Here is a 70,042-nt window from a genome sequence, read left to right on the forward strand (position 1 = left end):
CTGCTGTGCTTACGGGATAGTCCCCACAACTGTTGTGTCTGTTACTGAAGTTCCCTCACAATTCGATTATGATGTTCTGCTTCGTCCCCCAGATCATATGGCTAGGACGCACCCGTATGACGGGTAGGCTCGGAGGTCTTCCGGGACCCTAGTGTCGCCCCTCTCCAGTTGTTGCCCCCTATGTCTTCTTAGGTGAATTGAGTGAGACAGCCCGCCTATAACTGACTGTCCTGCCGTAGGTTTGAAGTTAGGCCTGGAGCTCTATACTTCCTCGGCGTTCCGGCCACCGGCTGCGCGCCTCAGTAGGATGTTGCCTCGTCTTACAGCACGACTCCTACCGGTGTTTCTCCTTGTTGCGTTGATCTCGTTTCTCACTCAGCACAATAAACCTCGCTTCTTGTCCTTTCTTGGGGTACCGCCGCGATCAGGTACAGGCGCGGTCCCGTAACGTTCTCTCTGTTCGCTAGGCCTCTGCCAGGATCCCACTCCTGACAAGGACCCCCCTGAGTCTCTCCCCGCAACACCCTCTGCCACAGGATGTTGCCTGTTCGATTCCCAGTCAGCTTCTGTCTAACTTCCTATCTAACCCCCAGTTTTACCAGACTGTGAGGAGTGGCCTAATACATAGCGCCCTTAGCTCCCCCTGGAGGCCAGACTGTGAAGTGCATTGGTGTCTGTGATACCTGGTCAGGTGAACTCCTTCAGTTCCATCAGACGTACCATAGCCCCCCTTAGCGGCGGAGCATCAGTACTGCAACGACCAGGACTCTGGGGCGCTGCACATTCATTATGGCGTTCATGTTGTGGCCAAAGTGGCCGTGTAGCCCCAGCATAGTTGACTTCTTGTGGGTCTAACAATAGGAAAAATTAGATTGTGAGCCCCACCAGTGAGAACGCTCTGTGCCTAAACCAGTCTCTTATTTCTACTCACCCCCACGGGGGTAAAAAAAAAAATGAAAGCCCTTGATCTATGGACACAGATGGGAGACCCCAGTTCTAGTTTGGACCCAGGGAAAGTATTGAGATGAAATGACGGCATCAGCTGGTGAGAAATGAATGAGGGTGAACAAGTGAACAGGAGGAGGCGTGGGCAGCACGTCTGTAGGAAAACTGAGAATGGAACGGTGTGGGCAAAAGTCACTAGTGGGAAAAGTAGGAGAAAGCATGGTGGGCTGTGCAATGGGAAAGGTGAAGATACAGTGAGGGGCAGAATATATCCCCTCCCTCATACCCAGCTGGCACTTCTCATACAGGGCACCATGGACCCCCACTGCTTCCTCTTAATCACTCCCCACTCTCTGTTATCACACATGGCACCCAGCCCTCCTCCCCCTCACTCTCACATCCCAGATGGATTACAGCCTCACCGGATGATGAGCAGAGGAAGAAGCAATCCTCCCAGCTCTGTTATTCCACCAGATTCCATGGGCTGTAGGCTACAGCGAAGGTAAGTGAGCAGCAGCCCCTGTAGGAGGAGACCCCCAATGGCGGGGAGAGGTCTCAGCTGCCCAATGGTAATGATGATAGGGGTACAGGTATGAGCGCTGCTCCTGCGAGAGAGGTGCAACAGTCAGGATGGCGACAAGGTAAGGCTCGCATGGACGCATGGATGAATGAAAAAGTTAAAGGGCAGAAAGGGTTGAATGAGAGGAGAAAGCTGTAGATACCGACCAAAGTCCATGTGCACAAAGTTTGCTGTCTTTTTACTATTGGGGTTAAGTAACCTGCCCATGGTGCCAAGGAGAATATTGCAGGGTGTATTAAAGTGCTAAATGTACAGCGCAGAAGGGATGAATCAGTGCTGTGTGTAACTCCGGGGAACGAAGGGTTATTATCGCATCTACATATTTAATGGCTGTAAGGATGAAGTCAGGCTGTAAGGATGAAGTCATAGTTTAGGGCTCTTGATCAAGAGGCAGTTAAAGTGGCTGCTAAAGGGTTAACCAAGGTGTGCAAATAAAAGAGGGGTGATCGTGGCTGGCGACATAAGGCTGCAGGCAAGGAAGGGTTAATGAGGCTTTACAAGGGTCCAGACGGGGAATAGTTAGGGAAAGGGATAAGGTTTGGGAAATACGAGACTCTGGAAGGAGAAAGGGATAAGTACGGCGTATAAGCTTCTGAAAGGGTTACCTCAACTGGTATAGCTCCATTTTATACTCTGGTAAAGAAAGGGTTAAGTTTGAGTTTTAATAGTATGTGATATCGAGCTGTAGAAAAAGAAGGGTTAAGTCCCCTGGGCAAGGAGCTGGGGGAGAAAGAGTTAAGTCATCCTTGCACAGTTCTGGATGAGAAAGGAAGGGTTAAGCTAAATATGTATGTGTACACTACATTTATATACGGATATGGAGGGGAAAGGGCAAACTCCGGATCTGGAGAAGAAAGGGTTAAGACCTGTATATAGGGATCTGGAGGGGGAAGGGTTACATCATGTATATAGGGATTTGGAGGAGGAAGAGTTAAGCCCTGTATATAGGGATTTGGACGAGGAAGGGTTAAGACCTGTATATAGGGATCTGGAGGATGAAGGGTTAAGTCTTGTATACAGGGATCTGGAAGAGGAAGGGTTAAGACCTGTATATAGGGATTTGGAAGAGGAAGGGTTAAGTCCTGTATATAGGAATTTGGAGGATGAAGGGTTAAGTCCTGTATATAGGGATTTGGACGAGGAAGGGTTAAGACCTGTATATAGGGATCTGGAGGATGAAGGGTTAAGTCTTGTATATAGGGATTTGGAAGAGGAAGGGTTAAGTCCTGTATATAGGAATTTGAAGGATGAAGGGTTAAGTCCTGTATACAGGGATTTGGACGAGGAAGGGTTACGTCCTGTATATAGGAATCTGGAGGAGGAAGGGTTAAGACCTGTATATAGGGATCTGGAAGAGGAAGGGTTAAGACCTGTTTAAAGGGCTTTGGAGGAGGGGGTTAATGCCTGTATATAGGGATTTAGAGGAGGAAGGTTAAGAAGACCTGCCTATAGGGATTTGGATGAGGAAGGGTTAAGTCCTGTCTATAGGGATCTGAAAGAGGAAGGGTTAAGGCCCTATATACAGACGGCGGGGAAGGGTTAAGGCCCTATATACAGACGGTGGGGGAAGGGTTAAGGCCCTATATACAGACGGCGGGGGAAGGGTTAAGGCCCTATACACAGACGGCGGGGGAAGGGTTAAGGCCCTATATACAGACGGTGGCGGACGGCTCGTGTCCTGTATACCGGTCTCACATAAGCTGGGAAACGTCTCATCTATAATAAGCTTTCCATCTGCTTTTATATATGATCAGAAGACTGGATGAAACCCTTGTGCGGGGGGCTGCGCAGCCCCCGGAGCCTCCTGCCCCTCTGATGAGCCGTGTGCTCAGTACACAGCGTGCCTCGTTCTTCGGCCTCTCACTCACTTTCCATTATCTCCCCTACGTTTATTGTCGTAGCCTCGGCCATCAGCCTGGATTTACATGTGGCTGGTCACTACAATTACACCCACCGTGGCCCATTATTCTCTGTGTATAAGGGCCACACTGTAGGACGAGCTGGATCCGGTCATTATGTGATCCACTAATTGGTGTCCTTGATATGATGCAGCAGCGAGAAGAGACGAGACCCCATATCGGAGCTCAAACACGGGTTCTTTTATATTTTAGGAATACGTGTTTGAGATCTGGAGCCTATTCCCCATCCTATTGTTTCCTACCTACACAATCCTGTAAAAGTCATCACCACCTACTAACAGAGGGATGAGGCCAACCAGAGCAGGCCCCGCGCTCAAAGGTCCCCAAAGAAGCCATGTGGTGGCAATCTGCCTCTATGTTACAGAGGACAGAAATCAGGATTGGTTTCCACGCTCATTATTTTACGTTCTACAACTAGAACTCCCAGCATGCCCTGATGGCAGTATCTTTAGTTTTATTACTATCAGCAAGGATCCCGCCATACCAGGATCCCTGTACTCAGTGATCCTGAGGAGCTCCCCTGTTCACTCCAGACTACGAGGAACCATCTGGGTGCATCTCTAGTCATCACCCTGCCTAGAACCATTCATGTATCCATCACCAGGAACATCAAGCCAGTTATTCATCACCTTGCCTGTCACTATTAATAATCCAGGCTGCACTCTTAATCCTACCATTCATCACCATGAAATATAGTCATCATCGCCAGGAGCCATTTATTACTATCAATGCCTCGTTTCCCTCTACTAGGAACCACGTCACCAACATCTATCATCCTGTTTCTATCAGGAACCATCAAACCTGTGTTCATCATCCACCTTCTCCTCACCAGGAACAATCCCGCCTGTACTCATTATCCTGCTTCATATCACCATCCAACATAGTCATCATCCACCTTCTCCTCACCAGGAACAATCCCACCTGTACTCATTATCCTGCTTATCATCACCACCCAACATAGTCATCATCCACCTTCTCCTCACCAGGAACAATCCAACCTGTACTAATTATCCTGCTTCATATCACCATCCAACAGTCATCATCCACCTTCTCTTCACCAGGAACAATCCCACCCGTACTCATTATCCTGCTTATCATCACCACCCAACATAGTCATCATCCCGCTTCTCATCAGCAGGTGCAATCTGATTTACATTCATCACTCTGCTCTGGGACATGTAGTATGTGATCTTGTAGCCGGTCAATGCCCTTTTATACATAATCTCCAAAACTTCTTCGTCGTCTTGTGTTTTGCCCCAAATGGATATTGTTGCACCGTTTTTTTCCGCCTCAGTCCTCCTAATCCGTGGTCTGCCTGGTGGCTCTGGTACATGTGTGGTCCTGACGTTCTGTAACCTAACCTCCCTTTCTGATCTCCTCTGATAGCTTCGGTGTCCTCCTGTCCATGTCCTGTTTCTGGTCAGCGGTCACAGCCTCCTATGCCAAGCACAACGTTCAGATGCCCGACCTGTCTCCGCTGTGGCCTCCGCACTACCAGTACTTCACAGACACCAACCAGCTGCCGGTCATCTGTAAGTTGTCGATACTATCCCCCTACTTACCTACCCTCTCCCATCTTCCAGCCTCCATGATGGTGTCCTTGCCTTCCTCTACTGCCTGACTTCACCTCCACTCATCATTCCCCTGTTCGCCCTTACTTAGTTGCACTCCTACAGTTCAGCACATGGATTCCCATAGCCGCCCATTGCTTGCCTTCCTGCCCTGACCATTGCCAGGGAAAAAAAAAAAAAAATCATTACTGTTATTCTTGCCAGTTATGTTCCCAGATCCTGGCACAGACTCTTAAGAAATGAGGACCGGGTGTGCACATGCCATCTGCTAGCAAGAGAGGAACAGGGCTGAAGCACAGACTACGAGGGATGTGGGGGAGACAGATGGAGAGAGATGAGAGAAACAAGTGTGAGGGATAGCGGAGGGGTGCACACCACATAGCAGAGATGGGAAGGCGGGAGGTGCGAGGAGGCCTCGTCATTTCACTCGACAGCAGAAACGGCCTACATTGTAAATATAGGGGCCATTTATAGACCAGATGATATGGCGATCACAGAGTGATCGGCAGCAGAAATCCGCCATCTGGGGTTCGCTTTGCCTGCAGCACCGCCACAGGGGAAATCAAGTACTGCAGGGGTCTAATTAGAATTAATGGCCTGTCTGAGTAATCTGCCTATGCCTGGTCCTCCAGAGTAAGGATGCATTCCCAGGACCATAGAGGCTCCCGCCCAGAGCAAAAGACTAATTTTATGCCTACAAGGCTGTTCACTCAGGTCAGGAAACTATGCGGCTGTAATCCTGTTGGTTGCACCCTAAGAAACACTTTCTCACAACTTGCTGATCCATCAAGGTCCAATCGCTGGGTATTCGCTACTGGCCATCCCGAGAGCGGGACTCTGGAACCCGAAAGTATTTCTGCAGCCTGTCTTGAATGGAGCCGAGGTGCACATGTTCCACCTCCGAGTACAGCAGGTCAATATTTCCTACAGTCCCATGGACACCTCCGCTCCATTCAAGACGGCTGCAAATCCTTCTGGTATACAAAGTCCTGACCTTGGAATCACTGGTGGTCTCAGCATTTGGACCCCCAGCCATCAGCAAGTAATACTTAGTAGATATCTTGTGATTTGGGGAATAACCGTAACCCCTTAATGACAGCCAATACGTCTTTTAACTGACCTGAGATATAAGAGAAGGGCCTCCCCATACAGGTGACAATCCAGCAGCTGTCGGCTGTACACTATTATTATTACTATACTATACTATATTATTACTATAGCTGACAACTTGCTGCATCAGCCACGATCAGTGTTTGCATCGTCCTTATCTGTTTAGCCCCTTAAGGTACCTTCACACGAAGCGACGCTGCAGCGATAGCGACAACGATGCCGATCGCTGCAGCGTCGCTGTTTGGTCGCTGGAGAGCTGTCACACAGACCGCTCTCCAGCGACCAACGATGCCGAGGTCCCCGGGTAACCAGGGTAAACATCGGGTTGCTAAGCGCAGGGCCGCGCTTAGTAACCCGATGTTTACCCTGGTTACCAGCGTAAAAGTAAAAAAAACAAACAGTACATGCTCACCTGCGCGTCCCCCAGCATCTGCTTCCTGACCCTTACTGAGCGCCGGCCCTAAAGTGAAAGTGAAAGCACAGCGGTGACGTCACAGCTGTGCTTTCACTTTCACTTTAGGGCCGGCGCTCAGTAAGGGTCAGGAAGCAGACGCTGGGGGACGCGCAGGTGAGTATGTACTGTTTGTTTTTTTTACTTTTACGCTGGTAACCAGGGTAAACATCGGGTTACCAAGCGCGGCCCTGCGCTTGGTAACCCAATGTTTATTTTTTCAGCAAGGTAGGACTGTAGTTAAATCATAAAATATAACTTTTAATAAATATTACACAACATACAAATACATATGCTGGCTGCTACAACCAATGAGCTATCTATGATAATGCTCCAAAAAACCAGCACGGTGGGAACACACCACCACCTTATTCATAAAGACTGACCATGTGCAAGAGGTATCTTATCTCATAAACCTCCTATATAATACATGTCATAAAAAAATAAATTAAACTCAAGGGGAGTACAGGTCCTTCTCAAAAAATTAGCATATAGTGTTAAATTTCATTATTTACCATAATGTAATGATTACAATTAAACTTTCATATATTATAGATTCATTATCCACCAACTGAAATTTGTCAGGTCTTTTATTGTTTTAATACTGATGATTTTGGCCTACAACTCCTGATAACCCAAAAAACCTGTCTCAATAAATTAGCATATTTCACCCGTCCAATCAAATAAAAGTGTTTTTTAATACCAAACCAAAAAACCATCAAATAATAATGTTCAGTTATGCACTCAATACTTGGTCGGGAATCCTTTGGCAGAAATGACTGCTTCAATGCGGCGTGGCATGGAGGCAATCAGCCTGTGACACTGCTGAGATGTTATGGAGGCCCAGGATGCTTCAATAGCGGCCTTAAGCTCATCCAGAGTGTTGGGTCTTGCGTCTCTCAACTTTCTCTTCACAATATCCCACAGATTCTCTATGGGGTTCAGGTCAGGAGAGTTGGCAGGCCAATTGAGCACAGTAATACCATGGTCAGTAAACCATTTACCAGTGGTTTTGGCACTGTGAGCAGGTGCCAGGTCGTGCTGAAAAATGAAATCTTCATCTCCATAAAGCATTTCAGCCGATGGAAGCATGAAGTGCTCCAAAATCTCCTGATAGCTAGCTGCATTGACCCTGCCCTTGATGAAACACAGTGGACCAACACCAGCAGCTGACATGGCACCCCACACCATCACTGACTGTGGGTACTTGACACTGGACTTCAGGCATTTTGGCATTTCCTTCTCCCCAGTCTTCCTCCAGACTCTGGCACCTTGATTTCCGAATGACATGCAAAATTTGCTTTCATCAGAAAAAAGTACCAGGTCAGGCGCTTCTGCCGCTGTTTATGGTTCAAAAGTGGCTTTACCTGGGGAATGCGGCACCTGTAGCCCATTTCCTGCACACGCCTGTGCACGGTGGCTCTGGATGTTTCCACACCAGACTCAGTCCACTGCTTCCTCAGGTTCCCCAAGGTCTGGAATCGGTCCTTCTCCACAATCTTCCTCAGGGTCCGGTCACCTCTTCTCGTTGTACAGCGTTTTCTGCCACATTGTTTCCTTCCAACAGACTTACCATTGAGGTGCCTTGATACAGCACTCTGGGAACAGCCTATTTGTTGAGAAATTTCTTTCTGGGTCTTACCCTCTTGCTTGAGGGTGTCAATGATGGCCTTCTTGACATCTGTCAGGTCGCTAGTCTTACCCATGATGGGGGTTTTGAGTAATGAACCAGGCAGGGAGTTTTTAAAAGCCTCAGGTATCTTTTGCATGTGTTTAGAGTTAATTAGTTGATTCAGAAGATTAGGGTAATAGGTCGTTTAGAGAACCTTTTCTTGATATGCTAATTTATTGAGACAGGTTTTTTGGGTTATCAGGAGTTGTAGGCCAAAATCATCAGTATTAAAACAATAAAAGACCTGACAAATTTCAGTTGGTGGATAATGAATCTATAATATATGAAAGTTTAATTGTAATCATTACATTATGGTAAATAATGAAATTTAACACTATATGCTAATTTTTTGAGAAGGACCTGTATTTAATTGCTGTTAGTAATCAGAACAATCTCACCCAAGATGAAAGTTGCTTCACGAAAATGCTGTGGTCAGGAAATCCATATATGTAAGGTGGCACTCTGCGTGCCCGTTCCAAACCTCACTCGTGTGGATCCCGCCACCTGCTTATTCTTCCCTCATTCAAAGTTTCTCCCAACGCGTTTCTCGTGGCGATATCATCAGGGGAGAGGCCACTTCACAAGATTCATTTAGAATGTGTGTCGTCCATCCGGCACACCTAGGAGGGTCGGCTTTCCCGTATGCAGCTCGTACCTTTATGCACTGCGCCGCCATCACTGAATGTGTGACGCAACCGGCGCTGCATCCGGGTTCCGGTTTACATGCGATCACATGATCCTAAATGAAAGGATCATGTCCGCGTGAAGCGCTAGTGACACGCAAGCGTCACTTCCGGTCACAGAAAGAGGTGGAAAACTCCACCCACCGGAGAAATACTTAGCGTTGTGTACATGAAAATGGACACACGCAGTGTCCAAAAGCAGGTAGAGAGAATTTTAACCCCTAAGATACCTTAATCACAGGTATTGTAAGCCTTACTCCCATGGGGGAAATCAGTAACTCAAATATATAAAAATATGAATAAGTCCTACAACCTCCATGTCCCGGAGGGAGAACATAAACTGGCATTGGTGGTCACTGAAGCACAGGGTATCAAAACTGCCACAACCTAGAAGCATTTATAAGGGGTACAAAAAACATGGCAGAATCCTCAAAGGAGTACATAACACTATGCCACAAAACAACTCATATTACCAAACCAGAGAAGTCACCGTTAGAAAAACCATTATTTATATCACAGGAGTCAGTTACACCATCATTAGGAGTCAGTTAAATCATCATTATAATCAGTTGAACCATGATTAGAAAAACCATTATTTATATCACAGGAGTCAGTTAAACCATCATTAGATGACCATTGGAGACCTAGTGGGGCACGGGCCAACTATTTTCCCTAAATGGGCCCTACAAATCATGCCTGCCTAGCCAGTGGGGGTTGGCACCCTAAGTACGAGAGTCGGCGCCCCCACTCCGCGGCGGCTATCCCTATAAAGCCCTCACAGTCCCTAATTTTAATAATGAACTAACTAAGTGCCCGAACAAGGAACTACAAATATCAAATAGTAAAGATAGAAAGGGGGAGGTTATTGGGAGAGACTACAGAAGGACCACTGTCAATGCTTATTGCATATGTGCATTCATACTGTGTCTGGTATTGAAGGCATTTGTCATCACGTTGGGGTATATTTAGATAAAGTTTTGAAACCCTTTGTTTTAGCCCTTAACTCCTACACAAGGGATTCAACAGATCTCCTACGTAAATTGGAGGATTTGACCCTCGACCCCCAATCCATACTATGTAGTATAGATGTGGAGGCCTTATATTCTTCCATAAATCATATGGATGGAATAGAAGCAGTGAAATACTACCTAAAGGGCAGGGGTCAGCAGTGTACGGGCCACAATATGTTTGTCTTGGAATTACTGGAGTTTTGCCTTACTAAAAACATCTTCACATTTAATGGCAAGATCTTCCACCAGCTCAGGGGCACTGCGATGGGCAATTCTTGTGCGCCATCGTATGCAAATTTGCTCCTGGGCTGGTGGGAGGAGACAATTGTCTTCGGGGATCTATATGACGTGGAGTGCTCAAAAATAATGTTTTGGGCACGTTATATAGACGATGTCCTGTTAGTTTGGAATGGGGAGATCTCGGAGCTGAAAAACTTCGTAACCAAATTGAATGTAAACCCTTTGGGCTTGAAATTTACTTTTGAATATCACAGAGAAAAACTTTCTTTTTTGGACATTCTGATTCAAAAGACCCCTGATGGCCATGTGGATACTAAAACATATCGAAAACCTACCTCTACGAATGCCCTTTTGAGGTGGGAGAGTCACCACCCCCACCCGTTGAAAAAGGGTATTCCTAAAGGGCAGTACATGAGGATTCGTCGTAACTGCTCTTCAGAGTCTGACGATCAGGAACGGGCAACTGACCTTCGTCAGCGTTTTCAAAACAGAGGCTATCCTGATGGTGTCCTTCGGAAAGCCTATAGGGAAACGAGGGGTTTAAGTAGAACTGCCTTGTTAAATCCACCCCCACGAGAAGGGGAATCTGCCATGAGTCGGTTTATCACCACTTTTAACTCAGGAGCAGACCAAGTGAGATCAATCCTGGACAGACATTGGTCGATATTAAGGATGGACGATGACATTGGGGACCTGGTGGGACCTCATCCCCTGATCACCTTTCAAAAAGGTAGATCAATAGGAGACAGAATTGTACATAGCCACTTCTCCCCTCCAAAAAATGAAATATGGTTGACTAACAAGTCTAAAGGCTGCTACCGTTGTAGTGGATGTGTGGGCTGTCCGGTGATGGAAACAGGCCTGGTCTTTAAAAGCAATGTCACCAAACGAGAATACAAGATCCGTCACTTCATTAATTGTCGGTCTAAGGGGGTAGTGTATAAGGCAACTTGCCCGTGTGGCATGGAATATGTCGGAAAGACCATCCGTGAATTTAGGAGAAGGGTGGGTGAACATTTGAGGGACATTGCTTTAAAGAGAGATACACCACTGGCTAGGCATATGACCATTGCACACAACGGGGATGCATCGGGCCTGAAGTTCATGGGGATTGATAGAGTAGTGGCACCGGTAAGGGGTGGCGATTGGGACAGGAGGATACTGCAATGCGAGACGAAGTGGATATTTCGTCTTAAAACACAACAACCACTGGGCCTCAATGAGATCCTAACCTTTGCATGTTTTTTATGAATGCACATATGCAATAAGCATTGACAGTGGTCCTTCTGTAGTCTCTCCCAATAACCTCCCCCTTTCTATCTTTACTATTTGATATTTGTAGTTCCTTGTTCGGGCACTTAGTTAGTTCATTATTAAAATTAGGGACTGTGAGGGCTTTATAGGGATAGCCGCCGCGGAGTGGGGGCGCCGACTCTCGTACTTAGGGTGCCAACCCCCACTGGCTAGGCAGGCATGATTTGTAGGGCCCATTTAGGGAAAATAGTTGGCCCGTGCCCCACTAGGTCTCCAATGGTCATCTAATGATGGTTTAACTGACTCCTGTGATATAAATAATGGTTTTTCTAATCATGGTTCAACTGATTATAATGATGATTTAACTGACTCCTAATGATGGTGTAACTGACTCCTGTGATATAAATAATGGTTTTTCTAACGGTGACTTCTCTGGTTTGGTAATATGAGTTGTTTTGTGGCATAGTGTTATGTACTCCTTTGAGGATTCTGCCATGTTTTTTGTACCCCTTATAAATGCTTCTAGGTTGTGGCAGTTTTGATACCCTGTGCTTCAGTGACCACCAATGCCAGTTTATGTTCTCCCTCCGGGACATGGAGGTTGTAGGACTTATTCATATTTTTATATATTTGAGTTACTGATTTCCCCCATGGGAGTAAGGCTTACAATACCTGTGATTAAGGTATCTTAGGGGTTAAAATTCTCTCTACCTGCTTTTGGACACTGCGTGTGTCCATTTTCATGTACACAACGCTAAGTATTTCTCCGGTGGGTGGAGTTTTCCACCTCTTTCTGTGACCGGAAGTGACGCTTGCGTGTCACTAGCGCTTCACGCGGACATGATCCTTTCATTTAGGATCATGTGATCGCATGTAAACCGGAACCCGGATGCAGCGCCGGTTGCGTCACACATTCAGTGATGGCGGCGCAGTGCATAAAGGTACGAGCTGCATACGGGAAAGCCGACCCTCCTAGGTGTGCCGGATGGACGACACACATTCTAAATGAATCTTGTGAAGTGGCCTCTCCCCTGATGATATCGCCACGAGAAACGCGTTGGGAGAAACTTTGAATGAGGGAAGAATAAGCAGGTGGCGGGATCCACACGAGTGAGGTTTGGAACGGGCACGCAGAGTGCCACCTTACATATATGGATTTCCTGACCACAGCATTTTCGTGAAGCAACTTTCATCTTGGGTGAGATTGTTCTGATTACTAACAGCAATTAAATACTCCCCTTGAGTTTAATTTATTTTTTTATGACATGTATTATATAGGAGGTTTATGAGATAAGATACCTCTTGCACATGGTCAGTCTTTATGAATAAGGTGGTGGTGTGTTCCCACCGTGCTGGTTTTTTGGAGCATTATCATAGATAGCTCATTGGTTGTAGCAGCCAGCATATGTATTTGTATGTTGTGATTCATGTTGTTTTATGAGCCTGTGGGGCTTTTTTTAGTAATATTTATTAAAAGTTATATTTTATGATTTAACTACAGTCCTACCTTGCTGAAAAAATATTTTTTGATTGGGGGCATTGCATTTTGAAGTAACCCAATGTTTACCCTGGTTACCAGTGTAAAACATCGCTGGTGTCGTTGCTTTTGCTTTCAAACACAACGATACACGGCGATCGGACGGCCAAATAAAGTTCTGGACTTTATTCAGCGACCAGCGACATCACAGCAGGATCCTGATCGCTGCTGCGTGTCAAACGAAACGATATCGCTATCCAGGACGCTGCAACGTCACGGATCGCTAGCGATGTCGTTTCGTGTGAAGGTACCTTTAGATGCTGCTGTCAATAATGACTACATCATATAAATGGTTAACAGAGTGTGGGGGCTTCTTCTTTATCCCAACTGGTGCCCTCAGATCATAATTGTGTGGTCCTGGTGATTGCCATGGCAATTCATGACCAAATAGCGGCCTAGACGGCTACAGTGACCTGTTCAGAAGTTAGCGGCAATTAGGTGGTTAAAATACACATTTTCAATCCTATCATGCCATTTTGTATTACGGTAATTCCTGAAAAGCCTCTGAGGGGTTAAAAAACTACCTGACTGCAGTTTTCAGCATGTCAGGTGGGGGGGGGGGGGGGGTTGTTTTTAAAATGGTATCAGGTTGGGGGTTTCCCAATATATAGGACCCCTAAAGTCACTTCAAACATGGATAGGTCCCTAAAAAATACATTTTGTAAATTTCCTTGAAAAAATGAAAAATTGTTGCTACATTTGTAAACCTCCTAAAATGCTGACAAAATAAAACATTTAACAAATGGTGCTGATGTAAAGCCGACATGTGGGAAATGTTATGTATTTATGGTTTTCTGTGGCATGACTATCTGGATCAAAGGGATAATCAAAGTTTGAAAATGGCTATTTTTTTTTAATATTGTTGTCAAATTTCTGATTTTTTTTTTTTATAAACACAAAACATATCAACCTAAATTTACTATTACCATAAAGTATAATGTGTCATGAAAAAAGAGTCTCAAAATTACTAGAATTTGTTGAAGCATTCCAGAGTTATTACCACAAAGTGACACTGGGCAGATATTTAAAATTTGGCTCCGTCATTAAGGGGTTAGAATGGAGCCAAGCTGCAATACCAGACACAGCCTATGGCCTGGGGGGGCGCTATGAAATAAGAGAAAGCAGACCCTTTTATCTTGTCATATACCACCCCTTTAAAAGCTGATGCCTTGGCATGTGCCCTGTAGGGTCTATCCTAATGTAAGTGACCCCGTAATTATATACCACACAGCTGGTGGCACCTGTCGGGTGGTGTCGGCTCATCGCTGTTGTAACAGGAACCGTATCGAGGAGCGATCGCAGACAGTGCAGTGCTCCTGCCTGCCGGGAAAAGTGGCTGGGACGACCCGGGACAAACCGTCATGTGTGGATGGTAAGTCGGGTAGTTACCCCAGGGGAGGGGTGCAATGTATACACCAATATACTGTCCCCTATATAACGCTCATCACTGCTCCACTTCTCTGGGTGAACCCGTCACATTATAGGATTTTATATCTCGTCTCCCTGGGATAGTTAATGGCATGTAAAAGCCAATGGACTGGCGCCCCCTAATGGAGAATTTAGAATTAATTTTTAGAATGATCAGTCTAAGGAGGAAGATGGGTTACCATTTAAGGGAACAGTCAGGGCAAAAACAGATATACTATATTATGCCTAAAGTGCGGCCCAATGAGCGGGACATGTCACAGGGGTCCTCTCTTTGGCGTTTGGTGACCCCTTGGGCTTTGCGCCAAGCATAACACAGTGTATTCGTTTTGTTCAAAGAGTTATGATGTATTTTTTGACAAATGGGACCAGTGAGTGGAACATAAAAAGTGGAGGTGGACATGTTTCATGGCATTATATATACACCTACCCTATGGAGATGTGGAACAGTTGTCCAGGAATAGAAAAACATGGCCGCCACCTTCCAGAAACAGCGCCAGCCCTGTCTACAGCATGTGTGTGGTATTGCAGTTCAGTGCCATTCATTACAATAGAGCTGTACTGCAAGACCAGACACATCCCAAGGACCGGGACGGGGGGCCGATTCTGGGAAGATAAGCAGATAATTGCACCTATAACCCTGCGATCATATCCACAGCTTCCATCGTGATGGGGAAATGGTGGTGTGACATGGAGCCTTGTCTGCAGGAAGAGGAATGCCAAACCCTTCCCGATAACTCTGGCTGGATCTGTTTCCTAGGAGGCCGTATTAAGACCACCAAGGTTAGACCACCGCAATAATATACAGGAAGCTACTGCTGCCCCCTGCTGGGGCCAATTTGTGAAATCTCTACACTTTAGTCTTGGATAGAACCAAGAGATCGTTACCAGGATCTGGAGCTCCCCAAAGTATTCACAACGCTGAGATTTAACCCTGTGTAAGGGGTTAATTGGATATCACTCAGCTTTTCCACATGCCATACCAACACTTATCCTGATGGAGGTGTACGGGGTTAATTAGATGCGACGTGCCCATAACATGAACTAGGGAAATTCATTTTACGTAGGAGTTCAGATAGTGGCTGTGATTATTTGGTGCCGACAACATTAACACCTATTTGACAACCTATTGACGACGTGCGGTGCTAAGGCTGGAGGTCTCATTCTGTCATTTCAGTGGTCTCCTTTCTGTAGGTGTAATAACAGGGAAAAGGACTAACGAGGCTTTAAGAATATTCACTGCACCCATGGTGATGATATGTGCTCCAGATGTAGAGCTTCGCTTTATGTCTAGATCTGTGCGTTGTACATGGATAGCAATCTACAAGGCTCCTCTATAGAAGCAAACAAAATTATTCACCTCCATGGGAAATACAGTTTATCAGTAGAATCAACAACTTTCTGCTGTTTGCAATAAACCAAAGATCAATGTAAGTAGCTGAACAGGAGGAGAGAAATTGGTGTCAGTCGATTCGCAGGACCAGAGGGTCACGTCGGTGATCTGTGGCCCGTGGACAGGAGCCTTGCGGTCCTCCTTATTAGATGGCCAGGCAGTAAGGCATCAATGCAGTGTGACGCACGTGACATCACGCTGGGTCGGCTAAGTAAAAGAAGAGCCGCATATGTTGGCAGGTCAGAAGCAGCTCTAAGGGTCCCTAACAGAAGGCCACACTGACTTGGCAGATGGAACTGGTCTTGCAAATTAATTCACATCATCGATAAGTGATTTTTCCAAATTCTCCTCTAAATGCCACTTTTACTTATTAGTCTCAGAATTATTCACCCCCTTCATGACCAGAAGTCGGAGCGCCTTAGCCTGCTCCATACATCACCCTCCCCATCATGTAGGATTACATCCCAGGGCGAGAAGTGCAAAAACCAAGAGACCATACCTAGGTCCCTCCCTATTGTCATTTATGTAGGTTGCCAAAACAGCCAAATATTTCAATACCCTCATAACCTACATGCATGGCCGCCTCATCCAGCCTTCTGTGAAGTCCCATCTAGGGGTCAGGAGACCCAAATCCTGCCAATATACACTACTCAAAAAAATAAAGGGAACACTAAAATCCCACATCCTAGATATCACTGACTAAAATATTCCAGTTGTAAATCTTTACTCACTACATAGTGGAATGCGTTGAGAACAATAAAACATAAAAATTATCAATGTAAATCAAAATTAATATCTCATGGATGTCTGGAGTTTGAATGATGCTCAAAATCAAACTACAGGCTGATCCAACTTCAGTGGAAATGCCTCAAGGCAAGGAAATGATGCTCAGTAGTGTGTGTGGCTTCCACGTGCCTGTATGACCTCCCCTACAATTTCTGGGCATGCTCCTAATGAGGCGGCGGATGGTCTCCTGAGGGATCTCCTCACAGACCTGGACTAAAGCATCCGCCATCTCCTGGACAGTCTGTGGTGCAAGACTGTGGTGGATGGTGCGAGACATGATGTCCCAGATGTGTTCAATCGGATTCAGGTCTGGGGAACGGGCGGGCCAGTCCATAGCTTCAATGCCTTCATCTTGCAGGAACTGATGACACACTCCAGCCACATGAGGTCTGGCATTGTCCTGCATTAGGAGGAACCCAGGGCCAACCGCACCAGCATATGGTCTCACAAGGGGTCTGAGGATCTCATCTCGGTACCCAATGGCAGTCAAGCTACCTCTGGCGAGCACATGGAGGGCTGTGCGGCCCTCCAAAGAAATGCCACCCCACACCATTACTGACCCACTGCCAAACCGGTCATGCTGAAGGATGTTGCAGGCAGCAGATCGCTCTCCATGGCGTCTCCAGACTCTGTCACATGTGCTCAGTGTGAACCTGCTTTCATCTGTGAAGAGCACAGGGCGCCAGTGGCGAATTTGCCAATCCTGGTGTTCTGTGGCAAATGCCAAGCGTCCTGCACGGTGTTGGGCTGTAAGCACAACCCCCATCTGTGGACGTCGGGCACTCAGACCATCCTCATAGAGTCGGTTTCTAACCGTTTGTGCAGACACATGCACATTTGTGGCCTGCTGGAGGTCATTTTGCAGTGCTCTGGCAGTGCTCCTCCTGTTCCTCCTTGCAGCAAACCTTCTTGCCACAGCTCGCATTGATGTGCCATCCTGGATGAGCTGCACTACCTGAACCACTTGTGTGGGTTGTAGAGTCCGTCTCATGCTACCACGAGTGTGAAAGCACAACCAACATTCAAAAGTGACCAAAACATCAGCCAGAAAGCATTGGTACTGAGATGTGGTCTGTGTTCCCCACCTGTAGAACCACTCCTTATTGATTGTGTCTTGATAATTGCCAATAATTTCCCATCTGTTGTCTATTCCATTTGCACAACAGCATGTGAAATTGATTGTCAATCAGTGTTGCTTCCTAAGAGGACAGTTTGATTTCACAGAAGTTTAATTTACTTGGAATTATATTCTGTTGTTTAAGTGTTCCCTTTATTTTTTGAGCAGTGTATGAAGGTCCCATAGATGGCTTCCCATGGCCGCATTAGTACTTACCTGTCCCTGTGCCATTCCTCGTCAGCATGGAAGCTGCATGTGAGCAGTCGCCAGCCACAGACTGGTATATGTGCCCAGAAGGCCAAGGCTGCAGACAATGGCCACACGTTGTCCACCACTGGTATCAGACATGTGCAGTAGTACTAGCCAGTTACACACAACATTGTCTGCTTTGTCTTTTCAGATTCACCCTCGCTACTGAAAACTGAAGAACTGACCGAACTCAACGGCCAAGTAAAAGTGTCCGTTTCTAGAAACATTTCTTCTTCGTTGCCCTGTAATGGGAATTGTATGAGGGATTCTTACTGGACAAATGGAAATAAACAGAATTAATGTGTCTGTCAGAAAACATGCCAAACACCCCCATTCTCCTGCACGCTGGGGGTAATCGTACAATACACACGCTGAGGGTCACACGTTATACAATGAACACTGTTTATTACTATACAGAAGGATAAGAACGCTTCACTTATACAAATCCCATATTCTTCCTTAACCTGTATCGCAAGTCTTCTACATCACCACCATTGAAATAAAAAGCCTGAGCGGCCGTCGCTTTCCAGCGTCAGTGCGGTATATTGCTTGGCCCCTCTGCAAATGGACTGGCTGTAAAATAAACCAACAAAGACTAGTAAAGGAGCTGCATGCTCATCCCTCAATGATGCCCCCCTCGAAATGTGGACAGAACGGGGGTAGCTACAGACTGGGTCCCCGTCACACAATATTGGAGTGGAGATGGCACCAGAAAGAAGTGGTACAGAGCTGATGGAGGCAAAATCATGACATGGCAGGGTGAATAAAGAGTGGGCTACTCTGGGACCCCTCCATCAACCACAACAGAGCTGTAGAATACTATATGCTCCCTGCAATGGCAGCCTGTAGCATTCTCAGATAATAATCAACAGTTGGACATAAAGGCCCCCCATACACATTAGATGAAAGTCAGCCAAATTGACAATTTGGGTGGAACCAGTTGACCGTCTGATATGAATGGCGGCCTCCCAACTCTTTCCCACGAGATGAAGTCTTGGGAGAGAAGGGTTTCTCCAGCAATGGGACCACCAAGTGTCACTTTACAAGAGGCTTAAGTTGTGTGACCCTTTAAAATAAAAGTTGTTTGTACTCTATAAAGCTGTAAATAACCACAATGACGCTGTTACCTGTGTCTGTTTCACGAGCTGCAAATAAATAGCAAAAATCCACCATTTGCAAAATTAGTTGGAAACTAAAAATCAAAAGAGAATTTGTGCTGAAGTGAAATGGATTATTAGAACAATCTTGTGGACTGAATGAATAAGCCAAATAGAAATATATTTCACCTTTATATAATAGATCCGATTGACAAGTATTCTGAGATGATGGCCCGGGTGTAACCATATGGGGTTTAAACAAATGGATATATCGCCTGCATAGAAGAAGGGTAGGCATCAAGTGCAAACGGCGCATACAGCAGACTGCAACCATGCATGTAGGATCCACGTATATAGTAGGACGGCATGCGGTATGTATAATGATAGTAATGTAGATGCCTGTTAGTCCGTAGTTATTCTAGCATTATACATACCGCACATCCATCCTCCCACTATATACGTGGATCCTACATGCATGGTTGCAGTCTGCTGTATGCGCCGTTTGCACTTGATGCCTTTAATTGCATTTGGGCAAATCCCTATGCAGGCGATATATCCATTTGTTTAAACCCCATATGGTTACACCCGGGCCATCATCTCAGAATACTTGTTAATCCGATCTATTATATAAAGGTGAAATATATTTTTATTTAGCTTATTCATTCAGTCCACAAGATTGTTCTAATAATCAATTCATTTTAGCACAAATGGTCTTTTGCTCGTTCGCACTCTATTGTTTAGAGAACTTACGGTTTTGAAATTGCTGTGACGTGTAGCGGGTGAGGAGGATGCCGACACCTTCTATGAGCGCCAATAATATCCCCCCCATCAGCGCTGAGCCCACCATAGCCAGTGGTCCACCTAAGGAATGAAGCACAGTAGCGCTGACGATTATTCAGGCAGACTTGTAATGAGCAGATCCCTACAGAGTCATCGTTCAGGACAGTGACCAGCAGAGTGGTTGTGTACGTTTATTGTCCAAGGATTTCTGCTACTTTTCCCCATTTTAATTTAAGCGGATCCAAGTGACTGTCTGTGGGGGCCTAAGGCATTTACCGCCTCACTGAGCCAACTGCAAAGATTCAATGAGGCGCCCTGTTCCCATTATTTTTCCCTTAACCTTTGAATATTAAGAAGTACAAATATCCCACACTCAAGACTTCCATTGCCAAAAGAGATCATCATCTCTCTGGTAGGCCGAGGCCATCTCTAGATTACATAGTTGGTCACTGACTGGCTGATAACGCCATATCCCATGCATTGGCCCCATGAATGCCCCCTCATAGTAAAGTCCTCCATCCTATGGTCAGGGGCCACATCTCACTGTATTAGTGTAACATGTAAATGGAAAATCTTCTATCCTGCGTCTTCTATGGGAATTTAGAAATGTCCACAAGTATGAAGAATCTAAAAGGGGCGAGAGGTTTCTTACTGCGAGACGCCAGCACGGCCCCGGTAAGAGCTCCGCTGGTGATGGAATTCCAGGGGTCCTCCTTCCCACGAAGCTTCACCAGACCACAGTCAATAGTGGAGAACAAGCCCCCCCACACCGCAAAGCTGCCTGTACAATAACAGAGAGACAGTGAGGGGGCGTAATGGAGTGGGGGGATAGTATCAAAACAAGTACCCCAATCACAGACCTCACCTCCTATCTGTGGAGCGCGGATTTTAACAGCATTCATACTGCCCCGCAGACGGTGCTTGTACCCCTGCAAAGAAAGAACAGGAGTTAATGTAGTGGACCCAACGATGCTGGAGCCTTCTTCGCCAGCAGCGGGCAGTGCAGGAGCGGGGGCCAAGGCTCTGCAGTCAGGGAATGAAGTGGTGGTCACACAGGTTATGCATCGGAGTACTCCTGTAAGAGTAACACGACAGGATATACTCACCACCGGAGCATTTCTGAACCCTTTAATTGACTGAAATACCCCTCCCCCGATGAGTCCCATTGTAAAGGCTCCGCCGCAGTCATCGACAATCCTCCAGGGGCTGGAAAAGCAAAATGGCAGCTGTTACTCTGCGAAAGATTCAAAGGACAAGTCCACTTTTTACAATATTTCATCTTGCCACTGGATAGAGTTGGTGAAAGCGAAAAATTAATACTAAGACGTCACCACAGAGGTCAGACATGTCCCCGTGTCATCACTACAGATAGTACCTCTGCTTGCTGACGTGTTAGCAAAACTCCAACCGCATCCATCACATCTGACCAGCGTAAAAGGCAATCAGGTAGCAAAACTACAATTCCCATGATGTCAGTCCCATTACCAGACTGTCAGAGCAAGCTGGGAGCTGTAGTTCGCAAGCTATGGGGGTCTCCTCTATTGCCTACCTCCACATAGGCCTTTATGTATAGGAAGGAGGCTGTAGAGAGATAACAGACACTTGTGCTGAGAATGTCGGCACATATATTGCCATCAAGGAATAGAAACACTTTCTGGCGGATTATCTGAGAAAGGAGAAGGCACCCTCAGCTTCAGGACAGGAGGATTGCCATTCCCTGACAGCACGCAGAGATTGTGAACGGGTAAGGCTACTTTCACACTAGCGTCGGGAACAACCCGTCGCTGTGCGTCGGGCCGAGGTTCCCGACGCTAGCGTGGTCTCCGCCGCACAACGGGGGCAGCGGATGCATTTTTCCCACGCATCCGCTGCCCCATTGTGAGGTGCAGGGAAGTGCGGGGAGGTGGGGGCGGAGTTCCGGCCGCGCATGCGCGGTCGGAAAAAGCGGACCGTCGGGAGCAAAAAACGTTACATGTAACGTTTTTTTCTCCCGACGGTCCGCTACCACACGCCCAAGCGTCGCAAAACGGACGCGACGTTTTGCAATGCGTCGCTAATGTTAGTCTATGACGAAAAAACGTATCCAGCAAGAACTTTTGCTGGATGCGTATTTTCGGCAAAACGACGCATTTGCGACGTATTGCAGTTAACGCTAGTGTGAAAGTAGCCTAAGAAGCTGGAATCCGTCTGATCTCATTCAGCGCAGGGTCACAAGCGGTGCGGGACAAAAATGGTCGAAATTGTGTCCCAAGCGATGTGAGCTGCATGAGAGCAGATGGCCCTAATTAGCGAGCAGGGCCAAGTATCCAAAGCGTTGCTAAGGAGAAGCCTCCATGCTTCCCATAGCAACCAATCACAGTCCTCTTCATTTTCTCATGGAAGATTACAAAATACAAGCTGAGCTCTGATTGGTTGCCACTGACGACAAGAGTCTGGGAAACCAAATTTCCCGGCAACCTCTGCGCAGCTGTACATGCTGCCTCCCAGAATGCACTGGGGTGTTGACCTCTCCTAAAGTGCCAACACTTTGCCACATAGCTACAGGCAGCGATACATTCCCGTCATGCCCTGCGTTACCATGGTTCCCGCACATATTCCTCCATTCTTTGGGGCCAGCAGTGGAAGTGACGTCGGCCGCTTTAAGAGCATTAGATCACATGGGAAAATAAAGCACTTCCCATTGGCAACAGATCGGAAGCGAGACGTGGAACGCACAACCTTGCGGATCAGTGACGCCATCAGCCTGCGACCTCCACAAACGGGAGGGGAATACTAAGAGGAGAGCGGCGGCGCACGCAGAGCTGGGTTTGTATATTTGCTCTCAGCTTTATCCTGGGAGGGGTCATGTGTTTGTAACTGGTGCAAGACTGCAAGTGTCAGCTTCCCCTAGCAGCCTGGTGTACCACAAGTACCATCAGAGTGTGGAGCAGTAGTGGCGCTAGAGTTCTGGGGGTCACCACTCAGCGGTGCCTTTGGGAGCAGTGTGGGGTCTGGGCACATTTTGGGGCTGGCACCTCTCACCAGTGTCTATACCTGCAGGTTGGTGACTCGCGATGCCGCTGCCTTTGGCCCTTCAAGCTCGATTGGCGAAAAGAGGGATCCTGAAACACGTGGAAGCCGGTAAGTTGTCACCAGCCTGCACCGCACACCCCAAAAACTGATGACCCGCTGCTGAGGCCCGCTGTGTCAGACCATATAGCGCCGCTGCTAGTGAAAAGTTCTGTAACTCTCTCATGTGCAAGGGTGTCCAGAGCTCTGCTTGCTGCAGATGAATGGAGACCTTTGTGACCTGCAAACCTCTCCTGATCACACCCAGGTGCAGAGGTAGTGACCAGAGAGCGCTCGGATGCACAGCACTCCACATATTAGTCCTAAATGTTACCGTTCACTGACAGCAAACAGACATCTTGAAAATGGTGAATAAGTTGCATTTTTAACATCGTTTAATCGGCACTCACATTTTCTGTATGCTCTTCCCCAGAGGCGGCAGAGGAGGTCATTGCTGAAGACTATGATGATGACAACGTGGACTATGAGGCTACGCGGATAGAGAATCTCCCTCCCCACTGGTACAAGGTGTATGACCTGATATGGTGAGGATCTGCAGCCAATCGGGCTGTATACATGAATGCCAAGGGAGTATGTAAGGGCGGCCACATGTGATGGCATCTGTGGTCAATGGCAGCCCCTCTGTACATGTGTTATATACAGGCAGAGTCGCTGGTGAGGGAATATGTAAGGGCGGCCACATGTGATTGCATCTGTGGACAATGGCAGCCCCTCTGTACATCTGTTATATACACAGGCACAGTCGCTGGTGAGGGAATATGTAAGGGCGGCCACATGTGATGGCATCTGTGGTCAATGGCAGCCCCTCTGTACATGTGTTATATACAGGCAGAGTCGCTGGTGAGGGAATATGTAATGGCGGCCACATGTGATGGCATCTGTGGTCAATGGCAGCCCCCTCTGTACATGTGTTATATACAGGCAGAGTCGCTGGTGAGGGAATATGTAAGGGCGGCCACATGTGATGGCATCTGTGGTCAATGGCAGCCCCCTCTGTACATGTGTTATATACAGGCAGAGTCGCTGGTGAGGGAATATGTAAGGGCGGCCACATGTTATGGCATCTCTGGTCAATGGCAGCCCCCTCTGTACATCTGTTATATACAGGCAGAGTCGCTGGTGATATCCTGCACACATCACATGGGATGATGATCTGTGTGGATCATGGCTGGTGATGGTCTTTGTATTAGTTATATCAGGGTCTTAACTTGTGACAGGAGATGTAAATTATTTTGTATTTTTTCCTCCCTTCTGCACAGTGGCCTCCCGTATTACTGGAATGTGGAGACAGATATGGTGTCCTGGTTATCGCCACATGACCCCAACGCTATAATCACCAAATGCCCTTCTAAACAGAAAGGTAGCGACAATCTATCTGTAGCTTTCTTGTTGTTATGTTCTCTTAATATTCATAGTCAAATTACACTATTCAGAATCAGAGGAGCGGCCAGAGAAATCAGAAAGGCCGGAGAGAGAAGAGATCAAGGAGAGGAGACACATCCGAAGGGAAGAAATTGCTCCATATCAGAAACCCAAAAAAGGTGCTTCACCAAGAGCTTGTAAACAGGATCTCTGCTAAAAGAGTAGGTAGCTGTCAGAATAACTGGAGTGTCTCTATTCACAGGGAGAAAAGAAGAAGAGATCGATCCCATGGATCCAAGTGCTTATTCTGATGCTCCAAGGTATGCAAGAGCTGCAGTCAGTGTACATGTATTACTGATCTTGAGTTACATCCTGTATTATACCCCAGAGCTGCACACACTATTCTGCTGGTGCAGTCAATGTGTACATACATTACTGATCCTGAGTTACATAGTGTATTATATCCAGAGCTGCACTCACTATTCTGCTGGTGCAGTCACTGTGTACATACATTACTGATCCTGAGTTACATAGTGTATTATATCCAGAGCTGCACTCACTATTCTGCTGGTGCAGTCACTGTGTACATACATTACTGATCCTGAGTTACATCCTGTATTATACTCCAGAGCTGCACTCACTATTCTGGTGGTGCAGTCACTGTGTACATACATTACTGATCCTGAGTTACATCCTGTATTATACTCCAGAGCTGCACTCACTATTCTGCTGGTGCAGTCACTGTATATGTGTCCTTCTTACCAGATAACTTCAGCTTGGAAAGGAAATCATTCTATTAGGATTGTAATCTCACTGTTTATGTTGCCGTTTTCAGAGGTACTTGGTCTACTGGACTTCCAAAAAGAAATGAGGCCAAAACCGGGGCAGACACCACAGCTGCAGGACCCTTGTTTCAACAGAGGCCATATCCCAGTCCAGGGGCCGTGTTAAGGGCTAATGCTGAAGCCTCTCGTGCTAAACCCCTGGAATGAGGATGCTTTTCTCTAGGAGAATCCGTGTCTTTCAGCTTTGTACAGTTTCCCTCGCTCAGAGTGATGTGTTGTGTGTGAAATAAAGTGTTCTAAAACATGAGCCTCTGATAATGACTAATGCGGACAAGATGGATGATTTTGACTAGCGTCACAGTGCGTCAAGTTTATGGTATCGCGGTTGTATTGAGCCACCCACGGGAGACCACCGCTCTAGATCCTGCAGACTGTTTTTACAAAATATTATGGAAAATAAGGCGACTACTGACGAGTGTATTTTACTACTTCCCCCATCTCAGGTGATGCTCAATGTATCCAAAGCTATGGGATGGCAGCCAGCCCCTCCACCCCTCTTATCTTACATAATAATAATCTTTATTTTTTATATAGCGCTAACATATTCCGCAGCGCTTTACATTTTGCACACATTATCATCACTGTCCCCGATGGGGCTCACAATCTAAATTCCCTATCAGTATGTCTTTGGAGTGTGGGAGGAAACTGGAGTACCTGGAGGAAACCCACGCAAACACGGAGAGAACATACAAACTCTTTGCAGATGTTGTCCTTGGTGGGGTTTGACCCAGGACTCCAGCGCTGCAAGGCTGCAGTGCTAACCGCTGTGCCACCGTGCCGCCCGTGTACTGACTACTAGGGTGCTAGAGAGGAAGCTACGAGTGGACTTGTAGACCCACTGTGCCACGGGACCTGGCCTGGTTAGGAAGGACGTAGCTAAGCGGCTACATGGGCAGCACGGTGGATCACTGGTTAGCACTGTTGCTCTGCGGTCCTGGGTCCAAATCCCACCTAGGACAACATCTGCAAGGGGTTTGTATGTTTTCCCAGTGTTTGTGTGGATTTTCTCCGATTTCCTAAGACCTACTGATAGAGAATCTAGATTGTGAGCCCCAATGAGGGCAGTGTACGTGTGCATGGGGATAATGTCTAAAGCGCTGCAGACTATAATGGTGCTATATTATAAGCAAAGCATAATAAATACCTGGTGTTCACTGGAGCTTCTGATGGTGGAGACAGACTGGGCTGCAGGTAGTCTCCAGGTACTACTCCTAGGCAGCTCCCGATACTCTGGCTGTTTCTGACACGGACTGTTTTCGGGCACATTGGTCTAGGATATTGACTCAGGGACAGGCTGCACATGGACCAGGGGGTACTGTTCAGGCACTGGCCACACCGGGACCTCATCTCACTAGTAGGAGAAACTACACACTAATTGTTGCTTCTGTGATTTCCTAGGGGTCTGGTAACCATCTTGCAGGTGTATTCTGATACTAAATACCTTAGTTTGTGGTCACGCTGCTCCTTTAAGAATGGGGGAGCAGTCGTGTGCACACCACAAGGAAGTGCAGCATGGTTGGAGCAGTGAGTTTGCCAGCGTCCCTGCATGTAGGTGGAAGGGAAAATGTGCAGGGATGCTGGCCATAGTGTTACAGCTGTATTGCGCTAAGTGCAGGGGATGTGTCATGTCCTGCTTCTGCATTAAGTATCTTTAGGCTCGGAGGTTTAAAATAAAAACCTATCCGGTTCCAGTCCTGGAAGTAACTTTTTTTTGGGGGGCATCTCTTGTAGATATAACACATATGTAAAAATCAGAAACAAAAACACTTTAATGAAGTGAGTAAAGCAGAAACAAAAATCCTAATAGCTACACACATCCATGTATCACCAGATGGAGATGGCCTGAACATTAGATCGGGCAGGGCCGCCATTGAAGGTCAGGATACACAGGGGCTGTAAAAGAAGTCCTTTAAAATCAGAACAGGTAAGAACACAAACAATACATGGAACCAAACGTGGCAAAGGCTGGATGGCTGCCAGTGACCAGAGGTGATCGGGGTATACTCAGCTCCAGCCGCCACTGATCCCAGCTCCAGCCCATGAGGAACGGAGAGTGATGGGTGAGGGGCCGGCCCCATAAATGCAATATACAAGAAAGATTAAGACCCTTATTATAGCAGGGTCGGACCCCCATGAGTTGTAGGGCGAGCCAGTCAGCACAGCATTAGGATATGTGCACAGTTTTTTTCAGATGGAATCCACCTTAAAAACACAAAAAATAATGAACGTGCATAAAATGACTCGCTGTGCATATTTCATCTTCTGTCACTTCTTTTAACAGCCTCAAACTTCAAAAGCAGTGCTGGGATTAAAAGACGTGACCGCTCTGTTATTCTGGGGGCTTCTGCTTAGAAATCGACACATATAAGGACTAAAAAGAAAAAAAAAACAGCTGCAGAAGACGCCAGAAAAGACACTGCCAGCGGTCTCCTGACGCAGCTACTGCTTCAAATACAGAGCCGGCGTCTTAGATGCCACGTGCACACACCCTTAGGGGCTCAGCATAGATCTATGCCCTGAAGGGCAAGGAGGGTCCACAAGGGATGATGTCAGCAAGGATGTCACACACTGCTAGAGGCGAAGCCTGCAGAATCCACCACCATGGGGATCTCCTGCGCCCCCTCACACAATGTCAGAGGACATAGGGAAACACATGCCCAATAACTCCCACCCGCAGGATAACTGGCCACCAGATGTGTCTGCAGCAGCTTCCTCCCCACATCTGGCCACGGCGAGTTTACGGGTGCATGGGGCGGACAGCATAGCTGTAGGGGAACCAGTGCGCTGATGACAGCTATTAAAAGTTGGCACCCTTAAAGGGATTTTCCTCCCTAAGACCAAATGTTAGTCCATATACATAAGATTGTTGCAGAGTGTCCGACCACTGAGACCCCCAACAATCCTGGACATGGTGGTCGAATATGCGCACCTCCACTCCATTCATTGTCTATGGTACCAGGTATGGCCGTACTGTGCTCCCCCATCTCCGGCAGCCCATAGACAATGAATCGCTATTTTCAGGATTAGTGAAAGTCTCAGCGGTCAGACCAACAGGAATCAGCAAGTTGTCCTCTAACCTATGGCTTTGTGTGCACCGCCACCCACAGGGGTGGCCGCAATCATTGGAGGGTGGGCTTAACTACAATTCCCATCATGCCCTGCCAGCCACCAGGAAAGGCTGGCGAGGTCGGTCAGCTTGGGATCGGCGGAGTAGAAGTCTCTACGTGAGGATCATTTCTAGACTATGGTCATTGACGCGATGACCCGCACAAGAGCGGTCGGTGCCATTGGTCGCACTGTTCGGTCACGGCCCGGCTCAGTCTTCGGGCTCGTACTTGCACAATCTCCTGCGCAGCTCCTTGATCTGCTCGTTCTTGCGGGTCAGGATGTCCTTCATGTTGCGGTAGGCCGCGGTCTCCTGGAACTTCTTGTCCAGCTCCTTCTCCGCCATCAGCAGCTGCTCATTGACTCGCAGCAGCTCGTGCTTGGTCGTGGTCAGGTTCTCCTCCAGACCCCTCTGGTTGGCTGTGTGGTCGCCCAGGGTCTTCTGGAACTCCAGCCTGAGGTTGGCCATGGTGTCCTCCAGATGGCGGGGGTCCTCCAGGTGGCGGGGGTCCTGGGGGTTGTGCTGGGCCTGGTCCTGCAGGTCTTGGAGGGCCCGCTCGGCGCTGCGCTTGTGGTCCAGGGCGGCGGTGGCCTGGCTCTCCAGGGTGCGCAGTCTGGCGCGGAGCTTGTCGTTCTCCTCCTGCAGTCGGCCGATCTGATTGTGGAGGAGGTCTGCGGAGCCGTCGCTCAGGGGGACCAGTCTGGGCCTGCTGCTCTGGGGGCCCTTGGCTGAGGGCCCCAGCTCCTGGCTCTTCTCCAGCTCGGCCACCTGCTCCAGCAGCTGGCGGTTCTCCAGCTCGGAGATGTCGGTGCGCAGCCGCAGGTGCCAGTGCTGGGCCTGGGAGAAGAGCTGCTGCAGCAGCAGCACATTGGTGTGCGCAGAGTTGAGGAGCTCCAGCTCCATCTCGCTCAGCACCACCGCCTGCAGGCCGCTCAGCAGCTCGGACACCTCCTCCGCCGTGTACGTGTCCTCCACCAGCCGGCTCTCCCGCACGTCCTGGAAGCAGGACGCCACACTCTTCAGCCGCAGCAGCCGCTTACACTGCGCGAACCGCATGTAACTGAGAACCTCTCCGCGGTGGTGCTCACCCAGCTCCGCCATCTTCACCTGCCCCGCACGTTTCCATAGTTACCTATGCTGTCATTCGCCTTTTATAGAACCTGCTGCCCAAAGTAAAGATGGCGCCTGATGTTACTAATCTGATTGGCTTAGCAGTCACGGTGGGCGTGGATTGGTCTAGCGAGTTGTAAGTCCCGCCCCTTTAAGCGACTCTCTATACAGCTTTTTATTGGTTAACATTTGCCAACGGTAAGTGCCTCCGTAATGATGATTGGTAGATTATTACAGAAGCCCGCCTCTTCCGGTGCTTTCGGAGTCTCCTCTCGGAGCAGAACCAATATGGCGATGCCCTTGTGTCTGCGGGCGCTGAGGCTGTCCGGGGCTGCGCGCCTCCTGAGGACGGCCCCGGTATTCAGACTTCATACTGGTCCTCGGGCTGAAGCCACAACCCCGGTCACGGTCAGTCATGGCAGCCAGTCCGAACACGAGCACGACGACCATGACGAGATCAATATGTACGACAAGGTAACGTCACTGCGCCCCCTACTGGTGGTCATAGTAGTGACCAATCAGATTTCAGCTTTCATCTGTATCACCCAACCTGAGAAATAGAAGCTGAAATCTGATTGGTGGCTGCTGGGATAGCGCCTCCTTGTGTCAGTGTGTGGTATTATGTATGAGGCCCGTGGTGGGAGGCTGGGAGTGAGGCGCCTGCAGGTGTATACAGGATCATGGGTGCCCGTGATGGGCTGTTCACATCTCACAGGGCCACAATATCAACGTTTGTTACAAGAAGTGGAAATATATCCATATAATATGTTTAAATACTCTTCAGTGGGAGAAAAAAAAAGCCCCAACCGCCACGTACTTACAATTCTACACAGCAAGGACAAAACTGTCCCCATTAATAAGGGGTGGTCAGGTAGTGGAAAATTCCTTCCAGGGGTTAAAATGTGTGCACTAATAAAAGCCCTGAGGGCTCATTCACACGTCCTGTTAGTTCCGGTGCCGGAGATGTCCATGTGTTTCATACGTGTGGTAACTGTGTGACGCATCAGTTTATCACATGCACCAGCGCCTGAGAAAAGCCCACACAGTTTCCTGGAAATCAATGATACTGTTCGCGCTGTTCCCCGGCGCCGGGCGCTGAAGACCGCTCACATCATTGTCGCCTGCTCTCCCTGCGATCTGCGCTAGCAGGGGATGATGTTGAGAGTTGTACTCAAGTGTAAGAATATAATAAAGTGAGTATAAAGTGGTTTTTTTTTTTTTAACACCTAATCCCCTGAAGCCAGTGTCCAGTTTAAAAAAAAAAAAATAAAAAAAAAAAAATTAACCATATCCCTCACCTGTCCGAAATTGAAAGAATCCACAGTGTTCACGCGAACATTTGTTCATCAGCATGAGTGGTGGCCTGAGTCAACTGCTCACGCTGAGGAGAATGATTTGCTGCAGTAAGTGTGGACCTCACGGTGAACCGTGATGATTTCACTGAGGTCACCGCTACCACAATGAGAGAGTCTTATGTGCACACGTAGGAAATGTGCAGAATTTTCTGCACTAAATCTGCATCTCCTGGCAGAAAACGCAGGTGCAGATTTGATGCAGTTTTTGTGCAGATTTTACCAGTGCGGATTTTTATCATGGAGGGGTGCAGAAACACTGCAGAACTGCACAAAAGAAGCAACATGCAATTCTTTGAAATCTGCAGCATTTCTGCGCGGATTTTTCTGCACCATCTGCACAGCTTTTTTTTTTTCACATTGATTTACATTGTACTGTAAATCACAGTGTGGATCTGCAGCAGAAAAAAACGCTGCAGATCTGCACTAAATCTGTATCATGTGCGATGAGATATTCTCACTGAGGTCACTGCAGTCCAGCTGGGAACTCGGCCTCAGTGACCTACGGTAACCTCAATGATATCACAGCTGCTCAATAATGCTGCACTCGCAGCAGCTTATTCACCAGTAGTTTTCCGCCTGGACAGTCACATTTCGGCACCGTCCAGGTTGAAAATCATTTATCGCAGACATGGATTACAGCGTGGGACAGAACGACTGACAGGTGAGGGGAAGTGTTGTTTTTTTATTTGTTTGCAGGGGACAATGGCTTCAGAGAATTAGGTGTCGAGTTAAGATGTGACTTTTTTTTAAATTTCTTTTTTCTTAATTTTACACTTGAATATATCTCTCATCATTCTCCCCTGCTAGCGCTGATCGCAGGGAAGAATGATGAGAGCCGTCTTCAGCACCCGGCGCCGGGGAACAGCAGTAACAGTACCACTGATTTCCAGGCTCTGGTTTGTGTCACCCTGATGACATCAATGTGCATGTATGCGGGACACTGCAGCTTGTGCTGCTGTTTAAAAACGGACATGTCAGCGTGTTCTGCCCACAGACACACAGTCCGTGGAAACACTGCCATGTGCACAGACCCATTCACTTGAATGGATCTACATGTGTAAGTGTCTCCGGAACGTGAGAAAACTGTCATCATACGTACTGGAGACACGGACATATGAAAGAGGCCTGAGAAACAATTTACGCTGCCATAATAAAGCCTATATGGATCCTACAGACGACTGGCCTAGAGGAATCATGTGAGCTCATTCTTTTCTGTGCTGCGTATTTGGTCGTGTGATCTTTCTTAACCAATTAGCTGAGTATTATTTTACATGGCTTTCCTTTAAAGGGGTTTTCCATTTCACCACCTGACAGGATGGTCCTCCTGATTGGAGGACGTCCTTCTTACCCTCAGTGGGACAGGAACAACAAGCGGTTAAAAGGACCCTCCCCACTCCACCCACCAGTGTTTTTCCTGTCCCACTGTGGATAGGAACAGCAAGCGTATCCTCCGACGGTGCTGTGTAGATGGTGGGGATCGGGGGGCCCAGCCTTTCCCTTCCGCAAGATATCTGCGGCTGATACCTGCGATGGGGGGTCCCTCAGCCTCCCCAGTGTAGCGCTGCTCCTGGGATCGGATCCGTTCCTCCATACTGGGGGCTCTCGGTCCGGGCGCCTGTTTGCTGGGGGGTGTATGCGGGGGCCATCACCAGACGGTGGTCGATCCCAGCATGCGGCTGCGTCCATTCCCGGCGAGCGCTCTCAGCGCGGCAGCCGCTGCTGGCTCCAGTCACTTCCGGTTGCGACGAGCGCCGGACAGAGGGATGCCAGCGACGGCACTGGCCTCAGGAGAGGCCTTCCATCACGGTCAGACCGCGTGGGACGCGGTAAGGAGGGCAGGATCAACCAGGTAAAAAACAATATAAAAGGGGGTATGTGGATTAGGTGCTGCCGGCCATCCTGATAAGGAGCACCCGGCTATTGTACCGTTATAATGGAGGAATCCGCCAGACCTGAGGGGCCAGAGCTGTCACGGGCAAGTGAGTAGGCTATTCAAAGCCATGCTACAATGCCTCCTGACTATTCCCTACCCGCCCCCCATTCGGTGATTTCTGTATAGTTTAGGGAGAGCCTTCCAACCCCGCACCTGAAAAGAAAAAGGCTGGGAAGAATAAATGTCCCATTTGCGCAGCTAGATTTCCTGAGAACTGGCGGAAACCGCTCTGCAAATCATGCACATCTAAGATCGTCGGCGAAGAACAGACCTCATTATTATCTAATATGAGAACAATGATACATCAGGAGGTTCAGGCATCCATCTCGAGCCTGAGTCTTTCCCAGACCAGCCAGACAGAACCGCAAACATCGCGGAAAAGACCAAGGGAGTCCAGCCCTTCTTCTGACCAAGAAGATACGGAGGGGTCGGATCAAGAAGAAAGGGAAGAACCATTAGGAAGAGGAAAGAAATAGATCTTCTCGGCAGCAGATACGGATGAACTCCTGTAACGGGGGTTACCAAGCTGGGGTACCTCTTTCAGTACCACCCCGTATTTCAGGAGGTCCACTTTGCTTTGGCTGGAGTCTGAATGAAGGACGCTGGCTGGAATTCCTTGATTACATGAGAGCATATAAAAGCTGACTGCTTTTCCACGTATTTCCAGTCTCACAACACTTAAATCACAGGACACAAAATATATTATACAGAGGGCAGGCCAATAGAAAAGCAGCAGGCCAGACATACATTACAATAGCCGCAGGGGGCCGGAGCCTGCCGATATTTACTGTGGGAATTACAAAGGTGGGGGAGGTCAGAAGGGGGATATCTGGTCCTCTCTGCCCAGGGGCACAGCCTGTGGGCTGATGCATCTCACATGGAACCTATTATTCATACATATAACTGCACAACATATTCTGGGTGCTGAGTGGTTCTGTAACACGGCTCCCCTTTTCAGCGACGCGATCGGCATACACAGTCTGATCCTTAACGGATCATTTTGGGGATGACCGAAGTTTATGGGGTTGGTACAAGTTCCGTTTGTCGACTTAGTCCATCAGCGTTACCGTTTTGTTTGCCGGGTCTGTAGTGGATGGTGAAGTCCAGAGGTTGTAGGGCTAAACTCCACCGCAGTAATCTGGCGTTGTCTCCGGAGACCCGATTAAGCCAGACTAGGGGATTATGGTCCGTTAGGAGGGAAAACTGTCGTCCATACAAATATGGTTGCAACTTTTTGAGTGCCCATACTACCGCCAGGCACTCCTTCTCAATGGCCGCATAGCTTACTTCACGGGGCAGTAGTTTCCGACTCGGGTAAGCTACCGGGTGTTCTTGGCCGTCCGGCCCGACTTGGCTCAGTACTGCCCCCAATCCAAACATAGAAGCGTCGGTGTGAACATGGAAATGTTTAGTTGGATCGGGTGCGGCCAATACAGGGGTATTGGTGAGGGCGTCCCTTAGCTGGCGGAAGGCTTCCTCACACTCTGAGGTCCAGGTTACCTGGCGGGGTTGGTTCTTACGGGTCAGATCAGTGAGGGGCTTGGCTACGCTGCTGTAATTGGGAACGAATTTCCTGTAATACCCTGCTGTCCCTAGAAACGCCATGACCTGGGTTTTAGTGCTTGGGGTGGGCCATTTGGCTATGGCCTCAATCTTGGCTGGTTCTGGTCGGTTTCCCACTTCCCACCCAATGCCCTAAATACTGAACCTCTGCTTTGCCCACGTGACACTTGTTTGGGTTCAGGGTGATTCCCGCCTTGTGGATCCTGTCCAATACTGTCTCTAGGTGATTTAGATGCTCTTCCCATGTTTCAGACTGAGCCCTTTCCCCTAAGACATCAGGCAGGGCAAGTCCGGCTAAATCCTCTGCTTCAGGTGCACAGATGGCCACTACCTCTTCAGGGTGCTCCCGGTAGGGCTTCAGCATATTCACGTGGAACATGCGGATAACCCTGGGGTCGTCACAATCGACGAAACTATAGGTGGTGTCGGCTATTTTCCCCACTACCTGGTAGGGCCCCTGCCATGCAGCTTGGAACTTGTTCTGCCTAGTGGGCTCTAACACCAGGACCTTCTGCCCTATTTCCAAGGTGCGTTCTCTGGCCCTCCGATCGTACCATACGCGCTGGCGCCGCTGGGCCACCTGCATGTTCCCACGTACAGCTTGGGTCAGCTCCTGTAGGCAGTCCCGGAATTCCAGCACATAGGGTACAATAGGTACCCCTTCTATGATGCCCTCCCCTTCCCAGTGTTCTAGCACTAAGTCTAGGGGTCCCCTTACCCGTCTCCCATATACCAGTTCGAACGGGGAGAACCCCGTGGATTCTTGGGGCAAGAATTTCTCCCTGTCCCTGTAGGTCTTTGGTAAAAGTCCCAATGAGTTGTTTTAACGTCCCGTTAAAGTGTTCACACAACCCATTGGTTTGCGGGTGGTACGGGGCGCTTCTAATGGATTTTACGCCGCACAGCTTCCACAGTTGGTTGGTCACCTCTGCTGTAAACTGGGTACCCTGGTCCGAGATAATCTCCCGGGGAAATCCAACCCGTGAGAAAACCTGGAGCAGGGCAGCCGCCCCAGTCTCTGCTAGTATGTTAGGTAACGCAACCGCCTCTGGATACCGTGTGGCATAATCTACCACTGTCAATATATACCTTTTCCCTGACGGACTGGGTTTGGCTAAAGGCCCTATCAGATCGACCGCTACTCGGCTAAATGGTTCCTCCACAATGGGGAGGGGGTGTAATTTGGCCTTGCATCGATCTCCCCTCTTGCCAATGCGCTGGCAACTGTCACAGGTCTGGCAGTACTGACGAACATCATAGGTTACCCCCGGCCAAAAGAAGTTTTGTGTCCGACAATGCCTGGTGCGACTGACGCCGAAGTGCCCGGCCAAGGGTATGTCATGAGAGATTCGCAGTAACTCCTGCCTATACTTCTTGGGAACTACCAGCTGACGTTTTATAGTGGGGCTCGTCCCTGTGTGGTGCTGCTCTGTGATCCGGTAGAGGAGTCCCTGCTTCCATATAAACTGTTCCCCTTCCAGTACCCCTCTCCCCTCCTGTGCCTTCCCACGATATCCCTCCAATGAAGGATCCTCAAGTAACTCCCTCTTAAATTCATCTGGGGTGGCCCAAGAAATGTCTGGCTATGGGAATACGTGTAGGGCTGGGATGTCTTACCTGGGCCTCCTCTGAGTGTGATTCTGCCTCCGCAGCTCAAGCTTGTCTCCGGGTGGTCACAGGATATGTCTCAGCCAGAGGGGCAACCGAGAAGGCAGACAACATGGGCCCCAAGTCATTTCCCAGCAAGACGTCTGCAGGCAAATCCTCCATCAAGCCGACCTCAACAAGGCCATCCCCGACTCCCCAGTTCAGGTGAATCCTGGCAGTGGGCAGTCGATGTATGGCTCCCCCTGCTACACGGACTGCCACTGTCCGGTCCGTCTTCTCTTGGTCCCAGACGAGATGAGGCTTCACAAGGGTCAAAGTTGCTCCGGAATCTCTTAGTCCCTGCATGCGTTTCCCATTAACCCACACGACCTGTCGATGCTGTTGTCGATTATCTGCCCGGGCTGCCTGCACGGGGTCTACTTCATGCAGCACTTCCTCCATTTCTTCCACCCCTTGGTTAGTTGTAGCCCCCAATGCCGGGTCAGCTTCGCCTTGGTAGCAGTGTACAGCGGCCCGGCTGAAGGTAGCTGTTCCCGCCTTTGGCCACTGGGTATGCTGAGTCCGGTTGGGACATTGTCTTTGCAGGTGGCCCAGCTGACGGCAGGTGTGGCATCGCGCCCCAGGGGAACTGTGGTAGGTCGGGTTTCTAGCTGGTCCCCCTACAATCTTCTGTGGTTTGGGGCCCTCCAGGTCCATGGGCGGACCCTTAGTGACCATCTTTGATCTGGACAACTGAGGCCTCCTGGCGTCATGATGTTCATCGGCCTCAAGAGTCATTGGCCGCATGTCCCGAAGCCATTCCTGTGTCTCGGGGGTTAGTCCATTAAAGAATCGTTCTAACAAGAAGAGCTGAAGGACGTCTTCCTTAGTGGTTGCTTGGCTCCCTTGTACCCACTGTAGCAGTGACCGCCGTAATTTACAGGCCCATTCAGCGTGGGTATCGGTTACTCGTTTTATAAGTCCGCGGAACTTTTGGCGGTATGCCTCTGGTGTCAGCACATACCGGGCCAAGATCACTTCTTTGATCCGCTCATAGTCCATACAGTCCTCATCAGGTACCGTGCGATAGGCGTCCGCTGCCCGGCCTGTCGGCTTGCTGGCCAGAATCTGAACCCGTTCCTCCAGCTTCACTTGATGAAGGGCACACTGCCGCTCAAAATCCTGCAGAAAGCCATCAATGTCTTCCTCTGCCTCCCCCAACTGTCGGAAGGCATTATACTGGATCTTTTTGTGGCTTACTGTTGAAGGTACCTGGGCGGAGGCCAGAGCTCCCCCTGCTTGCTGACTCTCCTCTCTCCGCTCTGCCATCTCCATCTTGGCTAGCTCTATCCTGGTCCGCTCGGCCATCTTTTCCTTCAGATCAGTACGCACATCAGCCATCACCTCTCATATGATCTCTACTGCAGGGTTTGGGCCATAGAACGCCAGTCTGTTCTTTACTTCCCTCTGGAATTCAGTCTCCTCCACGTTCACATTGGGGCGCTCTGCACTGTCGTGTTCCATGATGGCTGCTATCAAATCCGCTTTTGTTTTGTTGCTGGCGATTAACCCTCGGGCTTCCACCAGATCTTTTAATGTAGTCCTCTTTACCTTCTGGTAGTTTTCCATTCATTCCTTTCCTCCTGTAGAAGGGGTATCACATCCCGCTGTCTGCCACCAGTGTAACGGGGGTTACCAAGCTGGGGTACCTCTTTCAGTACCACCCCGTGTTTCTGGAGGTTCACTTTGCTTTGGCTGGAGTCTGAATGAAGGACGCTGGCTGGAATTCCTTGATTACATGAGAGCATATAAAAGCTGACTGCTTTTCCACGTATTTCCAGTCTCACAACACTTTATTCACAGGACACAATATATCACACAGATACAGAGGGCAGGCCAATAGAAAAGCAGCAGGCCAGACATACATTTCAATAGCCGCAGGGGGCCGGAGCCTGCCGATATTTACTGTGGGAATTACAAAGGTGGGAGAGGTCAGAAGGGGGATATCTGGTCCTCTCTGCCCAGGGGCACAGCCTGTGGGCTGATGCATCTCACATGGAACCTATTATTCATACATATAACTGCACAACATATTCTGGGTGCTGAGTGGTTCTGTAACACGTAACACTCCTACATGCAGTACGTAATACCATGCAGTTACAGGACACTCAGGAGGAAACCTCAATCCAAGATGAGATGTTTAGCGGTCTGCATGCTCAACTCATGAAAGTTTTCCCGGTTAATAATCATATCCGTTCCATGATATTAGAGGAATGGCAGGAGGCGGAGAAAAGGCTAGTGGTACCTAGAGACTTTAGACTCCGTTTACCTTATAATCCAGATGATATAAAGGTTTGGGATGAAGTTCCTAAGATAGATGTGCCCTTAGCAAAAGTGGCAAAGAAGACGGCGATTCCGTTCAAAGACTCCGCCGCTCTGAAGGATCCAATGGATCGCAAAGCAGATGGACTGTTGAGGAGAACTTGGGAATCCTCGGCTGCAATAATACGCGCTAATATAGCAGCAACCTCAGTAGCCCGGTCCATGCATTTGTGGATTGACGATCTGGAAGAACATCTCAGGGCTAAAACTTCTAGAGATGTTATCCTCAAATCCCTACCATTACTAAAGCTGGCAACAGGTTTTATGGCAGACGCTTCGGCGGAATCCGTACGATTTGCCGCCAGAAGTGAATCTTTATCCAATGCAGCCAGAAGAGCAATCTGGCTAAAAACTTGGTCAGGCGATATTCAGTCAAAGAATAAACTTTGTGGTATTCCGTTTTCAGGGGGTAAAGTGTTTGGGCCTATTCTAGACGACATATTAGAAAAAGCCTCAGACAAAAAGAAAGGGTTCCCTGAGGAAAATACTAAAAAATACCAGCCCTTTCGTAGATCCCGACCTAGTCAGAAGACAGACTACAGGGGGAAAGGGAAGACTGGGAGATGGTCCTATCCCAAAGGTGGAAAAGGTAGAGACTCCATCTTCCAAGGTTCAGGCTCCGGGAAACCGAATAAATTACATCAGAGTGGGAGGCCAATTACAAAGGTTTCTGGGGGGGTTGGCAGAAAATATCCAAAAACCCTTGGATTCTGCAGGTGATTGCTCACGGTTACAAATTAGAATTCCACATGGGAACCATTTATAGCGATTCTTCCGACTCACACTAAGCAAGGAATCAGAGATTGTTTTAAGATGACTACTTGGTTCTTGGAACAGACAATAGCAGGTCATCCGCCTCTGTGAGGATGATTCGCGGATTGGGGCATGCAAATCTGAGGATGTAGAGGTGGAAGCCGTGTGCTCTCCCCCCCTCCCCCTACTCCCATTTCCCCCAGGTGTTCTCCTCCCCCCCCCCCCCCCCCCCCAAGAACAGACCTTTCAAAATTAGTCATTTTGCTTATTTGTCATGTTTATGCAAATTATTTTATTTACTCACATCGTATTGCTCGAGATGTGACGTAACATTGACTGATTGATACGACAATGTGCAAATTATATCTTGTTTCAGTTTTTCCTTGACCCCCCCCCCCTTTTTTTGTCTACATTTTATATGTGTATTGTTAAAAAAGTTTAATAAAAACATTATTGAAAAAAAAAAACAAAAAAAAAAAAAACAAATTAGAATTCACCAGTCCTCCTCCAGAAAGGTTCGTAGTAACCAGATCTTCTCCCCTCTTAAACTCTCCTATGTGGCCAGACATCCAGGAGTTGTTAGAAATAGAAGCAATTGTCCCAGTACCCATTTCAGAGAGAGGCAAGGGCCATTATTCACACCTATTTTCAATAAAAAAAACATCGGGAGACTCCCGGACTATTATAAATCTGAAACCCCTGAACAAATGGATAAGGTACAGGAGATTCAGGATGGAGTCCATAAAGTCCACAATTCCTCTCATAGACCAGAACATGGTGATGTGCACCTTGGATCTAAAGAGTGCATACTACCATGTCCCAATACATGCTTGTTACCAAAAATTCCTGAGATTCGCCCTGACGAACAGAGAGGTAGTTTATCACTTTCAATTTAAGTGTCTCCCCTTCGGCCTAGCCTCGGCCCCAATGCTATTTACCAAACTAATGTCAGAAGTAGTCGCCTATCTAAGGAATCAAGGTATTGCCATGGTACCATACCTGGACGACTTTTTGATAATGGCGAGGTCAGAGAAACTTCTCAAAATCGACCGCGACTTCACACTCTCCATTCTACAAGACCTGGGGTGGATTGTGAATTACGAAAAGTCATGCCTAGTTCCAAATTCCAGAATAAAATTTTTGGGGGTCATTAGATTCCAACACCAAAGACATACTGATAGGGAATTTAGATTGTGAGCCCCATCGGGGACAGTGATGATAATGTGTGCAAAATGTAAAGCGCTGCGGAATATGTTAGCGCTATATAAAAATAAAGATTATTATTATTAACACCAGAACATCTTTTTTACCAGAGGAAAGACAGATGTTGCTAATTGAGAACATATACCGGTTCAGGAAAAGCACTCCCTCTATAAGGGAAGCAATGAGAGTCCTAGGCTTAATGACGGCCTGTACTCCCTGTGTGAAATGGAGCCAATTTCACTCACGGGGGTTACAGAAGCAAATCCTGAAATCGTGGAACAGAAGGCAAAATTCTCCTGGAGAAGATGGTTCTTTCTCTTTCGGTAAAGAAGTCCTTAACCTGGTGGACCATCCCGGAAAACCTGAAGGTGGGAGTTCCATGGATCCTCTATCCCTGTGTCACCGTTACCACAGACGCCAGTCAGTACGGATGGGGCGGGCACATAGGAAGGACATATTTCTGGACTCCACTTCCCCTGGTAGTATCAGCCAAGTCATCAAACTTCAGAGAACTGTATGCAATTTGGAAAGTGCTCTACCAGGCCCAATCTCAGGTCAGAGACAGACACGTGAGGATTCTGTCCGACAACGTAACAGCAGTGGCATTTCTAAGGCACCAGAGAGGGCCAAGACATCCATCTCTACAACACTTGGCAGACCAGATTTTCAGATGGGCAGAAAAATCCGTCAGGTCCATCTCGGCAGTTCACCTGGAGGGTGCCAGAAACCCAGGTAGCAGATTTTCTAAGCAGAACGACAGTAGATCCCAGAGAATGGGAATTAAATCCAGAAGTGTTCAGCAATCTGTGCCAGCGGTGGGGGACACCTCTAGTAGATCTCTTTGCCACCAGATGAGATGCAAAGGCCAGAGCATTTTTCTCTCTCCACCCTCTAGAGGGAGCAGCGGGAGTCGACGCACTGTCTCAACATTGGGGAGAAGGTCTTCTGTACGCCTTTCCACCCCTGCCACTGATCCCGAGAACACTCAGGAAGATACGGGACAAAAGAGCAACTGTAATCCTGGTGGTTCCATTTTGGCCCAAGAGGAGCTGGTTTTCTCTTCTATCCAGAATGACGACAGAAACACCTATCCTCCTGCCGAAGAGGCAGGACCTTCTGTGCCAAGGTCCAGTGTTACACAGCAATCCGGATTCACTACAGCTCTCTGCATGGATCCTGAACGCCTGACTCTAAGAGCCAGAGGCCTGTCAGAAGAGGTTATCACCACACTGCAGGAAACCGGTAACCTCAGCGATCTATAACAAGATCTGGAAGCGGTATTGTTCCTTTCTAGGAGAGACTCCTATAGATACCTCAAAACCAGACATTCCTAAAATCCTTGACTTTTTACAACTTTGATTTAAAAAAGGCCTCCGGCCTAGTACTTTAAAAGTACAGATTTCGGCCCTTAGTTTGTTTTTTGACTCATCATTAGCCTCCCATCCGTGGATAGCAAGATTTGTTAGGGCCATACAAATAATGAGACCTCTTGTGAGGAAATCGTCTCCTCCTTGGGACCTGAATTTGGTCCTTAATGCACTGTGCAGATCCCCATATTTACTATCAGAGGACATGGACATAGCCAATCTCTCTTTTAAAACAGCCTTTCTAGTGGCCATCACTTCAGCTAAGAGATTAGGGGAACAGGATTCGTACCTCCGGATCTTTGACGACAGAATAGTCTTAAGGGTACCGTCTCACAAAACGATTTACCAACGATCACGACCAGCGATACGACCTGGCCGTGATCGTTGGTAAGTCGTTGTGTGGTCGCTGGGGAGCTGTCACACACACAGCTCTCCAGCGACCAACGATGCCGAAGTCCCCAGGTAACCAGGGTAAACATCGGGTTACTAAGCGCAGGGCCGCGCTTAGTAACCCGATGTTTACCCTGGTTACCATCGTAAATGTTAAAAAAAAAAAAAAAACAGTACATACTCACATTCCGGTGTCCGTCAGGTCCCTTGCCGTCTGCTTCCCGCACTGACTGACTGCTGGCCGGAAAGTGAAAGCAGAGCACAGCTGTGACGTCACCGCTGTGCTCTGTACTGCCTTACGGCCGGGAGTCAGTCAGTGCGGGAAGCAGACGGCAAGGGACCTGACGGACACCGGAATGTGAGTATGTACTGTTTTTTTTGTTTTTTTATTTACATTTACGATGGTAACCAGGGTAAACATCAGGTTACTAAGCGCGGCCCTGCACTTAGTAATCCAATGTTTACCCTGGTTACAAGCGAACGCATCGCTGCATTGGTGTCACACACCGATGCAGCGATGACAGCGGGAGATCCAGCGACGAAATAAAGTTTCAAACGATCTGCTACGACGTACGATTCTCAGCGGGGTCCCTGATCGCCGCTGCGTGTCAGACACAGCGATATCGTATGGATATCGCTGGAACGTCACTGATCGTACCGTCGTAGCGACAAAAATGCCACTGTGAGACGGTACCCTAAGACTTAATCCAGCCTTTCTCCCCAAGGTAGTCTCATCTACAAACATAAACCAGGAAGTAATTCTTCCCTCATTCTGCCAACACCCTAGAAACAAAGGAAGGGGTCTATCATAACCTTGACGTTAGAGAGACAGTTCTGAAATACCTAGGGGCGACTGAAGGTTGGAGAAGAGACACAAACCTGTTCATACAGTATGGGGGACCAAATAAAGGTTGTAAGGCAGCCAAGTCAACCATTGCTAGGTGGATTAAGACTACTGTAAACCTAGCGTATACAGTCCAGGGGAAGGATCCCCCAGATATCCTTAGAGCCCACTCGACCCGAGCTATTGCTACATCATGGGCAGAGAAAGGGGGAGCTTCAGTAGAGCAGATCTGTAGGGCTGCGACTTGGACTAGTCTTTCTACTTTTGCCAAACACTATAAACTAGATGTTTCGTCAGAGCAATTAGGTTTTGGTAGAAAGGTATTACATGCAGTAGTCCCACCCTAGATTTCCATTCTTTGGTATTCCTCCAATGGTGCTGTCAGGTGGTGAACTGGAAAACGGTAATTAGACATACCGATAATTGTATTTCCAGGAATCCATCCTGACAGCACTACTACTTCTCTCCCACTGCAAATATGTATTAATAAACTAATGTGATGTAACATTGATATAAATTTGTTGAATAAACTCTCTTTTTTTGCATCCATCCAGATGTGGTACTTGGAAAATCACTGGTGGGTGGAGTGGGGAGGGTCCGTTTAACCGCTTGTTGTTCCTGTCCCACTGAGAGTAAGAAGGACGTCCTCCAATGGTGCTGTCAGGATGGATTCCTGGAAATACAATTACCGGCATGTCTAATTACCGTTTTTTGGGACTCTGCCATAGTATAGGGATTTTTATAATAAACCTTTGAATCCCTCTATGCTCTAGTGAGGCTAAAAGTGATCATAATTTATAAGCCACCTGACCCGCTAGGGCAAAATTAATGGGATCCTAATTTACAAACTGTAATATAGGCCATACAGGCAGATCAAAGATGCATGACCTGGAACTAAAATGATAAAATGTTTTCCTCCAGCCACCACTAGGGGGAGCTTAGTATATACAGATTTATACAGCCACCACTTGGGGAGCTCACTGCAGACGGATTTATGCAGCCACTACTTGGGGTGCTCACTATATATGGATTTATACAGCCACTACTAGGGGGCACTAACTTCATATGGATTTATGCAGCCACCACTATTGGAAACTCGCTATGGATTTATACTGTCACCACTAGGGGGAGCTCACTACATATGGATATATACTGTCACCACTAGGAGGAGCTCACTACATATGGATTTATACTGCCACCACTAGGAGGAGCTCACTACAGACGGATTTATACAGCTACCACTAGGAGGAGCTTGTTAAATGCAGATTTATACAGCTACCAATTGGAGGAGTCGCTACATAAAGATTTATACAGCCACCACTAGAGGGAGCTTACTACATACAGATTTATACAGCCACCACTAGGATGAGCTCACTACATACAGATTTATACAGCCACCACTAGGAGGAGCTCACTACATACAGATTTATACAGTCACTACTAGAGGGAGCTCACTACACACAGATTTATACAGCCATCACTAGAGGAAGCTCACTACATACAGATTTATTCAGCCTGCAAGGAGTTTATGTTCTCCCCGTGTTTGCTTGGGTTTCCTCCCACACTCCAAAGACATACTGATAGGGAATTTAGATTGTGAGCCCCATCTGGGATAGCGATGATGATGATGTAAAGTGCTGCGGAATAAGATAATGCTATATAAGCAAAGCATAATAAATAAAATAATAAATACAGCCACCACTAGGGGGCGCTCACTCAATACAGATTTATACAGTTGCCACTACAGGAGCTGACTACTTATGGCCGCTTGTTGTTGGTGCTACTGTAAGCAGCCTGCAAGGTCTGTGGACTTGTCTGCCATTGGTTGGGGATGAGTCAGGAGCTGCCAACAGCGGATCTTGATGATTTGCCCAAGTACATTCAGTGGCAGAACCTTCCTCAAACGACCATTAAAGGGATTGCCCTGACCTTTTGTTTACTGTTCAAGACGTCCAAAGGAGGGGACAGTGACGCCGGCGGCGTTTGGGCGCAGGGTTAGCGTGACGTAACCGCACGAGAGCCATGGGAATGTGAGTGCTGACACCTCTGGAACAGCCCCAACACGGGAGGGGAGTATAAGTGTTTTTACTTTAACGGAGCCAAACATAAGGAATAACTAGGGGTTGTCCTAGTAATGTAACTAGTAATTGACAATCCCTTTAAAGGGAACCAGTCAGGTCCCCCATGCCCTCCAGTCCAGCAGCAGTGTGTGTAAACTCCCTCCCTAACCAACCATCCCTGTGTCATGAAATTCAGTTGAACGCTTTAAAAAGAAAAAAGCCTTTATACTGTCATCTGCATTTCTGGACAAGTGCGTCTCTGAAGTCAGGAAGCTTGCCCCCCGGCTTCTGATGCAGGGGCGCTGCCAAAATGAGGGACGCTCATGTGCTAGGTATGCAAGAGCTGGCGATGACGCCACTTGTGCAAATTGTCATCAGTCCCACAGGGGGTGTGATAACATGGAAGGAGGCTGACTAGTCTGGGGAACTTACATCCCGAGAGTCAAAGCCCTCATTACCATAGGAAAAGCGGAGGTTAGACATGCTTTTCTAAAGCGTTTAATTAATTGAATTCCATTAGGGGGGGAGATAAATCACACATAGATGAATGCTGCTGAATTGGAGGGCAGGGGGGACTAGTAACATGTCTCCATCCTGTGATTTCCATCATTCCACAACTTTTCAGGGTTGTAAGGATGGAGACACATTCATCTGCTCAGGAGCTGTGTACATAAAACTTCAAGAGTTTTATCAAGATTCATACATTGTGTCCGTGTGTGTGTATATGTATGTATGTATATATGTGTGTATGTATGTATGTATATATATATATATATATATATGTGTGTGTGTATGTAGATATAGATTCAAGATTCAAAGAAGCTTTATTGGCAGGACCAAATACACATCAGTTTTGCCAAAGCAAGTGTATAAAGGCAATAGGGATAGGGACTGTGGGGATGTTGGGTAGGAGCTGTAGGGGAGGTGGATGGGGGCAGATCCATTGTGGGGGCTATAGTCCATGGCATCATAGTTCTCTTTCCCGCAGTCTGACATTCTGAGTATTTGGAGCAGTGTAGCAGGAAGTGGGTTTCGTCCTCTATGGCCTCCTGATCAGTGTTGGCACAGTCTTTCCTCCCTGGGCTTGTAGTTCTGCCTGTGTCGGCCACATATGTGTGTGTGTGTGTGTATATGCATGTGTGTGTGTGTGTGTGTGTGTATATATACATACATACATACATACATACATACATACATACATACATACATACATACATACATACATACATACATACATACATACATACATACATACATACATACATACATACATACCAAAAAAAGCCACGATACTTTAAAATGCAGCTTTTGCTATTTTCACAGAAATTTCTGTTGAAGAAAAATATCCCTCCAGGGAGGAAACTGCAGAACATTTGCAGGAAAAAAAATGTAAAAACAAAAATTAAAAAAAAAAAGAGACCTCCAACAAATCCTCCTATAATGAATCGGCCTCAGACATCTGGATGATGTAGCCCGCACCCAGACAAACAAGTATAGAATAGACTTCAGAATGAGCGCAATGGAAAGGAGCAATATGGGGCCGAAGGAAAAACACCCTGACAACGAGACACAAAACAGGAGCGGACGCAATAATGAATCTGGGTCCGATGTGTTGGACAGTCCCCAGTAATGGGCAGGCTGCACCACTGATACTTCTTGGTGACCTGTTCCCCTCGTCTTCCTGTCTGGTGGTATCATGCGTGATCCTATTGGGTTATATGTACAGCACTGAGAGGGGTATTCAGCACAGGACCCCATTAGTTTGCTGGGTGCTGTTCCCTCTTCCAGCAGGAGAGGGCAGTGTGCCCCCACCATACCCGGTGTGATTGAGGTGGTTGTTCTTCTTTCACTCCCTCCCCCGCTCTTCTTCTTTTCTAGTTCTTGGTGTCTTCTCCTTCAGTGGAGCTTCTTTCAGCCTCTCATGCCTTTTTCTTCAGCAAGCCTCTATTGTGTTCGGCCTCCTCATTAGTGGCGCTGCCTTTGTTCGAGGGCTACACAGGCTCTGCTCTCCCCTGCGCTCAGCCCCCGTGTGATGAGCACATATAATGGCACCTGGCACTTTCATGGCTCCTGCTTATGTCTGGAGACGGGCGCTGGTGCCGCGGCCTCAGGAGCTTGCGCTCTAAGTGACGTTCACTGCCCTGCGCACTATGGTCGCCCTGATTTTAACCCTTTCTATATTTTCAGGCTGCTTTCACCTCCCTCCTGTGTGGTCACCTTCCCTCAATGTCTGTTTACCCTCCCATATATTTTCTTTTTCCAGAACCCAGACTGGCACGGATTCAGCGACGACCCTGTACAAGATGTCCGGAACATGCGGCTGGTGTTTTTCTTTGGCATTTCGGTCAGTCTGGTGCTGGTCCCCATCTTTATCCACTACTCTCCAGAGAGGGGGTGAGTGCCTGTTGCTCTTCTCCTCATTTCTCCCTATAACCTCGTTTTGCTCCCACCCACCACGCCATAAATCCAATAAAGCGCTCACGTGGCGGCCATAACTCCCCCTGCCGTCACTTAGTCATCTCTGAGGGGGAGACGATATTGCAGTTATACGTCTTCTCCTGACAGAAGCTGCACATAATGTTGTCAGACTGGTCGCTGCTGTTGGAGTGACAGGAGGGCCCCCCTTTTCTTCTGCCCCAGTTGGGGGTGGGTAGATTAGCTACAAAGCCCCCCATGGACCCATGTGGTTGCAAACCGCTGTATATAGCTGGTAATTGCTTGTTCAGGAGACTGTAGTGGGGTCTGATAACTAGGACAGGGGGCAGAGTTGGGGTCTCCTCACTCCTGGCACTGACGTACTGTACCATGCGGAGTGATTAGTGCCACGGCTCAGGTGTGGGCAGCCGCTCGCTCGCAGGAAATGGCTGTGCAGCCGATCAACGCTTCCTAAGGGAGAGGCCTAATGAGCACGAATCAATTATTTATTTTCATGCTGAGCTGGAAGAAATTGGCAGAGAAGCACGTCTCTGCCACAGCGCGCGCCAACATCACACGGCAAAGAAGCACCGACCCTTAATCAGTACACTTCCGGCTGCGCCCCCTGGCCCGCGCTCGCCAGTCACGGCTGTGCCCCCTGGCCCGCGCTAGCCAGTCACGGCTGTGCCCCCTGGCCCGCGCTCGCCAGTCACGGCTGTGCCCCCTGGCCCGCGCTTGCCAGTCACGGCTGTGCCCCCTGGCCCGCGCTCGCCAGTCACGGCTGTGCCCCCTGGCCCGCGCTTGCCAGTCACGGCTGTGCCCCCTGGCCCGCGCTCGCCAGTCACGGCTGTGCCCCCTGGCCCGCGCTCGCCAGTCACGGCTGTGCCCCCTGGCCCGCGCTCGCCAGTCACGGCTGTGCCCCCTGGCCCGCGCTTGCCAGTGACGGCTGTGCCCCCTGGCCCGCGCTTGCCAGTCACGGCTGTGCCCCCTGGCCCGCGCTCGCCAGTCACGGCTGTGCCCCCTGGCCCGCGCTCGCCAGTCACGGCTGTGCCCCCTGGCCCGCGCTTGCCAGTCACGGCTGTGCCCCCTGGCCCGCGCTCGCCAGTCACGGCTGTGCCCCCTGGCCCGCGCTCGCCAGTCACGGCTGTGCCCCCTGGCCCGCGCTCGCCAGTCACGGCTGTGCCCCCTGGCCCGCGCTCGCCAGTCACGGCTGTGCCCCCTGGCCCGCGCTCGCCAGTCACGGCTGTGCCCCCTGGCCCGCGCTCGCCAGTCACGGCTGTGCCCCCTGGCCCGCGCTCGCCAGTCACGGCTGTGCCCCCTGGCCCGCGCTCGCCAGTCACGGCTGTGCCCCCTGGCCCGCGCTCGCCAGTCACGGCTGTGCCCCCTGGCCCGCGCTCGCCAGTCACGGCTGTGCCCCCTGGCCCGCGCTCGCCAGTCACGGCTGTGCCCCCTGGCCCGCGCTCGCCAGTCACGGCTGTGCCCCCTGGCCCGCGCTTGCCAGTCACGGCTGTGCCCCCTGGCCCGCGCTTGCCAGTCACGGCTGTGCCCCCTGGCCCGCGCTTGCCAGTCACGGCTGTGCCCCCTGGCCCGCGCTTGCCAGTCACGGCTGTGCCCCCTGGCCCGCGCTTGCCAGTCACGGCTGTGCCCCCTGGCCCGCGCTTGCCAGTCACGGCTGTGCCCCCTGGCCCGCGCTTGCCAGTCACGGCTGTGCCCCCTGGCCCGCGCTTGCCAGTCACGGCTGTGCCCCCTGGCCCGCGCTTGCCAGTCACGGCTGTGCCCCCTGGCCCGCGCTTGCCAGTCACGGCTGTGCCCCCTGGCCCGCGCTTGCCAGTCACGGCTGTGCCCCCTGGCCCGCGCTTGCCAGTCACGGCTGTGCCCCCTGGCCCGCGCTTGCCAGTCACGGCTGTGCCCCCTGGCCCGCGCTTGCCAGTCACGGCTGTGCCCCCTGGCCCGCGCTTGCCAGTCACGGCTGTGCCCCCTGGCCCGCGCTTGCCAGTCACGGCTGTGCCCCCTGGCCCGCGCTTGCCAGTCACGGCTGTGCCCCCTGGCCCGCGCTTGCCAGTCACGGCTGTGCCCCCTGGCCCGCGCTTGCCAGTCACGGCTGTGCCCCCTGGCCCGCGCTTGCCAGTCACGGCTGTGCCCCCTGGCCCGCGCTTGCCAGTCACGGCTGTGCCCCCTGGCCCGCGCTTGCCAGTCACGGCTGTGCCCCCTGGCCCGCGCTTGCCAGTCACGGCTGTGCCCCCTGGCCCGCGCTTGCCAGTCACGGCTGTGCCCCCTGGCCCGCGCTTGCCAGTCACGGCTGTGCCCCCTGGCCCGCGCTTGCCAGTCACGGCTGTGCCCCCTGGCCCGCGCTTGCCAGTCACGGCTGTGCCCCCTGGCCCGCGCTTGCCAGTCACGGCTGTGCCCCCTGGCCCGCGCTTGCCAGTCACGGCTGTGCCCCCTGGCCCGCGCTTGCCAGTCACGGCTGTGCCCCCTGGCCCGCGCTTGCCAGTCACGGCTGTGCCCCCTGGCCCGCGCTTGCCAGTCACGGCTGTGCCCCCTGGCCCGCGCTTGCCAGTCACGGCTGTGCCCCCTGGCCCGCGCTTGCCAGTCACGGCTGTGCCCCCTGGCCCGCGCTTGCCAGTCACGGCTGTGCCCCCTGGCCCGCGCTTGCCAGTCACGGCTGTGCCCCCTGGCCCGCGCTTGCCAGTCACGGCTGTGCCCCCTGGCCCGCGCTTGCCAGTCACGGCTGTGCCCCCTGGCCCGCGCTTGCCAGTCACGGCTGTGCCCCCTGGCCCGCGCTTGCCAGTCACGGCTGTGCCCCCTGGCCCGCGCTTGCCAGTCACGGCTGTGCCCCCTGGCCCGCGCTTGCCAGTCACGGCTGTGCCCCCTGGCCCGCGCTTGCCAGTCACGGCTGTGCCCCCTGGCCCGCGCTTGCCAGTCACGGCTGTGCCCCCTGGCCCGCGCTTGCCAGTCACGGCTGTGCCCCCTGGCCCGCGCTTGCCAGTCACGGCTGTGCCCCCTGGCCCGCGCTTGCCAGTCACGGCTGTGCCCCCTGGCCCGCGCTTGCCAGTCACGGCTGTGCCCCCTGGCCCGCGCTTGCCAGTCACGGCTGTGCCCCCTGGCCCGCGCTTGCCAGTCACGGCTGTGCCCCCTGGCCCGCGCTTGCCAGTCACGGCTGTGCCCCCTGGCCCGCGCTTGCCAGTCACGGCTGTGCCCCCTGGCCCGCGCTTGCCAGTCACGGCTGTGCCCCCTGGCCCGCGCTTGCCAGTCACGGCTGTGCCCCCTGGCCCGCGCTTGCCAGTCACGGCTGTGCCCCCTGGCCCGCGCTTGCCAGTCACGGCTGTGCCCCCTGGCCCGCGCTTGCCAGTCACGGCTGTGCCCCCTGGCCCGCGCTTGCCAGTCACGGCTGTGCCCCCTGGCCCGCGCTTGCCAGTCACGGCTGTGCCCCCTGGCCCGCGCTTGCCAGTCACGGCTGTGCCCCCTGGCCCGCGCTTGCCAGTCACGGCTGTGCCCCCTGGCCCGCGCTTGCCAGTCACGGCTGTGCCCCCTGGCCCGCGCTTGCCAGTCACGGCTGTGCCCCCTGGCCCGCGCTTGCCAGTCACGGCTGTGCCCCCTGGCCCGCGCTTGCCAGTCACGGCTGTGCCCCCTGGCCCGCGCTTGCCAGTCACGGCTGTGCCCCCTGGCCCGCGCTTGCCAGTCACGGCTGTGCCCCCTGGCCCGCGCTTGCCAGTCACGGCTGTGCCCCCTGGCCCGCGCTTGCCAGTCACGGCTGTGCCCCCTGGCCCGCGCTTGCCAGTCACGGCTGTGCCCCCTGGCCCGCGCTTGCCAGTCACGGCTGTGCCCCCTGGCCCGCGCTTGCCAGTCACGGCTGTGCCCCCTGGCCCGCGCTTGCCAGTCACGGCTGTGCCCCCTGGCCCGCGCTTGCCAGTCACGGCTGTGCCCCCTGGCCCGCGCTCGCCAGTCACGGCTGTGCCCCCTGGCCCGCGCTCGCCAGTCACGGCTGCGCCCACACTTTGCCCTGTGTCTTTTGAACTTGGGCCTTCCTTTTCTCTGTGCACCATGCTGCCCAGTCTCGGGGCATGGAGTAATCAGTAATGGCTGTGCACAAGGAGGCGGCATTGGTATGTTCCATAACACGCAATGTATGCCGGCCCTGGCCAGATCTGTGGTGCCCGCTGTCTGGGGCTGCGGCTGGATCCGCCATGCACAATGAACCATGAACCACTGATCCTGGGCCTAAGCGAGATCCCCGAACTGCATAATATCAGAGGGATGTGGTGTTGGGGGTGGGATAATAAGGTGTTGGCAGAGGGGGGAGCTGCTGTTTTCTGCCTCTCTGTGGGAGTTCGACATGTTGTGGCTGGGGCTCGCAGCGGAGGTGAGGAAGCTGTTAATACACTTTAATGAGTGTCAGCATCTGCCAGGAATAGCGGCTCTGCTTAATAATGCAGCGGAGCAGGAGCCGTGTGTGTATGCATGTTATATGTAGGGAAGGAACGCTGGGTCTCTACCCCTATCGCTTATACACTCTATACCCCCAACCAACGTCCCTATTACACCCACTCCCCAATAACATCTCTGCTTTATGCACCCACTCCAATCAGACTATTTCTCTTTACACACCGACAACTTTCTCCTGTGCCCCCCTCCCTGCTGACCAGTCACCTGCATAGGTGTGTGTACTTGTATACCCCCCACATCTGACACTCTTCCATGTACCAAGCTGCTGTGTGTCTTGCCCCTCACCCCCTCTCATTTCTTGTTTGCAGTCTCGCTGTCCCTCGCTTTCCGCTGTCTTCTAGTAATAATAGGTGCCCTCACGTCTATGGGCGCTCTCCTGTGTCTGCTGGCTTCTAGTAATAATGGGTGCCCTCATGTCTCTGCTGTCTTCTAGTAATGGGCGCCCTCCTGTCTCTGCTGTCTTCTAGTAATGGGCGCCCTCCTGTCTCTGCTGGCTTCTAGTAATGGGCGCCCTCATGTCTCTGCTGGCTTCTAGTAATAGGCGCCCTCATGTCTCTGCTGGCTTCTAGTAATGGGCGCCCTCATGTCTCTGCTGGCTTCTAGTAATGGGCGCCCTCCTGTCTCTGCTGGCTTCTAGTAATGGGCGCCCTCATGTCTCTGCTGTCTTCTAGTAATGGATGCCCTCATGTCTCTGATGTCTTTTTCTCTTGCAGGATGAAGGACTGGGTTCGTAGAGAAGCTGAGCGGCAGATAAAGAGGAAAGAGGCGCTGGGTCTGCCTCTCATCGAAATGAACTACTATGACCCGAAGAGCCTGGTGTTTCCCCCCGAAGATAAATAGTCGCACCACTGTCCCTCTGCCGATTCAATAAAGTATGTGTCACCTCCAGTCTGCTGTTTCTTTTAGAGACCACCAATATGGCTCCTGTTGGGGGGTCACCTGGTTTTCCTGGTGTTTGTGCTTTCCTGGTTCACACTTTTTTTCTCTTTGCCTGTTTTTGAAGCCATGAAACGACTCCATTGATCGTGGTCTGATGCGGTAATTGGCACCCTGCTGAGCTTCTAATAGTCATGACCGGACGTCACCTCATTACCTGCGGAGATGGCATGGCCCAATGATGGATGGAGAGCCGTGCGCTGCGGGGGCTGGGCACATGATACATCAGCCGCAGATAATAGGGGGATGAGAGCCGCCCCTCGGCCTGTGCTCAGCGGGGGCACAGCTATGGCCTGGGTACAAGATCAGTCAACAATTCCTCTAAGCGCAGCGTCCTATGTGTAGACTGTAGCTACTCGGGAGTGTGGAGATGATGGAGGGCGATGACGGGTGACCGAGCCCTGACTGCTGGGTCACTGCTCCATCAGACGCCTGTTGGGACTACTCCCCTCCACCATCAGCACCGTGTCAGCTTCTAGCTATATCATAATCTACAACGCATTGCTGGAACTTGTAGTTCTTGGCCAGAATTTAACTAAAGCAAACCATTTGAGCCTGGTTGTTGTAGACCCACAAGTCTCAGCAGGTTTCCATAGGTCAGTGTGAATGCTGTCCTTGGTGACGCTGGGAGTAGTAGTTATGTAAGAGCCAGGTGGTTTTCCCCTGTTATATAATGTGATCTGCACCTTTCTCTGCAGCTGGAAGGACATTGCATAAGTGGTCACGTCCTTCAGGCCGGAGGCTGGCGAGGAAAGGGTTACTGAGCTGCGGGGATTTGGGTTTAAATCTGCGGGTTAAACTGGCTAAGAGCTGGTGTAATCCACGCAGGAGGGGGCCGCGGCTGCAGAAGTCCCAGCACCATGCCTCCTGCTCCCTCACAACACCTGACCGTGACCTCAGCCCACCCTGCCGCTGGGTGCTGCCCAGCCCTGACCCGGACCCCTGCCAGGAGGCGGCTCTGCTCTGGAGGATGTGCTGCATCAAATTCTCAAGGACGAGCGCAGTGACGGGTGCTGGACTGGGGAGATGGTCGGGGTGTTACCATGGGAACGTCGCTAACCATTCTGCAGCTCCACAGCACTTAACCCCTCCCATGCCAGACATGATTAGCGCAGCACCCAAACATTGCTGCTCCCAACAGCTGTGGGATGTAACCCTGTGTGTGCTGGGGCCGGTGCGGCGGAATGTAACCCCGTGTTCTGGGGCCGGTGCGGCGGAATGTAACCCCGTGTTCTGGGGCCGGTGCGGCGGAATGTAACCCCGGGTGTTGGGGCCACTGCGGTGGAATGTAACCCCGTGTGCTGGGGCCGGTGTCGCGCAGCGGAATGTAACCCCGGGTGCTGGGGCCGGTGTCGCGCAGCGGAATGTGACCCCGGGTGCTGGGGCCGATGTCGCGCAGCGGAATGTGACCCCGGGTGCTGGGGCCGGTGTCGCGCAGCGGAATGTGACCCCGGGTGCTGGGGCCGGTGTCGCGCAGCGGAATGTGACCCCGGGTGCTGGGGCCGGTGTCGCGCAGCGGAATGTGACCCCGGGTGCTGGGGCCGGTGTCGCGCAGCGGAATGTGACCCCGGGTGCTGGGGCCGGTGTCGCGCAGCGGAATGTGACCCCGGGTGCTGGGGCCGATGTCGCGCAGCGGAATGTGACCCCGGGTGCTGGGGCCGGTGTCGCGCAGCGGAATGTAACCCCGGGTGCTGGGGCCGCTGCGGTGGAATGTAACCCTGGGTGCTGGGGCCGGTGTCGCGTAGCGGAATGTAACCCTGGGTGCTGGGGCCGGTGTCGCGCAGCGGAATGTAACCCCGGGTGTTGGGGCCGGTGCGGCGGAATGTAACCCCGGGTGCTGGGGCCGCTGCGGTGGAATGTAACCCTGGGTGCTGGGGCCGGTGTCGCGTAGCGGAATGTAACCCTGGGTGCTGGGGCCGGTGTCGCGCAGCGGAATGTAACCCCGGGTGTTGGGGCCGGTGCGGCGGAATGTAACCCCGGGTGCTGGGGCCGGTGCGGCGGAACGTAACCCCGGGTGCTGGGGCCGGTGTGGCAGAATGTAACCTTGTGCCCTGGGGCCACTGTGGTGCGGCGTACCAACTATTAATCCTCACAGTGAGGGCCCTGCTGGCATACATGAATTGGCACTAATAGGTAAAGTGAATCTGTAAGCAGGATTGTGCACAGTACCCTACACACAGTGTCATGTTGGCACTGTTATACTGGTTAGGGCTTGATCTCACATGTGAGAAACTCTGATGAGTCTCGCACGTCAATACCCAGCACTCGGATCGCAGCGTGTGGCCACATAGCTATACATGGAGCTGCACGCTCCGCTCCAGAGTGCCGGGTATTGACATGCGAGACTCATCCGAGTTTCTCGTATGTGAGAATGAGCCCTTACAATGATACCTTGTGATGAAATCCGTCTTGTGGTTGTTTAATCTTTTCTTCCAGTTCTGAGTTAATGATATGTCCGTGCTTCGGGGCGGCCTGTGGGGGTCTTCATGTGGTGCTCTGATTAGGTATTCACCAGTATGGCTTCCGCCAGGCCTCTGATCCCTCACTGAACTGCCCCCTAGCTCACATACTGTATATCTTATTGTTTGGGGAAAAAAATACATTCAGAAAACGGTGGCTGTGCTGCAGCATGTATCGCATATTGCATATAATGTTGCGTAAAAAAATATTTCACTTCATCAAAATGGCGCATGTGCAATAACCTCTCACATTCCAATCGATGCTATTGTGCATGCGCCTCAGCCATTTTGCTGGAGAAAAAAGAGGTGACAGCAATATGTTGGCGGCACTTGTGTACTGGCATCTGTCAGAGTGCGATGCACGTGCCATTTTGATGAAGTTAAATTTATTTTTTTACCCCACAATATTCTATAACCACATATAACCCACTCTATTAGTGAGAATTATAGAAAGAGCTCTGAGAGGGTTTTTTTTTAAACTTATACACTTTATTAATCCAAAATGTGTTAAAATAAAGTCATATCAGAGTAACACTAGTAGAAGGAATATTGGGGGACAATAGAAAAAGTATTTAATCTGCTCCATAAAGTGGAATACCATGTGTATACTAGTAACAAAATACATATTACACCCTATAGAAATCATATATATAAGTCAATATTATGGCTGCATCCAATTATCAAATGGTCCCATCAGGGGTCCTGTAGTACTGACAAGATGCCACAACATTGCTCAACAGCAGTATGGCGGATATAGGTTTGTAAGGAAAAATAGGAAATAAAGTGCAAAAGTGTGTGCTAGAGAGTTAGCCTATATGTCTAACTATCACTACTAAGAGCGTAGCCCCCACCTGCCGCCTCATATTCTATGCAGTATGTAAATTAGGGGGCCGGTCAGTGACCTGTCAGCGGTCTGCATTATGAATATATAATCAGAGCACCACAAGAAGACCCCGCAGGACCACCCCGGAGCACGGGCATATCATTAACTCAAAGCTGGAAATAAAGATTACACAACAACCACAAGACGGATTTCATCACCAGGCATCAGTGTAATCAGTAACGGCGCCGACCTGACACTGTAGGTTACTGAGCACAATCCTGCTGACAGGGGCACTTTACATTTGTTATAATAAAATGTGCTGTAGAGATGAGGAATATCTTCTCAGGATCGATGCTTTACGCTGCAGGCAGAAGTGTCTCTTAACTCTTGCCTTGCCAGAATGGACTCCAACAGGACTGTGGACACCAGTATGTAACCAGCCTCACCAGTCAGAGGGGCCTAGAGCACCTGCAACCCTCCCACTGCCAGGGTTATGTGTGACGTGTGGTGCCCCCACTAATGGGAGCCAATACACAGGTTCATTCACCTGCCGGGGTCCTGGACGTCGCCCTTAACCCTTGAGCTGCCGGGGTCCTGGACGTCGCCCTTAACCCTCGCACTGTTGGCGTCCTGGACGTCGCCCTTAACCCTCGCGCTGCCAGGGTCCTGGACGTCGCCCTTAACCCTCGCACTGTTGGCGTCCTGGACGTCGCCCTTAACCCTCACGCTGCTGGGGTCCTGGACATCGCCCTTAACCCTCGCGCTGCCGGGTCCTGGACGTCGCCCTTAACCCTTGCACTGTTGGCGTCCTGGACGTCGCCCTTAACCCTCGCGCTGCCGGGGTCCTGGACGTCGCCCTTAACCCTCGCACTGTTGGCATCCTGGACGTCACCCTTAACCCTCGCACTGTTGGCGTCCTGGACGTCGCCCTTAACCCTAGCACTGCCGGGGTCCTGGACGTCGCCCTTAACCCTCGCACTGTTGGCGTCCTGGACGTCGCCCTTAACCCTCGCACTGTTGGCGTCCTGGACGTCGCCCTTAACCCTCGCGCTGCCGGGGTCCTGGACGTCGCCCTTAACCCTCGCACTGTTGGCATCCTGGACGTCACCCTTAACCCTCGCACTGTTGGCGTCCTGGACATCGCCCTTAACCCTAGCACTGCCGGGGTCCTGGACGTCGCCCTTAACCCTCTCACTGTTGGCGTCCTGGACGTCGCCCTTAACCCTCGCACTGTTGGCGTCCTGGACGTCGCCCTTAACCCTCGCACTGTTGGCGTCCTGGACGTCGCCCTTAACCCTCGCGCTGCCGGGGTCCTGGACGTCGCCCTTAACCCTCGCGCTGCCGGGGTCCTGGACGTCGCCCTTAACCCTCGCGCTGCCGGGGTCCTGGACGTCGCCCTTAACCCTCGCACTGTTGGCGTCCTGGACGTCGCCCTTAACCCTCGCACTGTTGGCGTCCTGGACGTCGCCCTTAACCCTCGCGCTGCCGGGGTCCTGGACGTCGCCCTTAACCCTCGCACTGTTGGCATCCTGGACGTCACCCTTAACCCTCGCACTGTTGGCGTCCTGGACATCGCCCTTAACCCTAGCACTGCTGGGGTCCTGGACGTCGCCCTTAACCCTCTCACTGTTGGCGTCCTGGACGTCGCCCTTAACCCTCGCACTGTTGGCGTCCTGGACGTCGCCCTTAACCCTCGCACTGTTGGCGTCCTGGACGTCGCCCTTAACCCTCGCGCTGCCGGGGTCCTGGACGTCGCCCTTAACCCTCGCGCTGCCGGGGTCCTGGACGCAACTCTTAACCCTCGCGCTGCCGGGGTCCTGGACGTCGCCCTTAACCCTTGCACCACCTGTGTCATATATGACGTCCGGTCCCCATGCCTGGATCATGCACATACTGTAGCACACACACAAACATACAGAGCTTTCCTTAACCCTTTGCTTGCATTCGCGTACATGGTTATGATTTAACCCTTCCTGCTAATATCACGTGCAGCGTCACTTTACCCTTTCATTGCCACGTCTTTGTGGCCTGAGCCATAAGCCTTTCCGCGGTATAGTACATCCAGTAACCCCTTCCATGCCATGATCAGGTGTGCCTTCAGTTAACCCCTCGCCTGCCTTGGGTGGAGTCGTTGCACATTGCTGTGTTGTACAGCACGTCCTCTGCATCAGGCGAGTGTGCAGCACACACGTGTTCCCGGCTCGGCAGCACTTAACCCTCGCGTTGCGGGGCTCAGCACTCCGGACAGCGCCTCTGACAGCCGGTGCCTTCTCCGGCTCGCTGCTGCCGCTCTGTGGGGAGACGCGGGCACTGCAGGCGCGCTGTAGGGGGCAGCCTCCCGTGGGTTAGAGCCGAGTACACGCATCCTCTCACTCTCCTCCCTCCTGTCTTCTCTCCGGCATCTCTTACCTTTGTCTCACTGGCTCTCACTCCACCTGCACTTTGCTGCTGCTAACATGCAGCTGTGCTCCTGCCGGCTGCTCTGACACCTGTGCTGCCGCCTCACCTGTTCCTCGTGGTGCCCCTGCCTGTCTCTGCCTCACCCTCAGCCTCCAGGCTGGCACCTTCACTTGCCAGGACCCGGGCACAGGTAGGTCACCTGTCTGCTTGGAAGGAGGGTCTTTGAAGTCTTCCCGGGTGCTGCTGTGCTCTGCGGAGCTGGTGACTTTTCCCTGTGTTCCAGTGAGTGCTCTGCACTGGGGCTGGGTCGGGCGCTGCACCTCAGGGGGTTACACAAGGCTTTCATAACATATTGCAGATGTGACTGCAGGTTCAGGGGTCAGGAGGGCTGCAAAACCGCCAGCGCTGGAGAATCAGAGAGCCATGGGATTGAATCAACACTAAAATGCTCTGCAGGTTCTGTAGCCACACAGTATAGAGACAGTGCTCTGCAGCTGAACTAGACTGAAAATGCTCTGCAAGATCTGTTTCCACCCATTACAGACCACGCGCTGCTTCTGAACTAGATAGAAAATGCTCTGCAAGTTATGTATCCACTTATTACTGACGGTGCTCTGCATCTGAACTAGACAGAAAATGCTACGCAAGTTTTTTATCAACCGTGCTCTGCACCTGAACTCGATAGAAAATGCTCTGCAAGTTCTGTGTCCATCTATTAGAGACGGTGCACTGCACCTGCACTTGATAGAAAATGCTCTGCAAGTTCTGTATCCATCTATTAGAGACAGTGCTGTGCACCTGAACTCGATAGAAAATGCTCTGCAAGTTCTGTGTTTATCTAGACAGTGCTCTGCACCTGAGCTCAATAGAAAATGCTCTACAAGTTCTGTGTCCATCTATTAGAGACGGTGCTCTGCACCTGAGCTCAATAGAAAATGCTCTGCAAGTTCTGTATCCATCTATTAGAGACGGTGCTCTGCACCTGAACTCGATAGAAAATGCTCTGCAAGTTCTGTATCCATGTATTAGAGATTGTGCTCTGCACCTGAGCTCAATAGAAAATGCTCTGCAAGTTCTGTGTCCATCTATTAGAGATGTTGCTGTGCATCTAAACTCAATAGAAAATGCTCTGCAAGGTCTGTATCCATCTATTAGAGATGGTGCTCAGCACCTGAACTTGATAGAAAATGCTCTGCAAGGTCTGTATCCATTTGTTAGAGATGGTGCTCTGCACCTGAACTTGATAGAAAATGCTCTGTCTTGTATAGATACAGAACTTGCAGAGCATTTTTTATCTACTGCAGATGCAGAGCGCAGTTCGTGTTGTATAGATGCAGAGCATTTTCTATCTACTTCAGATGCAGGGCACTGTCTTGTATAGATACAGAACTTGCAGAGCTTTGCATTGTAACCACATCGAAATTGCTCTATACGTTCTGTATCCACGCAATACAGTCAGTGCTCTGCAGGTGAACAACATAGAAAAGGCTCTGCAAGTTGTGTATCCAGGTATTATGGAGCCTTGAACTAGGTAGAGTGCGCTGCAAAGTTTCTGATTTGCACCTAGGCTGCTGTGCAAAGTGTAGCCACACGCTAGCTAATGTTCTGCATCTAAAAGCTAGACAGAAGATCCTCTACACGCTCCGCATCCATCCCAGACAGACGACTCTGGGGAAGGTAGGGATCCAAACTAGATAGAAAATGCTCTGAACGTTTCTACTCTACACTTGGTAGACAATGCTCTGCTAGAGGGAAAATGCTCTGCTGCAAGGTATAAATCCACACTACGCAACTAATGTTCTGCAAGGTTTTTGCTCATGGGTTAGAAAATGCCCTGCACCTTCTGTCTTGATACTTCATAGATATCCTGTATAAATTGTGTCCACAGCAGGAAAGTAACGAGCTGTGAGTGATCGTGTTATAGGAGTTCCCAACACCTATCTCCCCCAACAGATAATGCTCCGCGGGATCTACACCTTTCTTGGGTGAGGTATCCGCTCTGATCACTGCAGCCAGAGAAGAGCTACTGTACTGGATCTGTGCACCATATGTCATGTGAAGTCTGGACCTGGTCTGGGGATTTGCTGCTCTTCATGTTCTAGATCCACATTAGATAAGAAATTCCCTGAAAAGTCTGAATCAACCGTGGTTGGATAAATTCTGAAAATGCTGAATCCACATGTATATAATGTTCTGCATCGGCTCCATTATGGTTTGGATCGACATTGGATAAAGTTCTGCAAATTCCATCTCTAGGTAGTTTGGCATAATCTGGGGCCACATAGGACCCCTGTGTTTTACTGGACACAAGCAAGAAATGCAAGACCACACTATAAATATATCATCTCTGGATGCACAGCTCTGCGGGCTCTAGTCTCTCATTGCTAATGCTCTGCGGGCTCTAGTCTCCCATTGCTAATGCTCTGCGGGCTCTAGTCTCCCATTGCTAATGCTCTGCGGGCTCTAGTCTCTCATTGCTAGTGCTCTGCGGGCTCTAGTCTCTCATTGCTAATGCTCTGCGGGCTCTAGTCTCTCATAGCTAATGCTCTGCGGGCTCTAGTCTCTCATTGCTAATGCTCTGCGGGCTCTAATCTCTCATTGCTAATGCTCTGCGGGCTCTAGTCTCCCATTGCTAATGCTCTGCGGGCTCTAGTCTCTCATTGCTAATGCTCTGCGGGCTCTAGTCTCTCATTACTAATGCTTTGCGGGCTCTAGTCTCTCATTGCTAATGCTCTGCGGGCTCTAGTCTCCCATTGCTAATGCTCTGCGGGCTCTAGTCTCTCATTGCTAATGCTCTGCGGGCTCTAGTCTCCCATTGCTAATGCTCTGCGGGCTCTAGTCTCCCATTGCTAATGCTCTGCGGGCTCTAGTCTCTCATTGCTAATGCTCTGCGGGCTCTAGTCTCTCATTGCTAATGCTCTGCGGGCTCTAGTCTCCCATTGCTAATGCTCTGCGGGCTCTAGTCTCCCATTGCTAATGCTCTGCGGGCTCTAGTCTCTCATTGCTAATGCTCTGCGGGCTCTAGTCTCCCATTGGAGGAAAGTCAGTACACCTCAGTCCTGCTGAAATCATGGCGGTTGGCTGACTTTCTTCCTACTTAGATGCTGGGTGCCTCCACAATGGCCACCTGGTGTGTATGTGTATAGTGGCAGGGTTGGCAGGAGACTAATTGTTAACCCTTTGAAAGCATTTTCTCATGGTCGCTGTTTTCGATCTCCAACAATATTTGTGAAGGAATTTGATGTAAATACCCTGCTCAGCCTGCAGGTGGCCCCTCGCTTTCGGTCAGCGCCCCTGTGTTCAGCTCCATGGATGCATCTGATCAATACAGATTCCTCCTAAAAGGCTTCTTGACCAACATGTGATTGATTGGAGTAAGCGATGCGTCCTCTCCAAGGATTGATAAAAGCCACTTGATGAGTGAGATTATAGGCTCCGGGTTATTTATCTAGAAGATATGGAGAGAAGCTTTACTGGAAGCATTACTATTCATCATGGAGGACGCCGGCCCCAAACGCTCCCAGCCATGCCCTTGGACCATAAGTGCTCTGGGAGCCGGGAGACTGTTTTTTATGTCAATTTACCATACATTGTTTTGTAGTTATTTAATTTGTTTTTATCTACAACTTTTTTATTTCTATTTTTTTATTAAATGTAAAACCATTCTTACAAACACATCCAATCCCTGCCATAATGTACATTACACATCTAATAACTGGTTAGTATCTATCTATCTATCTATCTATCTATCTATCTATCTATCTATGTGCTTGAAAGTTTATGAACCCTTCAGAATTTTCTGTATTTCTGCAATACTTTAATCTAAAACTGCATCTGGTCTCATCCGTCCACGGAACATTGTTTCGATCGCCTTCTGGCTTGTTCAGGTGATCTTTAGTAAACTGCCGACAGGCAGCAATGTTCATTCTGGAGAGCAGCAGCTTTCTCGTTGCAATCTTGCCATGTGCACCATTATTATCCAGTCTTGTTTTGAGGGTGGACTCTTGAGCATTAACATTCACTAATGTGGGGCAGGCCTTACGTTGCTTAGAGCTTATCTTGGGTTGCTTTGTGACCTCACAAACTAATATGCGCTGTGCTCTTGAAGTGATCTTTGTTGGTTAACTACTCCTAAAGGAGGTAATAATGGTTTTGAATTTCCTCCATGTGTACACAATGTGTCTGACTGTAGACTTGTGGAGTCCAAAATGTTTAGGGTATGTTCCCACGGTCAGTAAATGCTGCGAGTTGGACGCTGCGTACATCTGCTACGTCCAACCCACAGTGGCCAGATGTTACAGCATAGTGGATGGGATTTGAAGAAATGCTATCTCCACTATGCGTGTATGTGCAGCCACGGATTCCCTGCGGAGATGGACAGGATTTCCAGACCGCAGCATGTCTATTTATCTCACAGAGACGCTCAGTCTCCGCAAGATAAACGTCCCCATACAATGTATTGGGCGCTTTGATTACGGATGGTTAAATGAATATATCCAGAATCACCTGCGTTCAAAAGCCGGCAGCGGTTTGGATGGAACGGACATGTGCTGAATCAAAAGAGCTGCTGGTTCCTGACCGTGGGAGCATACCCTTAGAGATGGTTTTGTAACCTTTTCCAGCCTGATGAGCATCAACAATCCTTCTTCTGACACCCTCAGAAATCTCCTTTGTTCATGCCATGATTCCCTTCCACTAACATGTGATTTGAAGATTAGACTTTGATGGATCTCTGGTCTTTAAATAAAACAGGTCGCCCACTCACACTTGATTGTCATCCTATTGATTGAAAATATCAGACACTACTTTCGCATTAAAAGTTTCTGTTAATCCTAAATGTTCACATACTTTTTCCACTCACAGATGTGTGATATTGGATCACTTTCTTAAAAAAATAAAAAACAGTCTAAAATTTTCTACTAATTTGATTTGGTTCTGGTCATTTACTTTTAGGACTGTGAAAATCTGATTTAGTTTTAGGTACAATTTATGCAGAAATTTGGAAAACTCTGAAGGATTCACAAACTTTCACGCACTAATATACAGTATTTACCCTCCTTAACATTACAGTTGTTACACCAGTAAGGAATAAACGTGGTTTTAAGGAAATCACAAGATGGCTAGACATGTTACCGATCTGCAAGTGATGAATAATTGGAAACAACATTTTCATAACATCTGTATTTCTTCAGTCTGGACTATGAGACACATGCAGACACTTCCAGCCTAGGCTGCTATCACTGAGGTTATTAATGGTCGTCTGAGGAAGGTTCTGGCACTGAATGCACTTGGGCAAATCACCAAGATCCGCTGCTGGCAGCTCCTGAGTAATCACTGGTCATTGATGTCCCAGATGCGCTCGATGGGAGACAAGTCTGGAGACGCAGCAGCTATGGGAGCAGGATTAGGCCACGCAAGCTGCCAACAGGAGCACTAGGAACAAGCAACCTGACATTGTGTTAAAAAATGGCTCCTGCAAAATCTTTGAGAAATGGCCATACTACTGTAGCTGTTGGTGCACTTGCAATGAAGACTAGAGGGGTCCGGCTACCGTACAATATGTCACCTACCACCATAGTTCCAGGAGTGGTACCATTGCCCACATGTTCTCCAGATGGATAGTGGAATGCAGCAATGAAGGCTGGAATAGAGTTCTGTCCTTTTCATCGATGAGTAATGCTTATGTCTTGGACATAATCATAGCTGAAGATTGCTCTGGAGACCTTGTGGGCCACACCATGAAGAGGACTTCATGAAGGAACATGTCCCAGACAACTTTGTGCGTGTCCTAAATGTGCTCCCATGGCTGCAGCATCTGCAGACTTGTCTCCTATCGAGCACATTTGGGACATCATTGGTCGTGATTACTCAGGAGCTGCCAGGAGTGGATCTTGATGATTTGCCCAAATGCATTCAGTGCCAGAACCTTCATCAGACGACCATTAATAACCTCAGTGATAGCAGCTGAGGCTGGGATTTCTGAACTGTAAATGATCCATCCTGTTATTTCTATTCATGACTTTTGTTTTGGCCTGTGCACATTTAGCAGATTTGTTGCATTTTTGTCGTGTGTTTTTTTTCTTTGTCACAAAACTTGAAGGGTTTCCTGATTCCAGAAAAGTGCCTGGAATCCTGAAGTCTTATGCACACGTTTCTTATTTTTGACTTGCAGATTTAAATCTTCAGCATGTCAATTCTTTCAGGCTATTTGCTGCAGATTTCACCCATACTAATGAGCGGGGAAAAATCTGCATCAGAAACGCACCTATTTTACGCAACATTTTTCCTGCCAAGAAATGCAAAAACTTTGCAGGAATTTCTGCACCAACTACTTACCATGTGCTTACCATTGTTGAAGAGTAAAGATATCCATTTCATTCAGGGGCGAACACTGACAGCTTGGGGCTCCTGCTCAAAAAATGTCTGGGTCCCCTCTCTGCCCCGCATTCCGCTGATGATGAAGACAGTCTAGCAATGGGACCCCCGGATCCCTGGGCTCTGAGCAGCAGGCCAGATTGCCCTCATTATCACTGGCCTGCAAGCTGGGGCGTACATGGAGTTCACCATAGCAAAAGTTCTATTTGGGCCCACCACACCTCTAAAATGATATTTTTTTTTCTGAGATGGAGATACATATCTCCGTTAGGATTCGGTTCTGCTGAGCCGAACCATGTACCGGTATATATTATATTAAATTATATGTCCGGTATCTAATCTATACCATCTGGTATCTGATAAAGGGTTATTCCTCAAACAAATCAAGTTATCCCCAATCCCGATGAGAAGGGATAGCTTACTGACTTTTGGGAGACTGACCACTGGGACCCCCGGCAATCCTAAGAACTAAGAAGAGGAATCTGCAGCTCAGCCATGACTGTATTGGAGGGGTACATGCTTGTCTTCTGTTCTATTCATTGTCTATGGAATTGATGGAAATAACCAAGTGCAGCGCTCAATAGATAATGGAGAGAGCAGAGGCCGAGCATTTACAACTCTGCTCCATTCAGGACGAGTCTATAGACCCCTGTTCTCAGAATCTCTGGGGTGGGGAGCAGTGGTTGGATCCTATGGATTTGTTGAATAACCCTTCAAAGAGCCTGCTTGATTTCCCTATTCTTTACAATTACAGTATCATACATGAACCAAAAACAAAAATGTTCACATATACATACACATATACGGTTGTGCTCAAAAGTTTACACCCCCCGGCAGAATTTTTGCTTTCTTGGCCTTTTTTTTAGAGAATATGAATGATAACACCAAAACTTTTTCTCCACTCATGGTTAGTGGTTGGGTGAAGCCATTTATTGTCAAACTACTGTGTTTTCTCTTTGTAAATCATTATAACAATCCAAAACATCCAAATGACCCTGATCAAAAGTTCACATACCCCATTTCTTAATACCGTGTATTGCCCCTTCTAACATCAATGACAGCTTGAAGTCTTTTGTGGTAGTTGTGGATGAGATTCTTTATTTTCTCAGATGGTAACGCTGCCCACTCTTCTTGGCAAAAAGCCTCCAGTTCCTGTAAATTCCTGGGCTGTTTAGCATGACCTGAAATCTTGAGATCTCCCCAGAGTGGCTCAATGATACTGAGGTCAGGAGACTGAGATGGCCACTCCAGAACCTTCACTTTGTTCTACTGTATCCAATGACAGGTCGACTTGGCATTGTGTTTTGGATCGTTGTCATGTTGTAACATCCAAGCACGTCCCATGCGCAGCTTCTGGGCTGATGAGTGCAAATTTGCCTCCAGTATTTGCTAATAACGTGCTGCATTCCTCTTTCCTTCAACTTTGACCAAGTTTCCTGTGCCTTTGTAGCTTACACATCTCAAAAACATCAGCGATCCACCTCCGTGCTTTACAGTAGGAATGGTGTTCCTTTCATCATAGGCCTTGTTGACCTCTCTCCAAATGTAACATTTATGGTTGTGGCTAAAAAGTTAAATTTTGGTCTCATCACTCCAAATTACCTTGTTCCCGAAGTTTTGAGGCTTGTCTCTGTGCTGTTTTGCGTATTGTAGGTGAGATACTTTGTGGCATTTGCGCAGTAATGGCTTTCTTCTGGTGACTCGACCATGCAGCCCATTTTTCTTCAAGTGCCTCCTTATTGTGCATCTTGAAACAGCCACAGCGCTAGTTTTCAGAGAGTCCTGTATTTCAGCTGATGTTATTTGTGGGTTTTTCTTTGTATCCCAAACAATTTTCCTGGTAGTTGTGGATGACATTTTTGTTGGTCTACCTGATCGTGGTTTTGTTTTAACAGAGCTCCTGATTTTCCATTTGTTAATCACAGTATGAACGCTGCTGACTGGCATTATCAATTCCTTGGATATATTTTTTGTATCCCTTTCCTGTTTTATACAGTTCAACTACCTTTTCCCGTAGATCCGTTGACAATTCTTTTGCTTTCCCCATGACTCACAATCCAGAAACGTCAGTGGCTGGATGAAAGATGCAAGAGTCTGTCTGGATCCCAGAAACTCACTCAGCATTTATGCACACACACTGATTACAAGCAAACAGGTCACAGGTGAGGATGTTACCTTTAGTAGCCATTCAAACCCATTTGTGTAAACTTCTGTGCATGTTATCAGGCCAAAATCACCAGGGTATGTGAACTATTGATAAGGGTCATTTGGATGTTTTGGGTTGTCATTATGATTTAAAAAGAGAAAACACCGTAGTTTTACAATAAATGGCTTCACCCAACCACTAACCATGAGTGGAGAACAAGTTTTAGTGTTATCATTCATATTCTCTGAAACAAGGCCAAACGCGCAAAAATTCTTCTGGGGTATGTAAACTTTTGAGCACAACTGTACATACATGCACTCATATACAAATAGATACATATATATTTATATACATACATGCACACAGATACATACACAAACACACATAGATGCACACACATATGCATAGACACACATTCATAAACAGACATACACATATATGCACACACATGTATAAACACACGCATACATGCACAGACAGCGCCGGCTCCAGGTTTTCGTGGGCCCCGGGCTAAAGAGTCTCAGTGGCACATTTAACTCATACAACGATTTATGATGCACAGATACAGCAGAGAATAATAGGTGTAAGTACAATACCAAATATTTAACTTACTTCTTACATTACATGAGTGATATCTATTGTAAATTCTACAATACCATACAGCAGAGGGGATTCAGGTGATTGAGGGTCCACAGGTTTCAGTACCTGTAGTATTAGAGGTAAACTGTATATTGATAAATCTACCCTACCAGTAGAACAGTCCTCAGCAGTGTACCCTTTACAAATGTCAATTTCCTCCTATATTGTCCTCTATACAGTATAATGAGCCCTATATAATGCTCCATGTATGGGCCCCATATAATTCTCCATATAGATTAGGCCCCATATATTGCTCCATACAGAATAATACACCGCATATAATGCTTCATACAGCATAATGGGCCCAATACAGTGCTCCATACAGAATAATGGGCCCCATATAATGCTCCATACAGTATAATGGGCCACATATAATGCTCCATACAGAATAATGTGCACTATATAATGCTCTATACAGAATAATGTGCACTATATAATGCTCCATACAGAATAATGGGCCCCATATAATGCTCCATACAGAATAATGTTCGTCATATAATGCTCCACACAGAATAATGGGTGCCATAGAGTGCAGGTGTGTCACGAGTGGGCCTCGGCACTGGTGACACCGGCCCTGCTTGCCTGCAAGCCTCCATCTCTGGGCCCCGGTGCAGCTGCACTAACGATATATCCTCCCCGACCTCATTTATCTATAATCTCCTCTATGATAAATGTATACATTGGAGCTGTGGATCAAGTCCAGGATTACATACATTATTACTGTCTTCAATTTTGACGTGCCCACACTAGGGTCTTCAGACATCCACTTTTTTTTTTTCACAGACTGATTTTTATCCGTGTGCTGGACCAACTTTCATCCGTGTTTTGTCAGTGGGTTGGTTCTTATCATCAGTGATTTTCTCATATGCAAAAAAAATTTGCAGATCTTTTCATACCCATTACGATGTTAAAAACAGAGAGCACATGGATGGCATCTGTCTGTAATTTCCAGGGACCCATAATCACCCACGGGTGGCTTTCATCTGTGCCACTGATCAAAACTGGATATCTGTCTTTAATTTATTTGTGGACAAGCAGAGGTGAGAGGCCCCATAGACGACGACGGGTGGAAAACACTGGAGTAAAACGCCTTCAAATGTCACAATGTGTGATCAACGCAAAGCTGAGAAAAGAAAATGTGAGCTTTTACACCAGTCCTAAATGGGAGGAATTGTGGTGGGATGTGGGTGAGGCAAAGTCTACTCCGCACATTCTCCAACATTTCTGCCATTTTAGATTTTTAAATTATGCCAGAAATGTTCTCCTGCCGGTCTGCAGAACACTTGTAAGATGCCCCGAATTCAGTAAGAGGCATCTAACTCCGGCCATGCCTTCACGAAGACGACACACAAAACGCTAGTCCTACTGGATCCGGGCCCCAGCGTTCTTGCTTGTTGATATCAGATTTTGGTCCTTCTATTAACGTAATAAAGGCAATTTACATTGTAGCCACAATCTGCTAATTAGTGAGATGACAGCTACTGGCGGCTCCCAGAGCATCACAGGCCCTGAGGACAGGAGGGAAGCTAAATCTGCATGTTCCCCATCATTACTGAGAGAGGTGTCGAGAATTACCCTACATACTATCAATCTATCTTATTATCGAAATATCTATCTATTACCTATGTATCTAATATCTATTATCTGTCAATCAGTCTATTATCTATCTATCATTCTATTATCTATCTTTCTAATATCTATCCTATCTATCTATCTATCTATCTATCTATCTATCTATCTATTGTCTATCTATTATCTAGCTATCTACCTATTATATATCTATCTAGCTATCATTTATTATCTATCTATCTTTATCTGTCAATCTGTCTGTTTCTATCTAGCTATCATCTATCTGTATCTATATATCTATTATCTTTCTGTGTATCTAATATCTATCTATTATCTATATGTCTATCTAGCTATCTATCTATTATATATCTAGCTATCATCTAATATCTATCTATCTATCATATATATATAGCTATCATCTATTATCTATCTATTATCTATATAGCTATCTATCCATCTATTATCTATCATCTATCTATTGTCTATTTATCTATCCATACAAAAAAAAACTGACTAGCACCTCCTAAGTGTGAATAGGTGCAAGCTATAGTGACTGCAAATTATGTATAAAAACACAGCAGCACTCTGTGAATGCCAAGACGTATAGTGTCAATGGAAATAACAACTTCTATCTGCATTGCCCTCAGCAAGATGTACTTACAAAAAAACAAAGGATATTAGCGCATAAATTGGCCAATTCATGTGTGCCTGTCAACCATGGCAAGGTACACCTCTCTGACGGATCCTTCTATCTATCTATCTATCTATCTATCTATCTATCTATCTATCTATCTATCTATCTATCTATCTTCTATTTATCATGTATTATCTATCCTCTATCTATCTATTATATATCTATTATCTATCCTCTATTTATCTATTATCTATCCTCTATTTATCTATTATCTATCCTCTATCTATGAGCTATGTATCTGATACCTATCACTTATATAAATATCTGCCATAACATTCACCCCTGACACACCTAGCCCCTGGTGCTGTGTTTCCTCAACCCGAGCAATAATCCCTAAGGTTTCTCTTTTTCAGTGCATGAACGTGATGCTCTATGTGGACTCAGGAATATTTGCT

The 70,042-nt window shown here is 49.2% G+C and overlaps 6 protein-coding genes across 8 annotated transcripts in view; 4 read left to right on the top strand and 2 right to left on the bottom strand.

Moving 5' to 3' along the window:
- The first annotated feature begins 1,109 nt into the window (after positions 1 to 1,109).
- Positions 1,110 to 19,057, top strand: LOC143805154 (uncharacterized). The gene is made up of 5 exons (XM_077284100.1): positions 1,110 to 1,447; positions 4,831 to 4,976; positions 14,204 to 14,344; positions 15,056 to 15,180; positions 18,094 to 19,057. The coding sequence occupies exons 1-5, from the start codon at positions 1,260 to 1,262 to the stop codon at positions 18,109 to 18,111; spliced, it is 618 nt and encodes a 205-aa protein (XP_077140215.1). The 5' UTR covers positions 1,110 to 1,259; the 3' UTR covers positions 18,112 to 19,057.
- Positions 18,328 to 22,544, bottom strand: TIMM17B (translocase of inner mitochondrial membrane 17B). Of its 3 annotated transcripts, none has more exons than XM_077284098.1 (6): positions 22,397 to 22,542; positions 20,926 to 21,025; positions 20,685 to 20,748; positions 20,472 to 20,600; positions 19,790 to 19,900; positions 18,328 to 18,515 (listed from the first exon to the last, which is right to left on the bottom strand). In XM_077284098.1, the coding sequence occupies exons 1-6, from the start codon at positions 22,420 to 22,422 to the stop codon at positions 18,475 to 18,477; spliced, it is 471 nt and encodes a 156-aa protein (XP_077140213.1). In that variant the 5' UTR covers positions 22,423 to 22,542; the 3' UTR covers positions 18,328 to 18,474. The 3 variants fall into 3 exon arrangements, with proteins under 3 accessions (XP_077140213.1, XP_077140214.1, XP_077140212.1); XM_077284099.1 differs by lacking the exon at positions 22,397 to 22,542 and adding an exon at positions 21,369 to 21,505; XM_077284097.1 differs by having other exon boundaries at positions 20,685 to 21,025; positions 22,397 to 22,544.
- PQBP1 (polyglutamine binding protein 1) lies at positions 22,489 to 25,342 on the top strand. The gene is made up of 7 exons (XM_077284101.1): positions 22,489 to 22,624; positions 22,859 to 22,939; positions 23,301 to 23,412; positions 24,148 to 24,248; positions 24,322 to 24,429; positions 24,513 to 24,570; positions 25,086 to 25,342. Exons 2-7 carry the CDS (start codon positions 22,873 to 22,875, stop codon positions 25,240 to 25,242), a joined length of 603 nt encoding a protein of 200 aa, XP_077140216.1. The 5' UTR covers positions 22,489 to 22,624; positions 22,859 to 22,872; the 3' UTR covers positions 25,243 to 25,342.
- A 1,498-nt stretch (positions 25,343 to 26,840) lies between these two features.
- LZTFL1 (leucine zipper transcription factor like 1) lies at positions 26,841 to 29,338 on the bottom strand. The gene has a single exon (XM_077284102.1). It carries the CDS (start codon positions 29,300 to 29,302, stop codon positions 28,412 to 28,414), a length of 891 nt encoding a protein of 296 aa, XP_077140217.1. The 5' UTR covers positions 29,303 to 29,338; the 3' UTR covers positions 26,841 to 28,411.
- Positions 29,339 to 29,552: 214 nt separating this feature from the next.
- On the top strand, positions 29,553 to 52,494 carry NDUFB11 (NADH:ubiquinone oxidoreductase subunit B11). The gene is made up of 3 exons (XM_077284103.1): positions 29,553 to 29,785; positions 47,012 to 47,142; positions 52,320 to 52,494. The coding sequence occupies exons 1-3, from the start codon at positions 29,600 to 29,602 to the stop codon at positions 52,444 to 52,446; spliced, it is 444 nt and encodes a 147-aa protein (XP_077140218.1). The 5' UTR covers positions 29,553 to 29,599; the 3' UTR covers positions 52,447 to 52,494.
- A 5,567-nt stretch (positions 52,495 to 58,061) lies between these two features.
- The window catches only part of LOC143809291 (caM kinase-like vesicle-associated protein), a 177,871-nt gene continuing 165,890 nt past the window's right edge, over positions 58,062 to 70,042 (top strand). The window contains exon 1 of the mRNA XM_077292393.1: positions 58,062 to 58,414. The gene's annotated coding sequence lies outside the window, so the exon portion shown is untranslated. The remainder of the gene's footprint in view (positions 58,415 to 70,042) is intronic.

The sequence above is a fragment of the Ranitomeya variabilis genome, chromosome 2 (assembly GCF_051348905.1).
Source record: "Ranitomeya variabilis isolate aRanVar5 chromosome 2, aRanVar5.hap1, whole genome shotgun sequence".
Lineage (NCBI taxonomy): Eukaryota > Metazoa > Chordata > Amphibia > Anura > Dendrobatidae > Ranitomeya > Ranitomeya variabilis.

What these genes read in the sequence shown, in the direction of transcription:
- NDUFB11 (XM_077284103.1), top strand. Translation starts at nt 29,600, where the DNA reads ATGGCGATGCCCTTGTGTCTGCGGGCGCTGAGGCTGTCCGGGGCTGCG. An exon ending in AGATCAATATGTACGACAAG is followed by an intron (nt 29,786 to 47,011) that starts GTAACGTCACTG and finishes TTCTTTTTCCAG; the next exon opens with AACCCAGACTGGCACGGATT. An exon ending in CACTACTCTCCAGAGAGGGG is followed by an intron (nt 47,143 to 52,319) that starts GTGAGTGCCTGT and finishes TTTCTCTTGCAG; the next exon opens with GATGAAGGACTGGGTTCGTA.
- TIMM17B (XM_077284097.1), bottom strand. Translation starts at nt 22,422, where the DNA reads ATGGAGGAATATGTGCGGGAACCATG. An exon ending in CCGCGCTCCACAGATAGGAG is followed by an intron (nt 20,601 to 20,684) that starts GTGAGGTCTGTG and finishes GTTATTGTACAG; the next exon opens with GCAGCTTTGCGGTGTGGGGG. An exon ending in GTCACAGCAATTTCAAAACC is followed by an intron (nt 18,516 to 19,789) that starts GTAAGTTCTCTA and finishes TTTATTTTACAG; the next exon opens with CCAGTCCATTTGCAGAGGGG.
- LOC143805154 (XM_077284100.1), top strand. Translation starts at nt 1,260, where the DNA reads ATGGACCCCCACTGCTTCCTCTTAATCACTCCCCACTCTCTGTTATCA. An exon ending in GGCTGTAGGCTACAGCGAAG is followed by an intron (nt 1,448 to 4,830) that starts GTAAGTGAGCAG and finishes CTCCTCTGATAG; the next exon opens with CTTCGGTGTCCTCCTGTCCA. An exon ending in CAACCAGCTGCCGGTCATCT is followed by an intron (nt 4,977 to 14,203) that starts GTAAGTTGTCGA and finishes TATACCACACAG; the next exon opens with CTGGTGGCACCTGTCGGGTG.
- LZTFL1 (XM_077284102.1), bottom strand. Translation starts at nt 29,302, where the DNA reads ATGGCGGAGCTGGGTGAGCACCACCGCGGAGAGGTTCTCAGTTACATG.
- PQBP1 (XM_077284101.1), top strand. Translation starts at nt 22,873, where the DNA reads ATGCCGCTGCCTTTGGCCCTTCAAGCTCGATTGGCGAAAAGAGGGATC. An exon ending in ATATCAGAAACCCAAAAAAG is followed by an intron (nt 24,430 to 24,512) that starts GTGCTTCACCAA and finishes CTCTATTCACAG; the next exon opens with GGAGAAAAGAAGAAGAGATC. An exon ending in GCTTATTCTGATGCTCCAAG is followed by an intron (nt 24,571 to 25,085) that starts GTATGCAAGAGC and finishes TGCCGTTTTCAG; the next exon opens with AGGTACTTGGTCTACTGGAC.